Source organism: Lissotriton vulgaris, chromosome 8 (assembly GCF_964263255.1).
Source record: "Lissotriton vulgaris chromosome 8, aLisVul1.2, whole genome shotgun sequence".
NCBI lineage: Eukaryota > Metazoa > Chordata > Amphibia > Caudata > Salamandridae > Lissotriton > Lissotriton vulgaris.
In genome coordinates this window covers 338447654-338519742 of record NC_141696.1, presented here as the reverse complement: position 1 = coordinate 338519742, position 72089 = coordinate 338447654, and the positions used below count along the sequence as shown (strand labels likewise).

General features: G+C 44.3%; 1 long non-coding RNA gene across 1 annotated transcript; it reads right to left on the bottom strand.

The window, feature by feature from the left end:
- Positions 1–15160: 15160 nt before the first annotated feature.
- On the bottom strand, positions 15161–63824 carry LOC147697022 (uncharacterized). Its single transcript, XR_015299133.1, has 3 exons — positions 63691–63824; positions 33092–33178; positions 15161–15675 (listed from the first exon to the last, which is right to left on the bottom strand). It is a non-coding gene; the product is annotated as an uncharacterized LOC147697022 (long non-coding RNA).
- Positions 63825–72089: the final 8265 nt, after the last annotated feature.

Genomic DNA, 72089 nt, shown 5'->3' with positions numbered 1-72089 from the left:
GATTCTGCAATAGTTTTGGCGGCATTCAATGGATTTGCATGGAACTTTTCAAACAGAACTTCAGCTACACCGGAGTCCTTCAAATGCCCCAGATCTTCATCGCGCTTCCATGTTTCTTCACCATGGTAATCCCCCCCGCCCCACCTCATTGTTAACCTTGTTAGGGTGATTGGACCAATACCTATCATTACACAATGTCAATTAGGTTGCAAGAAACAAAATTACAGTTTCTATGTCACCATTAAACCCAGCAAGTTCTTGTCTTCAGGTTCAGGAGCTCACTTAAGGCAAAACCCATAAGAGCTCATGGTGATTCTGCTGTGGACTCCTGTTCACAGTGGAAAGCAAACTCAAAGATGAACAATACCACCCAGGCTGCCAGAGTTAAGTATTCGTTTTCGGTAACCTCCAAACGAGCAGGGCATCAATGCAGCTAATTCTGGAAAACCCACACAAGTTAGAACAATTGCCCCCATTGTTTATACAGGATCACAGCACCTCTGATCAATATCCACCTGAATATAATCTTGAAGAAAACTTATGCTGCCTTCCTGTCTATCTTTACAGGTTACTTTCACACCAAAATATCTTTACAGGTTACGTTCACACCAAAATATACTAGTCAGAACATTTTCGTCATTTATTTATTTTCTACGTGTGTGTATGTTGGACTTGGCCTTTTTTCCCCTGAATTTTGTAGCTTTTGTGGGAATCAACGCGTCATGTTGATGAATTTGAAATACAAATGTTAAATGTGATGCAATGGTGTACGCACCTGTAATTCCCCCAGTGTAAGAATGCACCTTTGTAAAATGTCACTTTTAAAATGGATGCCATGGCTGTGTGTTGTGCCGCCTGACTGAGGTAGGTTACCAGTCTACTTGTTCGTTTCCCAGCCATCCCAGCTTTTGGAGAGAAACCTGGCACCCAGGGTGCCCTAATCCTCCCCCTGAGCCAGTCAGGACCGGTTTCCTCAGACACTTCTAGAAGTGTCTGGCACTGTCTGGTAGGTGGGGTGAGGTGAGGTGCGTATAAATAGGGGGGCTGTGCCACCACCATGTGCTCAGTCAGAGCGTGGACTTGAATGAGAGGGGACCTACTGCCAGGAGGTACCACCACCTGGGCCTGTGTGCTGGCTCATGTGCCCAACTGTACCCCTCTGCTGTCCACAGGGCTAGTGAGAGCCCTGCTGCTGGAGTAAAGGCTGCTGTATCAGGAGGAGTACCATGTTAAAGTGGAGGATGGTTCCTAGGACCTACAGCCCTGTTCTGATGAGTGCCCACTGACTGCTGATCTTCCCCAGAAGTGTCTGCTGCTCTCCTACCGAGCACCTTGTGAGCGCTACCACTGTGCCCTGCCAGCTGGCCAGCACCTGGAGAAGAAAGGAGCACTATAATCAAAGTGCCAGTGAAGTGGAGCACTATCTTTTGTCCCTATCTTGCCTGCTGACTAGCGCTTGGTGAGTGCAGCGCTATATTCCAATTGCCAGAGGTGAGTAGCTGACTCCTGCAGCGCTGCCCCCCTGCACCTGTCCAGGAGAGGAAGGGGCGTGGGTCCCTGCCGCACTGAGCTGCCTGGGAGAGATACTCAGTTCATACAGTTGGAGTGCTACCCCTTTGTGTGGGACCGAACGCTTGGTGAGCGCTGTATTGCAACCCCCCTTCCAAGAGAAGAGGTAGGAGCCAATGACTGCAGAGCTTGATTGTATTTTTGCCCAGCCTGTGCCACTTCCTAGCGCTTAACTCTAATTCCCCCAAGAAGAAGAAGCAGGGGATCCAGCAGCGCTGTGTGACCAGGAAGAACTGTTATTTAAAAGCGCCGGGGGAGCCAACCCTGTGTGATTGCCACATATGTGCCATTTTTGAGAGCGGGTGCCCACCCCACGTCTGTGCCACTTTTTGGAGGTTGTAACCAAGCAGGTGCCCACCCCGCGTTTTGGTGCCCTCTAGCAGGTGCCTACCCTGCTTTATGTAAATTTTGTCGAGCAGATGCCCACCCCACACTTTCACAGCACCGAAGAATTCACCACCACGTCCCTGGAGAACTGTCTCGTTTTAAACTACAGCGGGTGCACACCCCGCATGTTGCTTCCATGAAGGGAGCCTACCCCTCGTTGCAGCACTGAGGGCCGCCGCGCTGCCTACGGCGATCCGGAAGTCCAAGGCTAGTTGAGGGCGGGGCCTGCCGGAAGACACCCGGAGCCGGAAGATAGTGGTGGTGTTGCAGGGCTCCCGTGGTGACGAGGGAGCCCGTGGTGGCCGAAGAAGCCAGGCGGGAGCCTACCCAGACGGAGACTTCACCCCGGGGTGGGGGCTCCAAAAACAGAGGAGAGCCCCGAGAGCAGCAGGAAACCAGCTGGCTCCATGACAAAGCCCCGGGCCCCAGCGAGGGACCTGGGTGAAGAGCGACATCGGGAGGAGGCAGAGGACAACCACAGGAACCCCGGTGAGTGGGGCTGCCCTCGAGAGTGTTGGAAGGGTGGGGCCGGCCGAGGCACATTGTTGGTGCCCGAGGGCCTAGGGGCCCAAAAATGGACCGCGCCACCATCTGCTGGACTTGCTGCCCCAGGTGGCAGTGGGCAGCTGCCTTTTATCCCTTTACCACGTGGGGCCTAGTACTAGTTTATTCTGCCCAGCACAAAAATTAACAGCTGCCACGTCTTTGGGGGCATACCTGCACTTCCAGAGTGACGGGAGAGGGACTACCACGTATTGGGGCGGTATTTGATCCACAGAGTCACGGAGGGGACTCCAATATGCCTAGAACTTACTTTTTTACATCACCGCCCCAACGGACAGTGGGTATTGGCAACGTGGGGCACATTGGTTTGCATAGCAAGGAGGGCACTACAAGACGAGAGGTCTGCTGAGGGCCCCCCTGATAATGTCTTTATGCCCCTACTGATGTCTAATGTTTGTCCCCTCAGGTTTGCACTGCGGATGTGCGGTATAGGCCCTAAGGATGCTTAATGTGATGTATACAGTGTTATTTAGGTGCCCCATGTGCACGCATATATGCCAGGGAGGGTTGTACGCCTAATGATTTATGCATATTGAGACAGGTCATGTGAGTATGCCCAATGCTAATGTGCATGTTTATGGTGATGAGACTTTATTTGTATGCCTAATATTCTTCTCCCTCCCCCCCCCCGCCCTAAGGTGGACGCCTCTGAGATGTGTATAAAGTGATTCCATGCCTATGATGAATGTCATGCCATGATGTTTTTATTGCAGAGTTGAGGCGAATGCGCTTTATGCCCACAGGGTATACCTAAGGCTATGAAGGTTATGCCTACAGTTACGTTCCAGCTGGTGTCAAGCATAATGTGCCTGATCTAATGTGTCCTATGCCTAACAGAATCCCAAGGGGTTTTAGATTCAGGTCTGCTTAACCAGTGATTTATGTGTATAAGGATACCCTGCTGAGTCCCTGATCTTGCCAGAAGGTACTCGCGGTTCTACCCTCATTGCTGGCGTTTGGCATCTATTCCACATATTCCCGCAATGGTTCTGGCAGTGGCCCGATTGGCCCTGCCCTGTAAATAGCCCCCTTTGTACATGACTAGCGGGTGCCAGTTGGCGCAGTGTTCACCCCTGTGATTACCTCTTGCTGTGTTGTGCATAATACATATGCTGTTTTTCACCTAAACTGGTGTGGTCTCTTTTTGTAGTGTGTCTTGTGTGTCACCTGTGTGTGCTGTGCGATTGATTTACACAATGCCCTGGAGTTTGGCCTACCCGCTCCGCACCACGCTACCCCATATCTAACAGTGTAAGAATCTGGACTTTTAAATATACTCTATGATAGGAGAAAAGTGCACTGTTACTGTACATAACTCATTGTTTTCGGAAAGAATATGTATTTTGTGCCCCCCTCCTTTCATGCAGGTTTGCTCTTTTGACATGGAAAATCTTAGTAAGGTACTCGGTTTTCAGGATAGGGCCCATACCACAGGACAATTAAAAAAAAAAAAACTTGTCATAGAATTTTTAAAGTAGTAAATGTAGAGGGCATACAAAATTAAGACACTTTGATAGAAAAAAAACTGATACAATAAGGGTTAACAGGAGGTCCTAAAAGATCTGTATGTCAAGAGTGTATAGGGAAGCATTCCAACAAGATGGTCCAGATGCACTTATGTCTCATGAAATCCTATGCTGCTAAAAATATAAAGCCAGATGCATCAACCTAAAAATCGGTCCCAAACGAGCAGATTCTCAGAATCTTGCGACCGGTATTTTTGAATTTGGGATGCATCATCCCAAATGCAAAAATCGCAATTTAAGGAATCTCTAAATTGAGATTCCTTAAATTGCGATTGCATTTAAAGGAACCCCAAATTAAGATTCCTTAAATGCAATGCATTAAAGTAATAAAATTAGCGATTTTGCTAATAGGAGTATCAAATTACTATGCAGTTACACTTCAGGATAATTAGCAAAAACTTTGAAAAAAGCTCTTTTGTGCATTTTTCAAAGTTTCATGTTGCGCGCACACATGCCCTAAGGGCATGTGTGTGCACAACATATGTGCACAGATCAATTTCAGGGGTGCAACAGGGTGGCCTTTTGACACCCTGGCACCCTTGAAATTGCATTCTCAATTTGCAATTCTCTAATTGAGAATGTCTTCCAATTAATTCCTATGGCCTCTAGGCCCATAGGAATGAATGGGGAGGTATTCCTTAATTGCAATTTGCGAGTCGCAATTAAGGAATGTGTAGGAATCGCTATTTTTTTAGCGATTCCTACATGCATTGGCTTTTGCGATTCCTAAATAGCGATTCCTTAAAAATCGCTATTTAGGAATCGCAATCCCATCAGTTGATGCATCTGGTGGTTACTTCCTTAAACTTAGAAAGCTTTCTGTCCAAACCAGCATAGAATTCTCCAATAGCCTAGACCAATGGTTCTTAGACTTTTGACTTGAGCAGACTCCTACTTAATCGTTGTTGGAATCCAGGGACCTTCCAATGAATAATTACTGGAAGCCAGGGATCCTGCCTTAATCAATTTGGATGCTTTGAACCTCAAAACAATACACAAAAATATGCATTGTAACAAACACTAAAATATTCATTTCACATATATAAAAAAAATGGGAAGGTTGGGGCTTTCCAACTGAAGCCACTAATCGACCATACTTTATTCCGTTTCATTTGCACTGCACACAGGATTCAATCTGAGGATACCAAATACATTTTTGGACTCCAACTGCAAATTCCTTCACATTTACTTAACGTTTTAAATGATACTTCTTTATGTACAAACACTTTATTAATCTGTTAACATTATTGAACATTCTAAGCAGTTGCGGACCACCCCAGGGTCCTCAAGACCCTGGTTAAGAACCACTGGCCTAGACGCCCCCATCTTTGGCTGCGTGGAAAAGGGGGTGGATGGACCACTGTATGGGCATGGAGGAAGCAGTTTACAATGAGGGGCTGCCCCCAGAAACAAACCCATGATTTGGCAGATCATCAAGACGTAGGGGTGGAATCTGTCCAAGCTCATCATCACCTGGTTTATGATGAAGTCCGAACATTTAAGGGATAGAAGCGGGATGAGAGGGAGTGGGACAAAGAAACTAACACTTCGTCTTATTTTAGGTCTCTATGATGGTTTATTACCAGGAGATGGAATGGTAAGGTCAAGCAGGTATTTGTTTATGTATTTGCTTTATTGTTAAAAAATGTTTTTGCCTTTGAGCCCTTCAGGCAGAGCTGTATATCTCAACATCAAAAATCAATAAAGTATTTTTTTTATTAAAAAAACAAAACACTGGCCTAGAGACTTACAATATGTGATAGTCCACTCCAATAAAATGCATCAGTTTTTCTAATTTGATCTATTACTGTACTTTGGAATGCTTACCAACATCTCATTATTTCCATTAGTCGTCCCAGTTCTTGAAACTATGCAGCCATGTCACTGTGTGCACAGCTTGGATCTTAGTCTGTTTGGATACTCTGGTAGTCGATTTAGAGTTTTCTGGGTAGAAGAGGTCATTTATAGGTATAACTGGAGGGGAGGAGTTTAATTTTAGGTATGCAGCCTATTTCCAGGTATGGACAACACACTTGACTACAGAGGCGAAGTAGTAACAAGCAGAAGCACTAGGGACCTTAAAAATAAAGCGGTGTGTCAAACGAGAATTCGTTTATAATAGCAGGCACTGAGAAAACTAAGCCTGGGTATTATAATGCAAACAGCAGTGTCATTCCCATTGGTGTAATCCAGTTCATTGCTCATCATAACCTGAACTAAGTGTAACACGTTTATTAGAAGTTTACACACTACACAGTCTTAACGATAATCTATTAAGCATTGTTGTTTTGGTCTTGCTAACTGATGCGCGCAGTAAAGGTGCTGAAGGCGAACAAATTTTCTTTAGACAGATTCAAGCCAATCCAAATCAGAATAAAATACAAGAAACGCATGTTGTATTTAGTTTTATTAACTTGACATTCAGTAAAGAGCCAGTCATTGAAAAATGCATGAATTAAACTCTAAGCACATAATCAAAAGACTTCGCATTTCCATTGCAGTAAACATATTGTTTCTCATCATTGAGAGCTACAACACAATTTACATGAATTTCGAAATAAATACAATGTAAGCACAATTTACACAATGTTTTAAAACGACTGAAACCATCTAACCTCTCCAAATCTATGAAATATGTAAAAATGCTGTTTAGCACAACCCAACTAGAGCTGAGCTTTACTTGGTAGTTTTTACTATTACACCACATAATATAAATATATGCACACACACACACATATATATATATATATATACCCACCTTAAGATTATTTTCTTTTGAATAATTTGGCTAAGCAAAAACAAGTAGTGAAAATAGTGGTATGAATTCAATACAAACAAAAATTTTGAAAGTGGGTGATCACGGAGTCTAAATCTAAACCATGCGATGCAAACAACACTTTCACTTACTCTCCCAAATTGACCTACCTTGGTTTTCTCTGACTTTAGTTTTTTCTGCATGGTGTTTCCGATTATCGTCACATACATCAAAAACTATACCCATGGCCACTTTCTATACAAAAGCAGATCCAACAAAAAAGAAAGACAATAATATAGGCTGTAAAGCAGTTCACATGTGACCAATGTTTAAGGCTACATTTGAGAATTAAAGCAGCTGTGAGTGTAACAACTGTCATTGGGAGGCATAAAACATTTCAACAAACCCCGTGATGAAAGTAGGGTGACTCCCAACCCTGCAGTTCTTTTCCAATGTAGCTGGCAGTCGGTTCGACAATCTTTCTTAAAACAAAGGACCCCCAGTTTCTAGCAGCAGGCCAGATGTAAGTCATCATTAAGGAGTTTGTTGGGAGTGGCAACCTTCTCGTTGAGCTATTAGTAGGTGGTGGGGGGGGGGGGGGAGACTCTGGGCTTGGAGAGGGGCTGAACATACACAAAAGAATCATTTTGCTTATTGACAATGCAGTAACTAATCTCTGCATTCTTAACTGCTTCTCTGTGTCTCCCCAGAAGTAACCATGTAGAAACTACTACAGTTGGAAAGGAACTGACTAGACCGTAGGAGTCCCCTATAAAATACTGTAACTGAAGAACAGAACACAGTCAAGCGCAGGGCAGTAGTCATGTTACAGGTGATGCACCAATCAGGAATAAATTAAAACATGGCAATTTCGCCACAATTCAGACCTTTCATGCTCATAGAATAATTTGAACATACAAAGATGGCAGGAATGGAGAGGGGGGGGGGGGGGGGGGGGGGGGGGACGACACTAGAGGCCTGGACAATCTTGCTTGTGGAGAGACTGAAAATGGAGTGTTTTCAGAGAAGTAATTAAAACCTGATAGCAAGAAGCAGTAAAAGCAGGAAGTGAAAGACCATCATAGTAGGAGCATTGTGTTTATGAAGAGAGGAGTTCAAATCAAGCACATTAGGCTGCCAACAGGTTGAAAATTAGGCTTGGAGCACATGTACTGAGTGTCCCTAAGAAAGAAGAATGAGGTTCGAGCTGATGACTTACTATGTCGGAAGATGTACTGCATCTTGTGAGAAGTCCTATTCGGAGTAATTCTGGATGGTAAAACGTCAATGTTCTGACTGAAAGAGTCGGACAATGCCATGCAGATTGTTTGACAAAGCAGGCCTGGTGAAGGACTCCAAGCCGTATAGGCATGAGGGTAAATTAATATAAGGAAGAAGAAAAGGCATGTACGAGTGACTTAATATCTACAAGAGGGGCTGAATTGGGACTGTGGCAGGATGCTAGTAAAGTTTGCATGACAGCATTGGAGCACAAGATTTCCAAGCACTATGCAGACTGCAAATCTAAGAAACATGTATGTTTGCGTTGCTTTCTACAAGTTAAGGAGTTTTCTAAAGAATTATATCCAGGTTGGACCAGACAGAGCGGGAGGAGGACAGAGGGTGCAAGGAAACATTTAGTAGAGCTAGATATTCTAAACTGGAAACAGTTACAGAAAGCTTCAAATAGCAACAGATTACCCAGTAGAAGACACAATTGATTTTACCTTGGTTGAGGAGCTTTCACCTTAGAGCAACAGTAGATACAATTAACACAAAATGATACATTAATACAAATCACACATTAACTTTGCTTCTCAAACAGAACATTGCAAGGAATACCACCGAGTCCAATAATGGAGGAATTGTGTATTTCCAAGTAGCCTGAAACCCAGCAGACAATGTAGCTGTTGCTTAACAAACACAGAATTCTACATTGTATGCCAGGTTCATGCCCCAAGGCAAAACGAGTCAGTGTCGATGAAAATTCTTCGAAGTGGCAAGCAGGGCGTATACATGGACTGATGGTTTATTTCTCCACGATGCAATAGGTCCAAAGTTATCTCTTTAAACTAAGATATAAGATCCACTGTATACACCTCATTAGGATAAACAGATGTTTGTTAATACTGAGGCTACAATAACTTCAACATGCATTTAAAGTCGTTCTATATATTACAAGCTCGACCCTTTGATTTCTGTGGTTCAGCGCCAATTTATGCATTTTTGTTAGTTCTGAGCAATTTTCCACAGACATATTCAAAGAGACTTTACCTGGCGAAAGGCATCCTCGGAAATCCTAGGTTACCACACATATCGCTTGATCCTGATGTAAGCAGTAACGTTGGTTTGCACTCCAATCAGAATTACCAAGCATCTCAGAAGAAGGGCATAAATGCTTTTTTTTTAATAATGATGTGACCTGGGGCCAGATGTAGGTAAATCACATTTACCGATTTTGAAATACCGAATTTTACCGATTCGGTATTTCAAAATCGGTAAATGGGATGTAGGTACCAACATCTGGATTTGTTACAGATACCTTAAAACTCAGTATTTACCGATTCGGTAAATACCGAATCGGTATTTGCTATTGAATCCTATGGGCCTTGAAGCCCGTAGGATTCAATGCAAATACCGATTCGGTATTTACCGAATCGGTAAATACCGAGTTTGTCAAGGGTGCAGGGGGTGTCACTTTGACACCCTCTAGCACCCCCAAAACGGGCATGTGTGCAATGTGGCACACAGACATGCACTAAGGGCACGTCTGTCTGTCACATGGCACATGCACAGATGTGCATGTACACAGGAATCTGTATTTTACCATGGATTTGTATTCCATGGTAAAATACCGATTCTGAAAGCCATGTGCCAATGGAAAATTGGCTACCCACATATCATTCTAGCATTTTCGGTAATTTTACCGAATCTGTAAATATTACCGATTCGGTAAATTTACCGATTCGGTAAATTTACCGAATATGTGCTCCTACATCTCCATAGCCCTTCACCGATCAGAAACGGCCAAAAATCGGTATGTTCGGCCGATTCCGATCGGTAAAGGGCTACCTACATCTGGCCCCTGGGGAATTACCAAGCATCTCAGAAGAAGGGCAAAAATGCTTTTTTTTTATATAATTATGTGACTTGGGGTAGATAATGAGAATTTTGAATCAAAACATAAAATTAACATATTGTTGCATTGTATAATTTGGTTTAAAAAAATGCCACTATGCAAATATTAGTTTTGTAGTCACAGTTCGAGAGAGAACGCCATATTTAATCTAACTATACACTTCTCAAACATTTATTTCGTTTTCAGATCATCCCCTTCCCATTTAATGGATATAGTAAATAGAAGAAAAAGGTAGCCTTAGCGCATAAAGGCGCGGCTTGTGTGGCAATAACCACCCATGATGAACAGGAGAAAACATCTGTCAAAACAGTACCAGAGGCATAGATACACAATTACTAGTGTGCCAATTGTAAAAAGATAAATCAGCTTCTGACAAAAAACTCAACACTTTAGGAATCGCACATTAAGGAAGAGGGGGCAACTCAACTTCAGGCACAAGGAAACGAAAACAAACTGACAAAAATCATAAAGCATGGCAATTGTAACAAATATAAATTAGTGTGTGCAACTGTCGGGATGGGCAGTGGGTAGATGCATGGGAGAGTAGGTAGATACACAGGTGAGTGTAAAGAAGAGATTGGTGTGGATAGCACTACAGAGCACAACAGACTACGAGTGTGCAGTGCCCAGCGCAAAAGAATATGGAAGCACAATGAAGCTGCATTTTCTTAAAAATGTATTTTAAGATTAGCATCCCCCCCACCCCCAGGGATTTGTCCTGCAAGGGGTCAGTTCCTCTGCATTAGTGCTTCTCCCCTCCTACGTGCCCCCCCCCCACCCCCCGCAAGCCCAAAAAATAAGCTTTAAACTGATGTTTATAGTGAGAGCATGGGCACACGCGTGTCTAAAACTCTTCATCACGCTGCTGAAATGCAATTTCAAGTGCAGCAGTTTTGTGTGTCTGACATTTTGGGTGGAAGGCATATGCAGAAAATGAAAACTTCCACAGCATCCTTTCCTTCCCTACAGCAAGGCAAGTGTAGTGGACATGATCTTCTGTGTGTTGGAAAAGCACACGTGAAATAATATCAAAACAAAAAGCGGCCAATGGGTGGGAGTGCGTGATCATAACTAATACTCAGACTATTGAGAAGTGGATTGTTGCAGCTTTAGTGTATGAGAATGCTAAAGTTAGGACCAAGATGCATCAGAGAGGTCCCTTGAGAGTTAGGATTGCACTAAAATTGTATGAAAGATAATGGCACGTACAAACAGGATAAATGAGGACAGATTATTTCAATAAGACGTTAAAAGTCGAAAATATAGTTAGATGTCAGAGTTACCAAATTAGAAGAAGAAAAATTAAGTCACAGGCGAGAGGATAAACTTAAGTAGGCCAATTCCCTGAACTTTTATGACTGCCGATTTTATAGATGGGGCTAATCATGTATTGTAAACAAAAATGTAAATGGAAGTGTGTCGCCGTATCCAGCAACAACTGCAGATGGTAGCACAAAGTGAAAATCCTGCAACTACTTTCTTTATGCTCTTTTACATTAAAAATAAATTCAGTAAATGAAGTGAAGCTATAATCTTAAAATAGCCAAAAGAAATAGTAAAACCCTGCCACGTTTCACTGATCAGTGATCAGTGATCTGCTAAAGCCCTTTAGTCTAGTCCAACACTCAACAGGGATTTAGGCAAGCTCAACCTGGCTGGGGGTTGAACGAAACCACTACTGACCTTGGCACAAGCTGTTCACAACTTTTAAAAAAAAGCTCACTTTAAAATCCAATCTTTTTTGCAAGATTAAAAAAATGGGTATGTTTATGCTGAGAACCAAGCAGGACAACATAACCACCTGTAGCATCATTCAAGTAAATTACCGTTAGGCATTAAAATGGAAATAAAGGTGGCAATCATACTTTCAATAGACGCTAAGAAGCAATAGATTACACTCTGTGCAGGGTGAAAGTGGGTAGCAGGAGACCAAACCCTCCAGTTTTAAGGAGTGATCCAAGAATATTTTAAGATTACATTTGCAAATGGTTTTACCTGTGCGTTTGAGACATCCACATTTATTCCAACTTCCTTCAAGGGACAGCATACTAGCCTAACATAAGGCATTCACATGTTTTTATAGCATATAAAAATGAAGTCATTTTCTTAATACAGGAGAACTTGGGTTTAATAGTGATAAAGGAACTGGGCAGTGAAGGTAAAGGTAACCATAGATGTGTTTGTGAGAGTCGGAGATTCAGGTTTTCACCCAGGAAGGGTCAGAAGAACACCAGGCAGGTATCAGAAGGAAGCCATGGTGGTGTACCACAATGCAGTGGCAGAACAATCAACCTGCAAAAATATTCCATCCATCAATCATATTTACACTATTTCGTCGAGGTAAATAAATGGGGCTTTCAGAGTAATATATCAGTACTTAGAGATATAGTGGATGTCTTATTTGTACGTCGATGTTTCAACCAAGATCTAGTGACATACAACCAGGTGACCAGGGCCCTCCTGAGGATTAGAAGGTGGAATTCAGACCCCCCCCTCCTTTATTCTAAATGCTTGGTGTTTAACCATCTAATCATCTGTAGGATCAGGGAGATTTCTGCCTTCAGTCCAAGGCACACTGATAACACCTTAACTGCAATAATTGATGAAACTAAAAAGCAGATAAGCTCAACACCTCTTTCGGCGTCATTGCAGTCGCAGCCCCCTCAATCAGCAGTCAAAACCGCTCAATATTGCATAGTCTTCTAACCAATTTGCATCCTGTAGTTTCCTAATGTTGATAACACCTTAACTGCAATAATTGATGAAACTAAAAAGCAGACACCTCTTGCAGCGTCATTGCAGTCGCAGCCCCCCCCCAATCAGCAGTCAAAACCGCTCAATATTGCATAGTCTTCTAACCAATTTGCATCCTGTAGTTTCCTAATGTTCACTTCATAACTACAACCCAAGTTCTAGGTTAAGCCAGTTTCATTTGCTAAACAAGGTCGGTGTTAATGTTAAAGACAACTAAAAATGTCTGACTGTGTGCTAATCGCTCACTCATTTTCAACTGATTGGAGAAAATGCTAAATCAATATAGGCGGTGCTGCAATTGCTCCTGCTGTCATTGGCGAAAAAGCATTATTTGTACCAATAACAGGAATAAAGGTGGAGTCATGTATCAATCTCGCAGATGCTAAAATGCACAAACACCTTTCACATGACTATGTGGCAAGTAAAACTATGCAGTCAGAGGCTAGAAAAAACATGCATTAAGGGATAACTCTTAAAGTTTAACATTTTACTTCTCTACACGCCTATTATTTCGAGCAATAAGTGTGAAAATTAAACTGCTTGAATTGCCATATACTCTTCAATCTGTAAAATATATAATACTCTTAAGTACTTGCCAAAAGGAGAACACTTCATAATATAAGAAATCTTAATGCACTGTGCAGACAAATCACCCTGTCCCGGTAAACATGAACGATCAATGATGCATTTTAGGATTAATATATTGTAAAGACAAAGTACCAATAACCTTCTTAACATCTGCTAACCACCATCTCAGCAGAGCCAAGAGAGCTGCAGCCCCCAAAGAGTTAAGAATAATGCTAATGTGCTGGGTTTGCAACTACGGTATGGCTTTATACTAACGTGAATATGGGAGATCAAGTTAACACAAGCAGACCGTTCGTTTGGAATCAAGCTATTGCCCAGGATCAATAGTTCTTGCTCAGCCAATTACTACCGACTGCCTCACACACATCAGTCTACTGCCCTCTAGTGACAGAGTAAAGGAAACCTGAAGAGAAAAAAAGTGTTTTCTATAGGACTGTTTTTTTAAATTGCATTATTGTAGAGGTACTACCCTAGAAGAAGAGTTGAGGCACTTTACGCTAGGCAGCATGCTGCTACAGAACCCAAGGTTATTATAGCATTGTGCCGTGAACAAAAATTATATATACATCCATACACATATATAAACTTCTCAAACAATTTGTTTTCCCCAATTACATACAAACCACAATCATTTACTGGGCATTGTGTGTTCCCCCAATCAATGTTTGGTCTAGCTGAACAGCTTTGAAACCTCAAATGTTCTACTGTCCCACGCCCAGACTTTAACCTGGACCTTTTATGCTTCTGCAGTATTTGCATAATCTCCAACCGCTGAACTATCAGCAAACCTTATAAAGCGGTTACAAATTCTAGCCCCACCCACATCAAATTAGGGCACGATATTGGCCACTTGGGTGGTTGCAATTCTACTTCCACTCTTTGCCAAATAAACTGTGCATTCTGTTCCAGGCCTTCCAAAATCATGCTTTATACTCTGGGACACCCTTTAAATCAGCCGCGGTTCGTGCAGGTAACAGCGGTGGGGCGGGGCCGCGTTGGAGGGGATTTCGAGGGTTGATGCAGAGAGAAAATAAAAAAAAATTCCTCTGAATATTCCTTGAAATCCCCTCCAACGTGGCCCCACCGCTGTTACTGCATGGACCGCGTCTGCTTTACAGAGAGCTGCCTCCCAGAGAGCATAGAGGTTTGTGATTATCAAAAGTGCATGTATGTATTCAACTCTTAGCACTCTACTGGTAGCTGAAGTGGCAAGACTGGCTGAAATGACAAAAATCTGGGGAATCATGGGAAAGGAGCCTCTTCCCGGGAAACAGCCATGCATGCAAGCTTTGAGCACACAAAACAAATGCTCTAGCCTTGGCGTTAGAATGAGATCTACTGCTCGGTCTTCAGACTGCAGAAGCCATTTTACAACACAGTAAAAGTGAAGTTTAACACAGCATAACACTGCAGGCAGTTTTCAACATGGTTAGTCACCCCAGAACCCAGCCACCTGAAGCCACAGCTGTGCTACCCACACTTAGCACCACAAGAAACCGGCACTGCTGAACTGCAAGCCAGATACCTTCCAGAGTTGTGCTCAACCACACAGATCAATGGCGACCAACCAATGCAATATAAACAATCAGATGACATTCGATATCAACAGTGACGCCTGGCATCCCTTGTGGCATGGCAAGTCATGCCTATGGCACCTTGTTAATTGTGAGCACATGCCAAGCGTGTTACCACCCGCTAAAGTGGCAATATATAGCGAGTTAAGTATAAGCCACACTTAACTGTTGGTGTGCTGTCAGCAAAAAAAAAAAAAGGTGCCCTGTAAATGCTGTAACGCTTTAAATGTCCTGATTTTTTTTAAAGTAATTTTGAAGGATGAGATTACCTAAATTCTTCAAAAACCCAGCCACGTAATGTAGAGCTTCTTAAAGTGTTTAGTTACCGCACATGATGCATGCAAGGTACAATACATACGTATATGCTGCAATAACCATGTCTGTGTAATAACATATATATAAAATATATTATAATATTTGATATCAATTTAGCATAAATACATTTGGTGGTTGCGTTTAAAATCACTTTTAGTGCTGCACTTCACTAACTTGAAGTCTGACCATCTAATTCACAAATGATTTCCCTGGATGGAACACAGAATAGGGCAACTGGCAGTAATGCGCCTTTTACCAATCCAACATGGACCATGCAACACCTTAAAAAGAGGCAACGTTGGTAGGAGGAGTCCGGTAGCTTTAGAGTGTTGTCCATAGGCAGATGAACAACCCATAGTCCCTGGGTCATGCACTGTAGAAGAGGCGGCCTTCAGAGACCCAGTAGCCAGATGTAGCTGCTGAACAGGAACAGAATCTACACTGACTACTGAGCGAGCGATAGGCAACAGAAAAAAGAATGTTCTGCGACACACCAGTTGACACCTAGGGGGGGGGGAAAACAATGCATATTTAAAATTTGACAAGAAAGATGTACAAAATCATCATTGCAAACTTACATTTCATTGGAACAAACATTAGGCGTTTTACAGTTTGAATAAAACCAGGTAGTTTTTAATAGTAAAATACAAATTCATCGGGTCTGGAATATTTTTTGTACCCAAAAAAATATAAATAAATTGAAAGCTTGCTCAATGCAATGATAATTGTTCATCCAGCTCAAGTTTAACTGACAAATGCAGGGTTCTGAAGGCATGAGCAAGGCAGACTAATCCTTCCATCCTTATGATGGGGATAAAGAGTATCACAATATGTCTAATAGTATCATTTGTTATTTACAAGTGCATAGAAAATGTCATTACAATTCGATTAGTAAATGCGACTGTTTCGCAAATAACTTTGATCAATGTCTCCATTTAGATGCAAGGCCCATGGTAATGGCATGAACAATTTTACTCGCTACACAAAAAATAAAAGGTGTATGCAAAGTAGTTCTGCAGTATTGTCGAAACATTCAGTTTTGAATCATGTTTTACCTCTTGTTCTTTAGATGTTTTGGAAGGAAGTACAGTATACACCACAAACCAAAAGGCATAAGAATCAGGGTCTGCTTATTCAAGGTCCACCGTGAAGGCAAACACAGAAAGCAGTGGGTAGAGGTTGCTTAAGCTAAAGTGAGGTCTATGTAATGATCGCCCTACAAGAGGCATACAGGAAATCTCAAGTAACCAGGAACGATTCCTAAAACCTTAAATCAGGGAAAAAATAAAAACAGCAAATTCAGGCAAAAAGAAGTTTCTTTTCTAGAACAGTCACAGACGATTGAAAAAAAATATCATAATAACTTAGAAAACATGTTTTTATTTGCTCTTTACGAAATGTCAGAGCACTCAAGTAGAGTGCGCTTCCTGCGCGTCAGGGAGCCTAAAAAGGACACAATTGTTAACTTCTAATAAATAGGCTGGCTGTCTCCGCCATGGAAATCTGCAAGACTTTGTTTTTTATGCTACACCTTCGCAACGTGGATGCTTTTTAAGGCCCACACGTCAAGCTATAAACCAATTTAGCAGGTTAAGACTAGATGATGATAGATGGCAGAATGTAGTCTGGGCATTCAGAGATGCACGATAAAATTCATGACATAAATCGACATTCAGGGCTTTGAATGAGACTACATTCCTATATCAACTATTTACTACGGAGATTAGAAGTAATAAACCACCATCTATAAGTGCCAATGACATGGAAGTGCTCAGTGTTTCCAAATACTGAAACCACAGACCTGCAAGCTACACCAATCAATTTGCCTTTGCCTGTCACCTATTTCAGTATAGTGGCAGAAGAGACATGGTTTCTTCAAAGTATTCTAATCTAACTGGGCAGCATTACAATGACCTTCGAGCAACAGATTACTCGAGCACAAATAAACTGCAATATTAAATTTAATTGTGGAAGGACATAACAGTTTCAGTAATGCAACAAAATAAAAGCTGCCACTTTCCTGTGCCACCCTGTTTCAGTTGATAAGCTAATACAGGGCATACCTCAGGTGGTCATGGCTGGGCCTAGAGTTCACTTGGGACCACCCACGACATGGTCTTGCCAGGATCTGAAGCCAACTATAAGAAGTAGATACCTTTGTGATCATACTGTGATCTGCATCAAAACATACCGCTTCCCCTCAAGTCCTTGATCACCTGTTCCAATGTGAACTGCTCCAAAGACATTGCTTTTGGCAGATATTAGCAAGAGTACACAAACATGCTAGGGAGCTGCAGTCCACCCCTGCCCACCAACATCCTAAGGGTTGCTATTTTGCATAACTCTCCGGATTACCCACATGCCACAAGTAATAAGGCAGAGAGGCTTTTAATGGAGACAAGTATGTTGGCAAAGAAGTCAAAGTCATACATGGAGGAAATGGATAGAGAGCTCTAAGTGGGGCACTGACCGGGGCTTGGTGGGGGTGTTATGACCAGACATCTATAGATGAATGCCCTTGAGGTGTATTGAAAACTGGTGAACAGTGAATTGAAGTTTAGAGCTGTCCTTTTCATAGAACAAACTGAAATGACCACAGAAACACACCCAAGAATCACAAAACAACATTAATTGGTTACCAAAATGGTCTCGGTCTACTAGGAGTCCCAGAGGAAGTTCTGTGGGTTGCAAGGAAACGTCTGCAGGGCCCCTAGCGACCCGCAAGCCATACTTTGATTGCCATGGGTGTGCTATTTTCACTTGGTTTGCCTTGCCTGAAGTAGCGAATGACTAATAGTCAATAGGCGTATTAGAGTAGACTCTGAAAAGATGTGATTTCCTTTCTCCACCCACGCGAAAAGCCGAAGGGAAGACTATGCTCACGTGCAGCACCACAAGGTGGAAAATATTCAATTAGAAGGGCGCGGCATAATAAAAATGAAGAACATACCAAATTAATACCCTGGGTTAGATCAGATAAATCAGCTGACAAGCCTGCACAAATGTAAGGGAGTAAGAATATTTTCATGTAACTAATATGCCACAGAATTGGCTTCCGCTGCCAAGCTCATTGGGTCACATGGACTCTAAGGATCAGTTTTGTTAGTTGAGAAAGTAGACGTTTGATCCCAAAAAGAAAAAAAAAAAATAGAAAAGTCGTGTTCCATAATCCAAGCAGACCTATCAGGGGAGAAGTCATTAACATTTCATCAACCCGGGATGTGTGGAGCACAGGGCTTTCCTCGCAGAGGTAACAAGTACTTGGGGAGTTTTAAGTTTGTACTCAAAAGCAGTAATGCTTATAACGCATTGAAAACATGCATTTCTAGTTGAGAGTCACTGTGTGGTCCAGTGAACAGAGCCAATATCAAAGGCTTCAAATGAGGCTTGTTTAACGCACCTCATGGATTTCATGTATTGCTATTTGAGTGGTCAGAAGGCGTGTGGAGAAAGGGGGGTGTATATGTCAGATCAAGCTATGAACTGCTGCATTAAGTAAAGTATGATGGGTCAACAGCAACTAGTGCCGAAACCACACAGCCACAGACTTGGTTTGTGCAATTACCGATCAACTATTGCAGACATATAAAGTACAAAAAGTTGCAGGTGCGGAATGGTGTGAAAATGGTGGGTTGGCTTCTAAGGATATGGTTTCACAACACGATGGAGCCCGCTATCCCTGTAAAAAGGTCAGTATCTAATGTCCTTCCTAAAGGCAACTTGTGCTACCTGCAATAACGAAATGACGTTGCTACTCACCTGTAGTAAGTTATTACAGTCGAGGGGCAACGTCATAATACCTGCTGCCAGCAGCCAAGGTACAAGACAGGCCACAGGGCATCATTGTACTGCACTCTAAACAAAGTAGCAAAAACATGAAATTGCTTTTAATTTTTCAGATTTGTTTTTTGCTCAGAGGAACAGTTATCAGCAGAAAATAAAAAGTTATGGGAAAAGATAATTACAGGAAAAACAGACTAGCTCTGCATTTACAAATTGTGAGCCCCATAATTTTTTTTAATTAGACATACGTTAAACAGATTGCTAAATTGTTGCAAAAAGATATTACAACCACTTTTTCGGGTGTTTAATTTTGCAAATGATTCTGCTTTTATTCATCGTGTCTGCAACTATACCATCATTCTTATGAAAGAGAAAGACACCAAAGATTTAAGCGGTTTGGGTGTTGAGCGATGGTTGGCTAGAATTATAAGGAATATAAAATTACCTTCTGCCATACATTTTAAAGATCGTGCAAATCACCTCAGAATTCCAACGGCTTGTATCCCGTATAGTCACAACATTTTTTAGTGACTTGTAACATCCTTATAATGTATGGCAGGGGGTACTTTATCCCATATATTTAAACATCATCCTAATTTACATACATGTTTAGCATTATTGGTTTTTAAGCAAAGAGGAGAACTTTAAACGGAATCCAACAGTTTCTTCCTGTACATCAGATCCTTTAATAAGGCCCACATTATGTTTATTTCATGTTTGCATTCTAGGAGCAGCACATTCATCAAATCTATTTTGATGCCTTTAAGACCTTGAGCTGTCCTAGAAAGCAATGTTAATGCGTGGAAGCACGGTGTTTGACCAATGATCACAAAACCCCCTTCAGCAGTCTCCAAGGCATGAATCTGCTTTTGTCAGGATTTTAAAAGGGTATAGAAACTGGCATGGCCCTGTAATTTAGTCTAGACCAAGGTGATGAGCCACAACACGGGGAACTTTAACTTGCACATTTTATATTTAAAAAATTCAATGTGAAAGACCTGGTTCCAGGGAAGATAACCTTGGCAATAGTGGTTTAATACGATTGGACAAGCCAGTATTAAAATAACCTGTTATAAACTAATACATTGATATAAAAATAAAGTTAAGCAACTGAATCCTCTAAGTGATGGGAGAATTTTTATTTCAAATATTGCAATTACTTCATCCATCCTGTCTGAAATCTTCAGAGCTAAGTCGAATACATGTCAACGTCCGCCAAGTAATCTCAGCAGCCTGTATATATTCCACTGGACCAAATGCCATGGAGGATGAGAAGCACATTGTATATTGATTTTTAATCGACGATGACTAGCAATGGAGTGAAAATGGCTGTAATGCTTTTATTGGGCTGGCTTAGGATCAAGAACGACTGATTTTTTTTTTTTTTTTTTTAACATCATTTTTATTGCATCACCAATATAAATGTACAGACAAGATAATCAGCAATATACATTCACAGTGTACAAGAGTGGTGTTATCCAGTCCTACATTATCCGGGGGGCCCGCCTTTTCCTCTGGTGCGGGTGGCCTTGTCCATAAATGTCTCTCGTAACACCTTACAATGTCTGACAGTAGTAGTAGTTAAGTATTGCTGGGTTGCTTTTGTGATTTTCACCCCTCCCCCTCCCCTAATTTCGGTGCCCCAACAGCCCGCCAATTCCGACTTCCTTCCCACCCCCCCCAGTGGTCGCTCTGCGTTGAATCAGCAGTGTAAGAGTGTCTGGCGCGTTGTAGGAGGAACAAACATTCTCTAAGGTGTGCTCTCCTGCAAAGTGACAGGGCCCGCCCCATCTAGCTCACCCTCACCTTCTAGCTCCTCAGCGTCCATATCTCGGAGCGCCTGCACCATCATTTCCCATGCAGTAGCCCTCTCCAGAGCCTTGTCGTCATTCATCCTCCAGGCCACCTGGTACCTCAGGGTGCTTTCACATGCGGTCCACCTCAGGCATTCCCCATACCATCTCTTATACGTGGGCCCCACTCTCGACGTCCAGTTCCTCGTTATCTCCCGCTTGGCCAGAATAAGTCCCAAGTCTATAAATTTGCTAGTGGTCTTGTTTCTAGGCGTGTGTGGGAACCAGTGGAGGATGCCAACCGCTTTGTATACTGGATGTCTCTGTCCGTCGTGCTGTTAAGGGCCCGCCCCACTTCCTGCCAATAGTCTCCCAGAGCGGGACAATCCCATAGCATGTGACCCAGATCCGCCCCGACCGTATTACATCTAGGGCAAGCAGCGTTGTCTACCCCAAAATACTGTTGTATTTTCCCCGGTGTGAGGTATGCCCTGTGGATGACAGAAGTGGATTAGTTGAAACCTGGCGTTTCTCGAGCTCTTCCTTGCCCGCCTCAGTAACTGGCCCCAGGTCGCATCAGGTATTTCCACTTGAAGGTCCAGCTCCCACTTGGCCTTTAGGGCCGTCAATGGTTGCAAGGCCTCCCTCTGCATCCTGGAGTACAAGCAAGTGACAGCCTTAAAGGACCCCGCAGCCATCATCGCGTACTGACAGGCCATGGAGGTGCCCGGCTCCTGCAAGCCTTCCCCCCAGTGGGCCTGCATTGCACCCGTGACCGCTGCATGCAACAAGTAGTCGCCTCTCGGCAGGTCGAAACGCTCTTGCAAAGCCTGAAACGGCAGCAGTACTCCATCCTCGTATAGATCACCCAGCATTTGTATCCCCGCCTCCTCCCAACCTAGCAAGCGCGACCAGTCCCCTCCATGCGGGAGGGCCGTGATCATACCCAGCGGAATTTCAGGGGCATACATAAGGCGGACTCCTGCCCGCTTACGGGCCCGGTCCCAGCAGAGTCGGAACGTCTGCTCCTCGACCGTCAAATCTCCCACCCGGAGCTTCAGGTGCAGCGAGATGTACGCCAGAACATGCCGCGGGGTACCTTCTACTCTCGCGTCCTCAGGGCCTCTATATACTCTCGCAACCTCCTGAGTAAAAATCTGCAGCTGCGCAGCCAGGTAATACCCTTCAAAATCCGGCACCGCCATTCCTCCTTCATCCTTGGGGCGCAGCAAAGTATCGAGCGCTATGCGTCTTCTGCCCGTGCCCCATAAGAACGCTATGACCAGAGACCTCAGGCGTTTAAAAATAGAGCTCGGGACCCACACCGGGAGTGTCCTAAAATAATACAGAAGCCTGGGTAGGGCCACCATTTTGAGCAGGGAAATCCTACCAGCCAGGGATAACGGCAGGGTCGACCAGAAGTCCATGGACCCCCGTAGGGCAGTAATACAGCGGGTGATGTTGCCTTCCAGCAAATCAGCCGGGGTGTGATAAATATAGACCCCCAAATAATGCAGGCAGCGCGGCTCCCACCGAAGTTCTTGCGCGGTGAGTGGACACGGTTCCCCTGATCTCAGGGGGAACAGGCAGGATTTAGGCCAATTGACCCTCAGGCCCGACAACCGGCCGAACCGCCCCAGTAGCCGCCGTGCCCCCTCGAGCACGGGGCCCGCGTCGGCCAGAAACATCAGCAGGTCATCCGCGTACAAGGAAATTAGGTGCGGCCTGCCCCTAAATGATAAGCCGGCATAGTGGCGGCCCAGCCTGGCCTCCACAGCGAAGGGTTCCATAGCCAATGCGAACAGGAGCGGAGAAAGGGAACATCCCTATGTGGTACCACGCCCGACCGGGTATTGCCTCGAGATCAGAGTACCCACTCGGACCCTCGCTACCGCATCAGTATAAAGGACCTTGGTCCAGTTTATGTATCCGTCCCCCAATCCGAAGCGTCGCATCACCTCATACAGGTATCCCCACTCAAGGCTGTCAAAGGCCTTCTCTATGTCAATGGAAAGGACAAATGGGGAAACGGCGCTCGGCCAGTCCGCACCCATCAGTCTCGTAAGCCTACGGATATTATGGGTAGTGTTGCGTGTCGGAATAAAACCGCACTGGTCCTTGTGAACAAGGCCCGTCATGTGCACAAGCAGTCTGTTGGCAAGAATTTTACTCAGGATCTTGTAGTCCGTCGTCAACATGGACAACGGACGGTACGAGGACAAAGCCGCACCCTCTCTGCCCGGTTTTAAAAGCGGTATCATGAGGGCCTCACTCATGGAGCCCGGGAGCCGGCCCTTCGTTTGCGCTTCATTGTACACCTCACACAGCCGAGGAGCAAGGTACTCTAGAAATTTACTGTAGAATTCGATCGGAAGTCCGTCAAGTCCCGGGGTCTTGTTTCTGGCCATTTGCTTTACTGCACACCCTATCTCTCCAAGAGTGATGGGCCGACCCAGCTCTTCTGCCTCCGATTCCTCCACTCTCGGCAGTTGGAGGCCGTCCAAGAACTCCCCTAGTTCATCCGCCCCTCCTGTTTCACCACTCTCATAGAGCCCCTCGTAATAAGTACGAAACTTATTCAGGATCCCGGGTTGAGTATGGCAGGGCTCCTCCCCTATCTCTTGGATCATCATGATCGGCATGCCCCTCCTGACTGGGTTAGCGAGCCATGCCAGCATAGACCCCGCCTTATCGCCTTCCGCATGCGCCCTCGTCATGTACGCCTTATGGTCAAAGCTGCGCAGCCGTTCCAACTCTACAGCCAGCCCCTCCCGTGCCCCACTAAGCCCCTCCTGCAACTCAGGGTGATTCGGGCGCCTTTTCTCCAGTTCCCTCAGCCGCGTTTCAGCCTTATCCAAGTCGTCCAGCAAAGTCTTGCGGGCCCCAGCTGTGTGCCCAATACAGTGTCCCCGCACCACCACCTTAAACGCATCCCACTCTACCGCCCTCGTGGAGGCCGTGCCACTGTTCTCCTCAAAGTAACTCTCAATACGTTCCCCCAGAGCCTCCCTGAACAACAGGTCATCCAGGGTGTCGGGTTGTAGGCGCCATGTTGGCACGCTGTTAGCAGTCACCATCCAGTTCAGGGATATCAACAACGGGTTGTGGTCCGATATCGTCTTGGCCAAGTATTCCGCCCCTCCCACCGCAGGGAGCACGCATGGCGAACAAAGAAATGCATCTAGCCGCACGTGTAGGTCATGCAAGTGTGAGTGAAAGGAGTAGTCCCTAGTAGTTGGGTGTAACGCCCTCCATGCATCTGTGAGGGCCCAGCTCTCCTGCCATTCCAACCTGCGCTTGGCGACTCTATGCACTGGGGACGCTCGCAGTGGGGGATGGGATCTATCCAATAACACATCCTCGACCGAGTTGAAATCTCCCCCCAAAAGGACCGGCCCTGCCAAATAACCCGCCAGTTTGCCCGAGATTGTAGATAAAAATGCGGGCAGATCCACATTAGGAGCGTACACATTGCAAAGAGATATCACCCTGCCTCTCAGCCTCCCCTCCACCGCCACGTACCTGCCCTCCGGGTCCACCAACGTTTTTGTTACCTGGAAGGGGACCCCCGCCGGTACCCAAATCAGTGTCCCCCTCGCAAAGGCCGAGAACGTCGTGTGAAACAGCTGCCCCCTCCAGCGTCTCTGCAGAGCAGCCCCCTCTTGCTTATTAAGATGCGTTTCTTGCAGGAACGCTATATGGACCCCCCTACGCTTGAGGTATGCCTGAACTTTATGCCTGCGTGTCATGGACTGCATACCCCGCACATTCCAGGAAACACATTTCAATGCCCCGGTACTAGCCATCCCCCCCCATACAACCGGACCAGACGATAAAGAACAATGTCCTCATGTGCTCCGCGACCACGGGCCAACCCACCCTCCCTCTCCCAACAGGAAGCCAAACCCCTCCAACAACAACTGCCCCCCGAGCAACCCCAACTGCTCGCAACACCCACCCCCCCAGGACAGGCCCCCCCGCAACTGGAAGTACCCCCATCCAAACTAACACTCCCAACCACCCCTCAAAGAAAGGCAGAAATGGCCGCAGTCTCCACTGCGGTGACCTTAGGGGCCAGTAAGGCGTGGCTCGATGCAATAGATCCTCAAAGCAAATCCACCCCGCGCACTCCACCCCACAATCCCCACATTACAGCGCCCCAAAACCTCAAATCACAGCGTTCCACTGCCACGGGCCCAGTGCCCCGGTGTCCAACCAGCGAGTCCATTCCACTAGTCCAGGTCAGCACGCCTCGAGTATCTCCTCCGAAGTCTGCGGTGTCACAATAGGGCCCCGGGCCCCGCCAAATTCCGATTGTCCCGTCTCCGAGCCCGTGTCCGGGCCCTCTGAGTCCGTGCCCTTCCCGGACTGACTTCTGGTGGTCCTGGATAAGTCCGCTACCGCCTGTAGAGCCGCCTGCCTCTCCGCCTCCGTCTGCGACACCGAAGGTTTGCCGGTTCTCCTGCGGTTCCTCCTGATCCGTTGGGATTTCCTGACCGGTTGTGCCACCTTAGCCTCCTCCTCCCTGGCCTTAGCACCGTCCGTTCCCGCTTTATAAGTGTCCCACCAGGTCCAAGCGTCCGCAGAGGACGTGAAGAAAAGTGATTGTTCATCCACCACCACTCTCAGCTTCGCCGGGAACAACAGGGAGTACTTGATGCCTTCAGCACGGAGCTCCCGCTTAAGGGACAGAAAGTTCGCTCTGAGCCGCTGCGTTTCATACGTATAATCCGGGAACATAGTGACCCTGCTATTGTCCACTTGAAAGGGCCCTGCCTCTCTCGCCCTCTGCAAAAGCCAGTCTCTGTCCTGGTAATGTAGCAATTTTAACACCACTGGGCGAGGAGGGAGACCTGAGGCCGGTGGGCGCGCCGGAACCCTATGCGCTCGCTCCAGGGAGAAGAAGGGGGACAGTCCCTCCGGTGCCACCTCCGTTCGCAACCAGTTATCGAGGTAGCCCACCATATCGTCGCCTTCAATTTTTTCCGGCAGGCCCACAAGGCGTACGTTGTTGCGCCTATTCCGGTTTTCCGCATCTTCGGCCCTCCGTTCCAGCACCTTCAAGCGGTCCATCACCTCCGACATCTGTGCCTTCACCGCTGCATGGCCCGGGGCTAATTCCTTAACCGTGATTTCCACGGATTTCACTCGGTCCTTAAGTTTATCATGGTCGGCCTTCAGGAGGCCCAAGCCTGTCGCCACCTGAGCTATATCTTGTTGTAAAGCGTCCTTTGTGGTGGCGATGGCCTCCAGGATACGATCCTGCATCCGCTGCAGTGCCGTTTGGTCTCGATCCGCTCCTTCCGCGGCCTCTGTATCAGTCACACCATCTCCCTTCCCTTTTGGCTTCCCCATCTGGGCCGGCACGAGCGATGGCCTCCAACTCTGTCCTTGCTCTCTCTCCGCACGTTGCCGGACTTCGTCCTCAGGGAGGTCCCCTGCAGCTGCAGCGGGAAGACCTGTCCCTTCCGTGCCCTGGGCGCCGCTCAGGGCTCCGGATCCAAGGCTGTCTCTAGGGAGCAGAGTCTCCGATCAGCCGCTAGACCGGATGGCGCCAGTCGTGCTCAGAGGCCCAGGGCCATCATCACAGGGCCATAGCCATGCTGTCGCCTCCACTACCAAGGGGCGGATCCCAGCCACCGCCCGAGGTGAGCCCGAGGTCCACTCCACCACCCAGGGAGGAGTGCGATGCAACCGCGAACACCTCCTAACTGTAGAGGCAGCAGCTCTCGGTGGGGCTCCGGTCCGGCGACTCAGTCGTCTCCGTGTCTCATGCCACCGCCACCATCTTAGGTCGAAGACTTCGCGCCTGAGTCCAACTTTCGAAGTCGAATAACGGGTCAGGAATGGCCCGACGTCGTCCTCCGTGGGCACCGGACCCTCCGTGGTATCTTCCAGTGTCGGATGATATCAATTACGTCGGGGTCCGATCAGATTTTCAGGATATTTTCTGGGATCGGGCGCGGAGCTCCGAGCTCACGCTGCCTACCTCCTCGGCATCCAAGCCACGCCCCCCATCAAGAACGACTGATGGCGCCACATTCTTATTATTGAAGGCAGGCGGAAGGCATCCAAGTGTGATGCAAAATAATAAGTAGCTTTCTCAGAAAAAAAATATGGACTATGAAAACTAATATAGATGACTACGCTACTGCTTTAGGGAAGGTAAGTTCTCTCTTGGCTCTCTACTGTACAGAATGGATCCTGATAAATATAACAATAAGCCAAGGTAAATCTATTTTGCAATCAGTTATCATAAAGTTCACAGTACAAAAACTGGTAGCCAAAAAGCAACCAGGTGTATGTACATCAATAAAGATCAGAAGAAGCAGATCCTGGACAGCTAAGGGCATTAACAACCTGCATCTTGTGGCCCATTGCATGAATGTGGATGCAAGCAATGCAGTTTAGACGCTCCCCTTCCCCACCCCAGCCAACCTGCAGGGGATTCTCTTACAGGAATTGCTCTCATATGATGCTGATATTTATTAGAGATCCAGCTACCTGAAAGTAGCCTTCTGTAGTAAAACTAATATCGTTTAAGTTGGTGTATGGTTACCACACCTTCTGAAGAGGCATACAAACTAGAAAGAACCCATTTATAATGAAGTTGGATTGATATTTTCAGTCTTCTATCAAGTTCCCCTACTTGTTTTTGATGCCAAGTCAACTGCAGTCAGTTGTCTTGGCACCAAGGTGGGTCATAATCCAAGGTGGAACTATAATCCAAAACAGATTGGTTCTCAATTAAACGTCCCACACATCTGGAAATTGAATTGGGGTCTGGTGGTCAAAGTGGTCTCAGAGTTTAATCTCTAAATGTCAGCCATACTTTGATCACAGGCTGTTGTAGCCAAACCATAATTAGTACAGTTGTAAACCACAGCTTTGACTAAAAATACTTAAGAGGTTGTAAGCCAGTGACTGTGGATCAATACGTGAAGCAAACATACAAATGCAGTGGTCCTGCGTAAGAGTGCAAGAGAACCAGCAGAAAAGTGTTAGCAAACTGCAATATTACACAAGGATATCTGCATCAAAAGAGTAAATTTGGCACAGAGTGAAACTGATCTAAAACTGTTAACACCCGTTTCAGATATTTTCAGCAATCCCCTAATTGCACTAAAGCAATTATTCAATAGGTGTTGTGCACAGTCCATTTAATTATCTGTCATTTTTTCAGTCTCGCTCATTTGGAATAAAACAAAATCTGCGCTGGACACAGGTAGGAGCAGATATAGTACTTGAAGGGCTGTTTGCAACTTGGCATGGCTTGCTGTGGGGCCCTCTTGGAAGGTCAAATTTAATTAACTGTAACAAACTGAATGCACCCACTCCAATATGGCTGAACTGATGGGCGATATAAATTCTCCCCTGAAAGTTCACCTTCACGCAGAAGCATGGATCATCAAGGAGCTGAAGTAATCCTACCTCATCACCTTCAAGAACTACCCCATTCCGTCTACAAGCCAGGTTCACCTTTAAGATCAAATGCATCATTTTCTAGTCCCTCTACCTCAAGAGCTGTGCTTACTACAGTGATCTGTTGCTAGCCAGATAGGTGAAAACGTTAATAATAGAAATAACAAAAGTACTGAAATGCCAAGTAGCTAAACTAACTTTCCGAGGTAGGCCAGAGATGCTCACTTGACCCAGCATGTCATTCTCTGGGACTTAATCAACTGGGTAGCTGGCCTCAGTATAGGAGAGGTGAGGTTATTGGGCCTTAATATAGTCGAGGAACATTGATGCAACTTCAGACACCAACATTTATTAAATTTTCAGCATTACTCAAATAGACAGGTGTACATTTTGTGACACTAATCATCCTCAGCAAAATTCATGGCATTAATGGGAAAAGTGAAACAGAAAACAGCTATTGTACAGACCGATAGGAATCCAGGCTGTCATTCAAGCATCTTAGACTTAGTTCAACTAAATCACTTCAAATTCAACTTACAATGTTCTTAAAATTTAAAAGAGTTTTAAAAATGTGCAATTTCTTCTCAGTTTTCTGGTGAGCAGTAACATATCATTATGGGTTTTTTGCAATATGTGCACATCAATTAACAGCCACACCAGAGTGCCTTGCCTACTGTAATGATTATTGGCCATTTGTTGTTTACAAATGAAGAGCATAGTGCCCTGGTGGACTCTGGAGGACTTTTCTCGTGGACTAGACCCTCCCTCCATACCCTGCATCCTACCCACCCTTCATCTATGCTGTGAATGCTGCTGTTTGTTCGGACAGTTTTCGCTGGACTCTAGCCCTTCCCTCCAGACCCTTGCATCCCACCCACCCCTCCTCTATGTTGGTACTAGTGTAGTGTTTGCAGTGGTCCTTTGTACTCTCTACCACCCCTATATATTACCCTTAGAGTGTTTCCAGTCACATCCCTCCTGTCAGGATAGAAGACAACTCTAACGACTAGTATCCTATGTGATTATTAGATTGTATCCATGTGTATCCCCTCCCTGTGTTTAGAACTATAGCTTTAACGACTAATCGCCTGTGGAACTGCTGGAATATAGCCAGGTGTTCCCCTTCCCCCGTGTGAAGAGATAACCCTACTCACTAGAGCAAAAAGAAATGTGTTCCTGAAATGTGTAACGTAACTGATTCTATGTAAAGTGCCTTGTAAAGGGGCAGCTGACATTCCAGGAGCCTAGTCCCGACAGCTCGACGACTTCGGAGGGTTGGAAGAGGTCCCCCGCTACACGGCGGAGGAGGACACTGGACATCGAATGCTGTCTTATGTAAAGCGCACTGATAACCTAATCGGTTCAAGATCTTGAAATGTGCAACGTAACTGATTCTATGTAAACTGCTGTGATAACATGTAACTGAACTGGTGCTATGTAAAGCGCTCTGATAACCTAATCGGTTCAAGTTCGCGCTATAGAAAACTCTAAAAAAAAAAAAAAAAAGTAGCTCGTAAATCTGTGGGCAGAGAAAGGGACAAATTGATTTGGGGTGTGTGGGAGGGGTGGGGGGGTTCTGAGTGTCAGATCTGACATGCGGACTAAGAGCCCTGAACAAGAGGAGGTCCACCTAGAGCTTCGTTGCATTCTGGGACTTTTCCAGGACCAGAGACAATTTGCTAGTGTGGTTAGCATTGGCCTAAGGGGTTCTGCACAGCACTGAGTCCTAACCCAGATTACCCTCCACACTAGAGCTACATGCATTCGGTTTGCAGGATACTACTGGTAAATGTTTTTATTAAGTATTGAGCATGAAGCAGCTCCTGCAAGTCCAGGGCCCTTGCTGAAGTTATTTTAAACCTGGTGCCACTGGGATCAATCTAGTAGTTTTAGTAGAGGAGATATGGGTTCTCGTCTTTTGACTAAGGTTGGCGATACGGTTCACACAAGGATCGCGATACGGTTCAAGCTAATCAACTTCTTGTCAAGCAAAATTTCATACTGAATAAGTACAGACTGTGCACCGCCTGATTTGCAATTAGAACTTGCACTATCTACTTCGGACTGTCAAGTTAGGACATACTGGGAGCCTAATGAAGACTTAAGCTAAAAATTCATAATTCAACTTCATGTAAAAAAATAAATAATAATAGCATAATGGGGCAGAAGCACTCTTTATGCATGCTTATGAAGTGCACTAAAGTCAGGAGTATCAGCGCCCTGTACACAGAAGCAGGTGGAGTCTCTACTTAAACGTTACAGAGAACAGGAGAACTAGCGAACTACATCCAAACCAACATTCACTGAATAGGTGGGTATTCCGGAAAATTAGAAGAAGGCAGGGGCAGCAAAGGGAAAGCAGGAGAAAGGAAGGGCATAAATGAGTTTGACAGGAGGGTGACCAAAGAAGGAAAAGGAAAAGCAGGGGGAGGCTGAAGAGAATAGAGCAGTCAGGAAGAGATGTATATGGAGGAAGTGAATAGAAACAAGAGGAAAGAGATTGGGGAGTGACACATGTAAAAGACTTAAGGATAAGCAACAAGTAGACTACCAAAACTCCTCTGGCATGCATCTCCATCATTTGGATGACCTGGATTTGCGAGGCGTTGACACTATGCAGTTAAGGCAGACACTTATTAAAGCAAACTGAGTCATTGGAAGAAATAGGGAAGAGTGCAGAGGTCACATCACTTTGGAAATCGTACCACTGCAATTCATGATTGAGGGCGGAACTACAACAAGGCTGTGTTAAAATAAGTCCTGTCAAATACATTTCAAAGTCTGATAATTGGTCCCCTTCATTGGGCAGTATAATTCATTCTTATGGCAAGCTCGAGCGCTTTGGGAGTACTTTCAAATTTACAGTGTAAACACAATTACAGTGGTGCAAAACTCAGGGGCCTATTCACAACAGAATGCCAGAGCACGGTGTTATGCCACAATTGGTAACGCTGCACGCACAACATTCTGAAAACACTGGGATGAGCCATATTTACAGTAATACGGCACACCACTGCATTTTCCCTAGTGCTTGCAGTAAATGTAGGTGCCTAGCACCAACGCAGGCACCCTTGCACCAAAAGGCAAAGGTGCCTGCATTGCAGGGATGGATTGTTCGGGTGCAGGAAGTGTCCCTTCCTGCACATAAACAATTACGAATGACAATTTGTAGTTTCTATGTGTGCTGCATTCTGCAGCACATATAGAAGTAGCAACTCTGATTATTTAATGATTGTTTATGTGCTGGAAAAGACACCTTACTGCACATGATCAATCACTAATGCCGATTTTCTCTTTCAATGTGTGCTGCACACATAGAAAGAGCAAAAACGAGGAGAAATTTAGCATTTCTCCTTGTTGCACCAGTTTAAGACCAGGTTTTCCCTGGTCTTATTTTAGAGCTGCCACATATTTGCACCAGTCTTGTAAATAGGTGGCAGCATCAAAAAGCAATGTATGTTGCGGTATAACGCCCACTGCAATACCAATTGCCTGCCCCTTTCACGCCAAGTGCTGCGTGAATAGGGGTATTATTTACACGGCGGCGTTAAGCCACGTTAAGTGGCTTAATACCGCTTGTAAATAAGGCGAAGGGGTTATCGCCATCAGAATGTAAAAAAAAAAAAGTGACTTTCTAGTGGCGATAAGTCCTTGTAAATATGCCCCCGAGTTTCTTATCATTGTGAAAAAGTGTCTTATTACAAGATTGTTTTTTAAGTTTACCTGTGCACATACCTCAGAAAAGCAGGCATGGCGAAATGCACTTTCCCAGGAGTGCACCAGGAGATCAAGATGGGAAGATAGGGCTCAAAATCCAAGCGTGGCGCGCATTTGTAGGATTTTACTATCCATGACAAAGTCACCATGCGGAAACTACTCCGTGTACAGACGCTCATTAGCAAGAATAATTTATCAATATGCCTTAAATCCAAGGGAACAGGAGGCATGTATTGTAAATTTGTAATCTGTGCAAATACATATCAGATTGGGAGTTGCGAAAATTTGAGTATTTTTTGCAGGCGTATATTAGGTCGATTTTAACATTACGCTGTCATATGGAGGGAGGGTCAAAACAGAAGGAAATTAGTTGACTTTCAGCGAGGTCAACTAGCTAGCAAGCCTGGCTAACAGCACAAACTGCAGGTCACTCAGAATAGCCATTCAGACACTGCATTTTAATCTGACACCTACATGCCATGGGCTGCATCTATAACTTTTTAAAGTCAGTGTGTCAATTCCTCTGGTCATGCCTTTCTCCCTTACAAGAACCATACATAGGATAATTTATAGTTAACGAATTTGGGAAGGAAAGAAAAAACCTTAAGTTTAGCAGCTCCAGCCAGGCCTAGCACAAATGATCATAGCCATGTTTCAGAGTACAGTGAGCTGGACAAGGGGTAGAGTACCCAGCGAAGAGCTGGCACACGCAGTGTCGACCCTGAGGAAAGGGTCGCTGTAGCACACTCATGACTCAAGGAGAGACGGGGTGTAATTACACCAAGGTGAAATCCTATTCAAAATTCTATTCGGAGTATAAACTCGAGCACGTCACGCCGTCACATGATTGGATTCTGACTATCTCCTCGGCGTGTTTGTGGTGGTTCCAGGCCCCGCATACCTGAGGCCTTGTGACTCTGCTGGCCGAAGACGCCAGCACCAGCTGATGGTCACTTGACTCGCAGCCCCACTGTTTAGTAAACTGCTCCGGGAGGGACGCTACGGTCGGAACCGGCTGCGCCTTTTAAGGGACTTTCCTGGCCGTGACGTCTCCCAATGTCCCCGCCAGAGAATACTAGAACCAGCAGGCCCGGGGTGGACGCACTGAAATGAACTGCTGATGGCAAGGCCGACGTAACAGCCACAGTGACCGATTCAGACTAGTTTTAAAAAACGATACTAATTAGAAATTACATGAGAATTACCTTTAACCCGTTCTCGTTTTGCAAGCATTTCAAGGAAAACACAAGACCTCCAGTTTTCTTAGAACGTCTTTGGTTTACAAGAGCGACCTGTAAGGAAGACAACAGGCGTTAAAATCACAATAATTCATTTTCGACATCTTCGCAAATTTGAACACTTTATATATACTCTTGGCGAAAAAGCATGCACACGACATTTCTGCTCCAAAAACAAACAATTATATATACCCACATAATTAGTTTAACCTTCCTTCATTATGTAGTAACGCCAGGAGAAATTAGTTTGAAGTAAGTTTCTTTACTACACATTAGAGTGGACTTTCGACATTTAAAGCGCCCTAAAGCTCGCCATTCAGCACGGGGGCGCTAGCTTCCCCAGATTCAGTTTCCCTTTTTTGGAACAAGGTGCAACCGACCAAGGGCGCGCTCTGGTGTATACACACAGTTAGGAGAAAACCTGCTGCAGGTGCAGACACCCACAATGTCCACCTACACTGCAGTTCGGTTTTGGGTGCATACCAGAGTTTTATACCCAAAACGGGATCGGCCTCATGGCGACCGTATTTGCACCCGGTCCTTTTCAATAACTTCTAAATATACCGATATAGAATTGCAAAGCGGGGTTGGTGGCAGATAGGGCGTGCTAGCGTACCCGTTGCACTGGGATTCGCAGGGGAATAAATGCAGTTCAGTAATAGCTCATTATATGGATGGCTCTTTCAAACTGCAGTGCTATTCTTCAAATCAGTTTTATTCAAATGGCTAACAGGCCATCCGAATAGGAACCGTTTCTTTCAGAGGTGAATTCCTGCAACACTTTAAAAGTTGGTAGTGCGACTTTGCGACGTACAAGATAGATTAATATGCAATTCTACAAGAGTCTGCCTCTCAAGTACCTGCCACACAAACAGACGAGAAAGTATCGTGAAAATGCATGAAAAAAAAAAGACGGCTAAACTACTCAACAAGCAGAATTTTATCAAGCCATGACAGACTACTTGTTAGCCTTTGCACATCAGAACAACATTTATTAGTTTGATCTCTTGCTAAGGGTTAAAGTAGTAAGGGCATTTACAACCTATGCTCACAGTTACTAATATGCCATTAGTATGAGTATATATATATTTTTTTTTTGATCTGGGAGAATTCTTTGAACATGATTTTCCACTGTGGTGGATTCGTTTAGATTGTGTGAATTTATTCATTACACAGCAGAATGTAGTTTTCTACATTTAAAGACAGTATTTCTTTTACAATTTATTTCTCCCGATCTATGCAGTATGTTGTTTAGTTCCTTAGTATGCTGTAATAGGCTGATACAGTATGTGGTTAATTGACGTCCTATATAGGTTGTAAATGGTAGAGTGTCATGTGATCAAGGCCACGGTAACACGGCCGAAACGCGTCATACTGTTCTTCACGTAATAAACGCGTCATACTGTTCTTCACGTAATAAAGAGCACTTTATGAACTTACAGCGCAGTGTGGTCTGTACCTGTTTATCAGAGGAGAGTGACGGGATTGTGGTTATATATATATATATATATATATATATATATATATATATATATATATATATATATATATATATATATATATATATATACATACATACATACATACATACACACACACACACCACCACAATCCTGTCACGCCAACTTAATAAAGTTCTCTTTATTACATGAATATAAATAAATATATATATATATATACACACACACATACATATACATATACATGGCTGTATAGCCTTCTGGTTCTTGTAGTGCGCAGATATTGATTCCCAGTGGATGCGCTGTTAAAATAAATAAAACTTCATCTTAGATGTAACCGCCCTTTAGGGGACTTGATCCGCTTTTTTACAGTCAATAGGAGCTAGAGTTTCACCAGCCTGCCTCGGTTTCCGCTCAGTTTAGTTCCATTTCGCACCGGAGTGGTGCATGCACGGACCAGCTGTGACGCGGTGGGCCCCACCTCAACGACCGGGAAACAGCCGTTAACAATCCACCAAAAGCTGGGAATCAATATCTGCGCACTACAAGAACCAGAAGGCAGGTATTCAAATGGATGGTGCACAAGCAGCAGCGCTGTTTTTTGCCTACGCCACTGATGAAAGGTAATCCTGAAACGTGTCTGGCGGTAGATGGAAAAGATGGTTGTGCCCTCTTAGGGGCTTGCTGGCATACCTTCAATAAATAACTGAGCTGTAATTGAATTTAGTGCGGCCTTACCTTGAAAGGGAACCTGCTTTTGGTGGATATATATTTTAATAAGCAGGGACAAAAGAGGCAAATACCTCTCTTGCAGCAGATCCCCCGGGAAAAAGGCAAAGGAATAAACATTTTTTAAAAATCCACCACAGTTACGTGGAGTATCTTTATAATGATAGGACTCAATAAGTTTTGTAGGTTCACTAAAGTTCTAGTATTAGAAAGCTCTCCCCTAGGCAGAGTTCCCCCCAACTATTAATGTCCAATCAGTTTTATTTGAGGAAATCTGAGATTCTTTGTGTTCAGCAGCTGGTACGTAATATCCTGTGAAGGAGGTGAACATGGCACCCTTGCTAGGCACATTCCAAGAGGTTAGCATTCTAGCTCTATTAAGCATGAAGGGTGTAAAAGCAGGCAAGTACCTGGTTGAGGAAGTATGCAAAAGACACGTTTTGTGTTTGGCAGTAGACATGGATGAACTTGTCCAACGGTTGGATGAAGAGTTCAACTTTTTCAGCCATACCCCACAGAATGTTCACAGTCGCCTCTGTAGCAAGGGAGGCCCTGCAGCCGGCACAACTGGGACACCAGAAGAGGCTTACTTTTATTGCACGACATTCTACATCTAGGCAGATCTATGCCCGAAAATGCACAAGTACCCTGACCGCTCTATTTAGTCAACGGTGACAGCCAACCTGATTGGGAAATGAAGACGCCAGGGGGATATAACATGGGTAGAGGGTCCTGTTCTACTCATTCTCAAAGGAGCCGAGCTCCTGTTTGAACAACCACCATGACTTGCATCTGCTCATCACACAAGTGTACACCACCACGTGAGCACCGCAATGGAATCACTTTTACAGAACAGGGAAAGCAAAGGTTTTCCAAACCTCATGCTCTTTGGCACAGTTACTCTTCAGCACCTGCAATAGTTTTTCCCTAGTGGTACAGCACTTCTGTGCAAAGAGGTAAGGATCTGATAAGCATCAGAAACCAGATACAAGCCCCCTGACTTTAGCTGTCAAATGATGATAACACACAAAGTACAAGGCAGCCAACGGAAGCCCCTACAACAATGCAAAACATAACTATGCCAGAACTGCATTTTTATTGACTGAATGCAAGGTCTCTCAAACAGGGTTTCTAATTCAGCAGCTTCTCAAATGAATCTCTCTCACGCTGCTCTTCAAAGAATGACCACTGCCAGCCAGGTCTGAAGCAGCAAGGCCCAGCACCTAAACCCTCTCCACTCATCACACCACGCACATATCACAGCATCAACCATCTGTGTAAACTGCTATAGTTGAATGAGAAAATAAAGAGTAAGGGCTACCTCACTGTGATACTCTTCAAGGAGAAGGGAAGGGGAGCGTGCCCTCCCAAATAGCCTGTAACCTCGGTCTTGCCTCTCAGAACCTCCTGCAAACACAATTCTTTCATGCTGTGCTTGAGATCATGTGCACCTTTACTTCTAGCAAAAGCTTCAAAGTCAACCCACCTACAGCCACCACACTCGAATAGAGGTAAGCTTGACAACAAATAAACAATAAGAGCCGAACCAAGGATCTAACCGGGCTCTAAAAGCTCTCGCAAGAGCAGAGCCCTCAAAATAGTTCGGATCTAAATTATGCACCAAACAAGTGAAAATAGAATGGGGGGGTGGGGGTGGGGGGGGGGGGGGTAAGGGGCATTTCTTTCGCTTTTATACATCATATTTTTGTACAGCACCCACAATTTGCATTTAAGCAAGTGCTCAGATACACACTAACGAAGAAAAAGGAGACTGTAAAATAAAATATTTGCCTAGTATCACACAATTGGGGAAGCCAGGATTGACATCAGGTTTTCTGGTTTCACTTTATGCAACTCACCAATTCGATGGCTACTCCTTTCACACCAAATGTTTATGCTTGGTTTTAAACTCCATGCGCATGATGGTAGAGAGTGGATGAAGGCAAAAGCCACATTGAAGCTCAGCTCGTTTTGGGCTTGAGGATCCAAGAGGACTTCGAGCTGACCCAGAGACAGGCCTCTGGCTCGAGCCTGAAGTGGCTCACCCACCTCTGCACTCAGCTAAATGCCACACACCATCCTTCTGCATTCTATATATTGTGATCATATAGACAGGGCCGGCTCCTCCATTTGGGCGGAGGAGCGTCACCCTACTGCTTTCTCGCAGTGCGAGAAGCAGAAACATCAAATGGTAATAACTATCATTTGATGTTTTTGCTTCTCGCACTTCAAGAAAGCAGAAGGAATTGGTTGGGGGCGGTCGGGTCTGCTCTAGGGCAGTGGAGGAGTGGCTTGCCTACTGCTGAAGGCGCTGACTGTTTAGTCGGTCCTCTGGAGCCGCCCAAAGTAGTAATGCGCACTCTGCCCTTTCTCCATTTAGGCTGCAAAGCAGCTTACATGGAGAAAATAGCTTCCCATAGGCGCCTGGCTGGGCGCCGTCCCGACCAATCACAACGCTGCAATTGCAGCGTTGTGATTGGCTTAGGGGAGGTGAGAGAGGCTGCCCGCTTCCTGTTGGAGGCAGGACAGCTGGTCAGGAGCAGAGATGACGTGGGATCCAGGAAGTCAAGTTTATTTTATTTTGTTAATTAACCCCCCAGCACGAACCCCCCCTCTTCACCCGCGAGTCATGCTGGCCCAGACTGCATATAGAGTACAGAAGTACATTTCGCCCCAACCCACTTGTCAACTCCTTCACTCCTTCCAATTACCACCAATAACATGCAGCCTATATGATCATACACCAGCAGTAGGCTCTATAAACCCATCCTCTGCCCAAACCCATCGCAAGTTTTGCCAAGATTCCCCACCACCTCCATTGCACCCACCATCAATCTTTCAAACAAGGCTCCATATATCAATCGCCTTTTTCTATTTGAAACATTTGTATTGGTATTTTACAGTACATATGACAAATAACATGAATAGACTGTTCGCGGATATTTACGATGGGGCTCTTTGGTTCCAGGTTGAAATTGCCACTGGGTTTAGGCTTTTGAGCTCTTTGATGCCCCTCTGCCTAGTAAACATTTAAAATAGGGGAAGTTGCAGTAGTTCTCTTCCTACACATAACATTGAACACTCAAGTGTTGGTGCATGTATTATGGTTGACTGTCCTAGTGCTCCTATATTCTCTCAGTTGTGACTTTGTTTTGCCCTATCTCCATTCATGGGGGCTCGTAAGGGTTAAGGAACTTGTCTAGGGTAGTCCACATCTCTCTGTTGGGATTCTTCCATGGGGCGTATCTTAGTGCAGTGTTGTCGGCACCTCTGAGGAATGTCACCCAGTTCAGCCATCCCTTGAACGTGGCCTTGGTTGTGTCCTTCCAATTGGCGAGCACTGTTATTGCTGCCGATGTTAGGAGGAAGTCTAGGTTTGTCCTGTTGTGTGATTGTGTCTACACTTAAGAGTGCGGTGGTAATTGTGGCAAATTCTTCTTTTAGTGTACAGTCTAGGGCCCTATTTGTGAATGTGAAGACTTCATTCTAGAACTTTCTAACCTTCGAACAGTGGAATATGAGGTGCGCCAGGTCTTCCTTTTCCGAGTCACAGTTCCAGGAGTGGTCGATTTCTTTAAGTCCTAACGTTGCTAAGCTCGCTGGGGGCCAGTATGTTTGATGCAGTAGTTAGAATTTTGTCTGCGCTAGCACTGGGGAGATCATGTTCTTCGCTGGTGACGCCCAGAGGGTTTGTAGCTCTTGCTCTGTAAGTTTGGTGTCTAGTAGGGCTTCCCAGTATTTAGTGCTCTTGATGTTGAGCTTTGAGGTACTGGGGCGGAGGAGTTTGTATATATGTGACACCTGGTGGCCGACTAGGTTTAGGTTCTCCATATATTGAATGATTGTGGGCTTGTGTTTTGTCAATTTAGCTCTAGATACGGCTGTTTTTATTATAAGGAAGTTGTAGAGTTCTATGTCCCTGAGGTTAGGTCGTGATTTTAGGTTGTTAAAGGATTGGGGTTTCCCTTCTAGCTGTACCGGGAAGGAGAACCCTAGTCTTTTCCACGATTCTATGTCTAGGGGTTTCCCCCCTGTATTTGATCTTGGGGTTCGCCCATAGGGATTCTCAGTGTGAGTTTTTGATGCTGTGTTCAAGTTTGTCTACCATAAGAAGCCCCTGTCTTGTGTTTTTAAGTATAGAGTTGTTCACCTGTGCCTGCTTGCTAGCTGTGAGGACAGTCATAGGGCTGGTGTTGGTTAGAATGGCCTTCTCGATCGAGAGCCATGTTGGTGTGTATTTCTGGTCTGGTAGTGTCTAGTACATTCCCTGTCTGGCTATGAAGGCCGTCTGAAATGTCCTTAAGTCCGCTATGTTTAGCCCTCCTAGCCTATTCATTAGCTTCAGTTTGGGGAGACTATTCTAGTTTTTTTTGTCGCGCCAGATGAATTTGTTTATCATTTGGTCTACCTTGCGGCGGAAATAGTCTGAGTGTGAGCGGAAGCATACCCGCCAAGTAGTTTACAATTGGAGTTATCATCTTTATGGTGTCTATTCTCCCCCACCATGTGATGAATTTGGGTGACCAGGGTTCCAAGAGCACTTCAATCTTCCCTAAGGTTAGTTACTCGTTGTGCTCTAGAGTGGATTTCAAGTTCTTCCCGAAATGGATCCCTAGGTATTTGACAGACCCGGGTTGCCACGCTAGCCCGGAGGCGGATATTACCTCTTTGGTTGTGTGTATGTTGAGTGGTATACACTCCGATTTGTCCCGGTTTAGCTTGTATCTGGAGTGGGGTAGAGTATACACCTATGGTGTTCATGAGTGCTGTGATGGACTTTCCTGGGTCTTCAGTACCTATCAGTATGTCATCCACGTAGGCCATGATTTTGACTGGTGTTGTTGATGGATACTCCCTTCATATTACTATTGGCCATGATATCTGTGATCAAGGGTTTGAGGGCTAAAAGGAACAGCACCGGGGATAGGGGACAGCCCGGTCTAGTACCTCGTAGGTTGAGCTGTTGTGTTGTTGACCAATTTATTGCTATCTGTGCCTTGGGGGATTTATATAGTGCCATTACCTTCCTCATAGCTTTCTCCCAGGTTGTATGTTTGCATGGTTCCAGAAATTGCCAGGACACGGTCAAAGGCTTTTTCTGGTTCTAGTGTAATTGCTACCGCTGGTCTATTAGATTTGTTCGATCACATGACAGAGGAGCCTAGTGTCGTGTGACATGCGTGTTATCAGATATTCTACTTGTGTGTTTTTAATCAGCTGTGGGAGCAGGTGGTTTAGCCTCGTGGCTAGGATTTTGGCGTACATCTTACAGTCTATGTTGATGAGTGAGATGGGACGGTAGTTTTGGGAGCGCTGCAGGTCTTTGCCTTCCTTGGGGGATGACTATAATGTTTGCTTCTGTCATGGAGTTAGTTACTTCCCCCTCCTTCTCGCAATGGTTAAAAACTTTTTTCATAATCGGATTAGCTTGTTTTGGAACGCTTTATAGAAGGATGCTGTGTAGCCATCTGGCCCTGGAGCTTTGTTGTCCTTCAGTGAGTTGACAGCCAGAGGGATCTCCTTAGCTTTTATTTCTTGTCCTGGTGCCTGCGCCTTCTCTGTCGATATCTTGGGCAGGTTCAACAATCTGTCTAGGTAGGCACTGCAGCCCTTCTGGTCTTGAGTTACATCCTCTTTGTATAGTTCTTGGTAGAAGTCCCTAAATGTGTTAAGTATGTCCTTGTGTTGGGTGTGCGTGATGTCTTTTGCTCTGTGATTGATGAGATGGAGTGATGTTTTTGTTTGTGTTGGAGGTATGATGCTAGGGTTTTTCTGCTTTGTTTGCCGCGCAGGTTAATTTGTTTGTATTTCTTTATCCACAGGCCTACTCGCTTGCTATTCTATTGAATTCATACTTTTTACTTGTGAGCTCTATCAGTGAGTTGGAGTTTGCGGTGTCCTTAAGGTGTTCTGTTTCTAGTTGTTTGATGTCTCTTTCTAATTGGTCTAGGTGGTGTTTAGTTTCCCGGTCTCGTCTTGCTTTCATTTCAATTAATGTCCCACTAACTGTTGCTTTGAGTGCGTCCCACAGTGTCCTTGGATCCGTGTCTGGTGTGTTATCTGCAATATAGTTCTTAATGGCTTGCTCTATCTCCGTTTTGTCCTCTTGCTTTGCCATGACTATGTTGTTAAAACACCATCTGCGGGTAGGGTGCTCATTGTGGCGACCTGATAGTTTCAAAGTGATACAAGTGGTCGGAGATTGTTCTTGCCGCAATTTCTGTGTGTTCTATTAGGGGTGTGTGTGTGTGTGGGAGCCTGAGATGAGGATGTAGTCAATTCTGCTGTAGGAATTGTGTGGGTAGGAGTTGGTGTAGTCTCTGGTGTCGGCGTGTTGAAGTCTCATGGGGTCTTTCAGGTTGAATCTGTTGCATAGGTTCTTTAGAGTGTTGTGTGAAGCGGGGGGGGTATGGTCTGGGCTGTTGGCTGTCTAGGGTGTAATCTAATGCCAGGTTGAAATCTCCTGCTAGTACGGTTCGGGTCGCTTGTCTCCATTCTTTTTGCTATTCCCTCCCAGTATGCTGTGTCATCATTACTTGGTGTGTATGTGTTAAGCTACGACTATGGTATCGTCGCCTCTTTTCAGGTAAGTTATTAGTAGTCTCCCATCCTCGTCGCACTGGTTCATTGTCAATGTAGATCTTGAAGCTTCTATTGATCAGGGTGAGGACTCCTCTTTTCTTGCTCACAGCTGGTGACCTGTTCTATCCACTTTGCCCTGAGCTGGTTAGCCTTCTCCCTGGATAGTTTGGTTTCTTGTAGTACTACAACATTCCCTTTAGTACTTGCTAGGTAGTCCAGTACCTTTTCCCTCTTAATCGGGTGATTTAGGCCCTTCACGTTGAACAAAACGATCTTCTGGTCTGCCTCCAGGGCAGTGTTGCAGCAGTGGGATGATGCTGTGTTATTATTAAGGTTCATTGTGTACCTTGTGTGTTCCTAGTTATCTTTCCCCTTGTCCTCCCCCCGTGATTCTTTTTTTGGGGGACTGCGTAGGGTTGGTGGCTATAGAGCTTGGTGTACCGCAGCCTGTTGGAGTTGGTCAAGATCGATCGTTTTAGTAGCACTATCAAGTGAACTGGTCTACCAGATATTGGAGTGTGGACATCTACGTGGACATGACAATACAAATGGAAGAGACAGACGAGACACCGCCCTCTCTCTCCCCCCCCCCCTCACCCTTCCCTCCCTTCTCTAAAACATCGTGCTGAAGACTTGCGATTGCAATATTCCTCCCTCCCTCCCTCCCGCCCGCCCTCTCCCTGGGATATCTTGTTTGGCACTGGTGAAACATTTTTTATAAGCTATGCTCCCGAAATTACGAGTAGCATTTAAGTGTCAGTCTGCCCCTATAGTTGAACGTAGAAAGGATATTGCTGTGGTAGATCGCCGCTCTTGGATGTTTCGTCAGTGCTGACTGGGGCCTTCTTCATAGGGGTTCTAGTGTCTAGTCATCATATCTTAGTCTCGGTGTCATAGTTCAGATGGCGTGTAATGAACACTGCTTAGGCGTGTGCCTGAGGTAGACTTTGTTTGAGGTATATAATTGTTCCTTAGTATAGTTCCTTCTGAGCTTAGTCGTTTCGTCGTGTCTCTTCTGATTATTCCGCTGTTACTTCTGGTGAAGCGCTTCTCTTGCTTGAGGTCGTTGCTGCGGTCTCCATTTCCTGTGGGGCCGGTCCTTGCAAGTATCGGACAGTTCCATTGAATCTTCAAATGTGTCAGATCTCCCCTTGCTGCTTATCTTGAATTTAGTGGGGTGAACGAAGGAGAACAGGATGTTCTCTTTACTAAGTTTGTCTCTTTGGGCTAAGAAGCCCTTTCTTATGTCCACAGTTGCCTTAGAATAATCCTGTGTTAGGATTATTTTGTGGCGGTTCCATTGTAGATTTGGGTTTTTCCTGGCTACCCCAAAGATGGCATCCGTGTTGTGTGACCGTAGTGGTTTGCAGATTATTGGTCTTGGGCCCGACCTGTTCGTTAGTTTGAAGGTTGGCACTCTGTAGGCTTGGTCTAGCTTGAAGGGGTTCTCGAATTTGAGTTTTGTGAGCTTGGGTATAAGATCCTGTATGAGTGTCACGCACAAACCTGCCTTTTCTTCCTCTCCCTCTGGTACTCCTAGTATCCTTAGGTTTCATTTTCTGCTATGGTCCTCAAACTCTGCTGCTTGTTTTTGAAGGGCTGTGGTCACCTTTGCTCGGGTGCCAATTGCTTGGTTTGTGTGGAGGCCCTGGTCTTCTATATCGCTCACTAGCTGTTCCACCGCTGATAGTCAGTTATTTACCGTATGAATGTCTGCTGTCACTGCAGCCAGTTCAAGTTGGATTGCGTCTGTTAGTTTGGTTGTCTTGGCAAGGTCGTGGACTGCCAGTTTTTTAAGTATACTGTCTAGTGTGCTGTTTATATCTGGTTTCTGTTTTATGGGGGACTCCTCATGACCTTCTGTTTTGGTTTTTTTTGGCGGTTGATTGCCAGCCATGGTGGGTAGCCCTCTACTTGCATGGAGAAGCACAAATCTCCTGCTTTTGCCCTGTTGGTCCGGATGGCTTGCAGACTCTTTCTGAGGTGCAGTGTGGCTCGACGTTCTCCATGTAGAGATTGTGTTTCGATTTTGGCTTCAAGCTCCCCTTGTTGGTTCTTTGCGTTATTTTTGGCTTTTCAGTGGGGGTAGTTTTTGTGTGTGACCGGGTGCTGCGAGCCGTGTTCTCTGCCGTCACTGGAATGTCTTGAGTATTTAGTTTGGCTCGCCCCTTGGTGTGTGGTATTATGGTTTAGTGCTGTTGGCCGAAGCTATTTGCCGAAGCTGCCCACGCTCCTCTGGCTTTTTTTTTGCGGGTGTGGTCAGCGTAGACTCCAACTTTTGCCCTCTGGGCTGCTTTCCAGCTTAGAACTGATCTTTCTCTTGCAGTGATTCTTTGCGCCTCGGTTTCCGCCTACTTCGGGTGGATCAGTGACTCTTTTGCCTTGCTTGTGTGGCGGATTCCTCTTTGTTGCCCCCTCTTTAGTTACAATCTGTGCTGTCCTCCATGCTTTCTACTGTGGGGGCTGCGCACGTTTTTCCCACCCTTATTTCCTCCATACCATTTGCCCTCAGTTTGCACTCAGGCACTGGTTGTTTTCTGGCCGTAAGGGGGTGCGCTTACAGTTTTGTGCTGATACAACCGGGCTAAAATGGCGGCCGTTATCGGTTGTTGTAACGGCAGTATCGGTTTCGCTTTTGCCTTCTCTTTCTGGGGAGGAGGGGAGGGGGGGGGGTAACTGCTCAGTCACTCCTTGCGAGGCTCTGTACCTGGCTCACACTGACTTTTTCTTTGAATAGCGGTTCCTTTGGTGCGGTTATGTGGCTAGGGGTTGCGTGCGGTCGTCCAGATTTTTATTTTTTCCTCTTCCCCTGCTTAGCGGCATCCGCAGTGTGCTCGGTGTGCGCTTGCAATGTTTGTGGGTTCTTTCACCGGCTCTCCAAAGATGGCGGCCCCCCCCCTTTCAGTTTTGAGTTCAGATTAAAGATCGCTCTTGTGTCTAGGCGGGGGCGCACTCAAATTCCTCCCTCGGAGCTGCGCTTAGTTCCGCTTTGCCCTGACTTGTTGATTTCTGACTGCGTTGGTGTGCAGGGTGGGGTAGGTGCGGTCGTGTTCTCGATCTTGCTTTACCAGTGAGCTTTAAGAAGACGGCGGCTTCCACTAGTTCAATCAGTTTCGCTTTTGCTATCACGCACTGTGGTTTGGTTGTTCTGTTAGCTCTTTACCGAGCTCTGTTGCGGGGGTGCAGCGTCTGTGGCGGGGTTGCACTGACCTTTCTTGGGTTGTGGGATATGATCCCATCTTTTGTCCTCCTCTGTCTTCCACCGCTGCAGATTACCGACTCCGGGTCCCGGGAGCCATCTTGGATGTCCACAAGTTCTTCGTACCGCTCTCGGGTTTCCTCGTTTTCCGTCCTCGTGTCCCCCCGCGGCGGTCTCCCGTTCCGTCCAACAGGTGCACTGGCTCTTCCGATATCTTCTGGTGTATTTTTTCTAAGTTTCGTGAGGTGCTTGCGTGTATGGATCTCGCTTTATCCCCGGGTGTAGCGGAGCTCTTGACTTAAGCAACTTCCCTCATTGCCGTCCAAGCCACGCCCCCAATGACCTTTTTCAATTACAATATTCGCCAAGTCATTCACTAACCTAATTACAACCAAGACTTTACCAGGTGACTACAACACCAGACCTTCCCGCTGTTATCTCCACCATTTTTTCCCATATGTTTAAATAAAACCAAATAAATTAATTACAATCTAGTGAACTTGTCTTCCAGAGATGTATGAAATGCATTAACATTGCACAAAGGATCCACCGGCATTTCGGAGTAGGACGGTGGAGTGCATGGAGATGTACGCTGAAATAATACAAGTTAAGAGAAAAAACCCACAAATAGCATGGTTTGTGGTGGGGCTTCTATAAATGTATTTTAGTTTAGCAATAACCGAATGTGGCCCCAGCATTCGTGTACATTACTATGTTACAGTACACTTCACGATTAAACATTGCATAAAATATACCCATTCTGTAGATCTCGAAAATGGTTAGTGCATTGTCTGCCCTGTTCGAGCAGCAGATTCTGTATAATGAAATACTTTATAGCAATAGTTAAGATTTTATGTAGCTTACCGCGGAATTACAAAAGTGCTGGCAAAGAAAACATGTTACTTAAACAGCAACAGTTTCGATTAACAATAGACAAAAAACCCATCTCAAATGCGCCGCACTATGACAAAGGCCGGGGCATGGGGTTCTTTTAAAGAAAAGGCACCGCTATCCACCCATCGGAGCATGACACATAGCATTCCACATGCAGCCACCACTCGTTCATTTTTCAGCATTTCAACCCGTAAGAAGTTGGACCTTTCCAACCTGAAGATAAATGAAATGCAGCCCTGGGCAGGGAGCATAGGTAGGGGGTCCGGGCGGGGCGCGGAGGCCAGTGAAGATGGTGGTGGGGGGGGGAGGTCAGTGTGTTTGGAAGGCCGTCAAATCCCTGCCAGGGGCGCCACACAAATATGTATCCATCCTCGGAGGATTATTATATTACGGATATATATTGGCATGGTGGCCCCTGGGGTTTGGTGGCCCTGTGCAGGTGCAGAGCTTGCACATGCCTAAGGCCGCCCCTGTGGGATGGGTGTGTCATGTTGGTGCCCAGAATACTAGTCAGCCACTGGGTAATCGTGGATTCCGAGACAAAAATCAACTTTCCATCCCAGCAATTCTAATAGCCACGCAATGAGGTAAGGCTCCAGAGCCAAGTTCCTGACAACATTTGCAGGCAAATACAATTTCAAAGCAATGAACACTGCCTTTGTCCGCGACAGGTCAACCAGCTAAAGTGGAATTTACAAACAGTTTGCTATCACACTCTACCCCTGAAAACACTGGCTCTAGTATTTAATTCTGGCACCATTCCCACTGGCTCTAGTATTTAATTCTGGCACCATTATCAAACAATGTACATCGATGACTCGTTAGTATTGCCATGAAAAGTTTGACCACATTACTGCACAGGAAGGTGTACAGGATGACACAACATTTAAGACTGGGCATAAGGGGTGCGACACACTAAAGCTTTTTATTCCTGCATCTGCTAAGTACTTTTTGTAAAATATAATGCAAGGGGGGGTCCTATTGTTCAGGTCGAGCCTGGGCAGTGCAGGCACTGCGAGGCATGCTGTATTGGAGTAGAAGTTGAAGCTCTGCCCACTCTCCACCCATATTTTTCATTGGCTTGTGTCATTGTCCTATGTAAATTCCGGCTTCTGATTTGTTAATACGCTTGTTAGGCCCTCCTTAGTACCGCCTTATCTTTCATTGTAACCCCCTATGAGGACTGGCCCTTTTACCTCCGATACAAGGTAGATCTCATTTAGTCTGTAAGCACTCTTTTCTTTAATGAGTATCTCCTACTGCAGGCAAACATGCTTTCTTGAAACATTCAGCGTGCCATGCGCGGTTTCACTTTCCAAGCAGCCCAGGACAATGACAGCAGCTTCTTTGAAGTGACATAGGTCTCGCATTTACAGGAGTTTCCGCTATTGCATTGTAAATTACTGCCTTTTATTTAGGTGTTAATTATCAAAACAGATAAAGGGGATTGTCATTTACAATGCCAATAGCTTAAACTCACAAATGAGACCTCTTGCATTGCAAGTGCATGTTTTTTTAAGCTGTTCTACTGAACTGGTGATTCCTGAGCAGTAAAACTGACAGTTCAAGGTCCTTTCCACACTAGGGTCTGAAGTCAACTCAAGGCACCCATGATTTCGGGGAGGGGAAGGCAATTCTACAACACGACATTCAACATTGAGCACTAATTGGCGATGCCTCTGTCCCGAAAACATGCTAAATGTCACAATCTAAATCAATGACCACACTAGTTACAACTGCTGAAATAATGTTAAAAAAAGATATATATATTTATAAATCAAGTGCAGCAGATCCCTGGGGAGGAAAAAAAAAATCCCAGAGATCAGGGGGGGGGGGGGTTGAATACAATATTACATGGAGTATCCTTTTAACTCAAGAAGTTGAATAGATTTACTAAAGTTCTAGAATTAGAAAGCCATTCACTAGCCAGAGCCCCCCAACTGACACTGTCCAATCAAACTTTTACACAAACGAGTAGGGTTTCATACTCTGCGTACTTAACTGGTGGCCAATCTGTCACCCTCTTAAGTGGTCTGCAGAGAAAAGCCTTCCAGGAGCCATCAAGGCAGCCCCCCAGCATCAGAGTGCATTATTACTGTCACAGTTAAGTCATCGCCACAGTGCAGGCTACAATGATGATACACAGCGGCCTGAAAGCCAGCCTTTGTGTTTCGGACTGGTGACCTCCATGGCACACAACTAAAGAATCCTTCAACAGCATACAAGTGGGTGGGAGAAAGGAAAATCCTTGGTTCTGGCAATTTAGACAGAAAGCACAATCACACCAACCAATAGTTTACTATCTAGAAAGCATTAATAGCTCGAAGGTCTAGACCCCCAGATCTGAATGTGGAACTATTGAGAAACACGAGGTCCTGGGATCAGGTGTCTTCTGCAGACAGGGATTTTCATGCTTCTTTATGAAAGCAAGCAACCTGAGTCCTGAAGAACAGCATTTATGAATGAGATGCTTTGAGGAATGGGTTAATGCACAATGTGGAAGCAGAGTAAGTGGAACAAGTATGAAGCATTTTCTTTGGCTGGCATACCCAACCTGGAGAACATTGACATACAAGATTAAACTGGACCATTTAGATCATTAACTTGTCCTCTTATGCATGGCTATTTGATCTGGTGGTTGCTTTGGACATCTAAAAATCAAGATTTAAGTGACAGATCATTCAGTCTGAGGAACAAACAGACCCAATTTATAGACTTCAATCCCTTAAAAGCAGTGCTGGTGGATTATCCACGGCACTGGCATGGATGCAGATACACTGCTCTAGGATGTGGTTATGAGTCAGGACCCACAGCACATACCTTACAGGAGGTAACGTTGAATGAGATTTGTGTATTGAGCTGCAGCATCCGACCTGACCCACTGCTGTTACTGTTTGGTGGTGGCCCACTAATGTAATGTAATGTATAGGCATTTATATAGCGCACTACTCTCCCGGAGGGTCCCAAGGCGCTTCGACCGCTGCAAAACCCTTCCTGGCTTCCCTGAGAGATGGTGCCTTAATGGGTATCTCCAGGGTGAGACCAGGCATCCCCGGCGGTCTGGTGGGGCCGTTAGTGAAGATGAGGCAAGCTAATGCCCAGAGTTGCCGAGTGTGATCGCTGATCAGAGTGGGCACCGAGGCGAGAGAATTATCGAGTCCGCTGACCCTGGTCCAGAAACCTGCAGCGCCGGGAATCGAACCCTGGTCCCGGGCCGTCCTCTGCTCTCGGGTCTGCCGCCTCTAACCAGTGAGCCACACTACTTCACTGCATTACTAATGCACTACTAATGCATTTCCAGTGGTGAAGCAGACTTGTGGGATTACTTGGAGCAAGGAAAAACTAACTCGTTGAAGGCACACAAGCCCGGCAAACTTTGAATTCAGAGATAGTCTCTTCCGGCATCTAGGTATACTAGAGAGGAACAAACTTGGAAGTAATCCCCACTTAATATGGATAAATCGCAGAACTTATTACCATCTGACAAACTGATCGTGAGGCACGTGAAGTGACTCACTGTCTATGTTCTGTGCACAAAGTGAAGCTCTCACCGGTGCCTTTGAGGGTTGTATATGGGATGCTGATCCCAACAAAAATGAAGTATGGGGTAGGATGAGAACTCCGCAAAGAAAATTCAGACTGAAGGTGGAAGTAAAAAAAATGATAATTGTGAGAAACATAACATACATGGTTAGTTAAAAAGATGGAAAAACCTAATATGCCGGTCAATGACGCTAGTGATGGAAATTTGACTAAAATTAACTCACCTATCACCACGTTAATGGCAATATCATACAATTTTAGGCAATCTAGGCCTAAAGTTAGAAAGAAAAAAAAAATCTACATTTTATATTGTAAAGCTTAGTGAAACTAGTGGGATGGTGTCATGAGATGCTCATTTGTGACGTTAATATTCTTCTATTGCATCGTATTCTGTTTAAATATCCAATGACAATAACAGATATTCAATTTAAGGAAAAAAATTGAAGTTCACTACATTCAAGAGCGAACCAAACAAATCACATATGCCCTTACAAACTAATCTGGATTTGTTTAACCAATAACATGCATAGAACAGAGCCCAATACCAATGCACAATTAGCAGTAGGTGTCTGGGGAATTAAGGAAGAGATGAAGTTGTAACAGCGCCACTATGAATTGCTTCCACCCGCCACCAGGAGTTCTGGTATGGTGGTACAGCTCCCTCATGAATGGGGCCTAAAAAGGTCCACATTAGACATACATGTAGCAAGGACTCAAAACAGACCACCCTGGTTGTGATGCGCTTACGTGGAAATGTGTACAACTATAGCACAATTTCAGTTAGGTACACAAGTTCTTCTAAGCATGTAGGCAAGTGCCATACAATTTCAAAAGCTGGGAACTGGAATATTTTTATTAATGATACCACGAGTGTGAGAACCAGGAGGAACCTAAGCCTTGGTACAAGGCCCGAATAACCACACTGCTGTCCAGAAAACACCGGGGGGGGGGGGAGGGGGGGGGTTGGGTAAGAAACGGATTCTGGGGCCCCAAGCCATCACTACTGTAGCACGAGGCTTCTATTTTGAAATACTGATATATCATTAACGTATTGGACTAGGTTGTGTTTTAAGCAGTGTGTAGGTTGAAGATCAAAGGATGCATTACATTTGCTGCAAGTGCCTATGAGCGAGTTAATTTCGAAGAGATGTGTCGGAGCAACACTAGGCATTCCATGGCAGACAAGATGGAATATGGTGCAGCTAGAGGCACAGAGCCCATTGCGGAATGTGACCAGGACATAAACAGGAATTCCTTTGGGTTGAATATCTTCCTTTGGGTTGAAGATCTTTAAACTATGTATATCAGCGTGCCCGTTAACTCAAGACAGTAGATCCCACAATGTAGATTTTTGGAGATTGTGTTGCCAGAAAGGTGAACCAGTGGTATTAATTCATCAAATATTACATCTTTCAAAGTCCAACATTTTCATTGGACTCAATGTATCATTCTATTGCCATAAAACAAGACTGTCAAGCTACACACTGAAAAGTGGCACCCATCAGGACACAATACATGAAAAAGTCCGTGGACAACTCATGGTAAAGAGGTTAAACTTATTAGAAGTTTACTCTAAACAATTTCTTGGCGTTTGAACACATCTGCAACAAAACCAGAAGAAAAGGGAAGTAAAGAAGCTGTATATAGTGTTGACATGGAGGGGTGTTTGGTAGCGAGAACCCCCAACAGGGACCCATCCAGTATTTCATAAGTGCGGTTGCCGTTACAGGGACAGCAGTTCAAAGTTCACTTATAACAGTTGATGTGGTTTTCCTTTTAGCTGCCTGCACCATGACTGTGCCGACCACATCCACATTCCGGAATAGTTTGTCAAAGCTCAAGCAGGCGGAAGTTTTTGGAAGGGAGTGGTCGAAGAGCATACATACTTCTTGGAGGCCCCCTACTGCACGAGCTGGAGTATCTAAAAATACTAATTCAAGACACTGCCATCATCAACACAATTTGCCTTCAGACTAAGACAACTTCTAAACACTGATCATTCTCTATTAGTCTCAAGTGGTGTTCAAAATTCACATAATTTGCTTTTGTGCAAAACTGGCATTTAGTATTATTTGAGCGCTAAATTAATCCTAGTGTCCCATTTTGGATGCAAGGATGCATTTCGAGCTAAAAAAAAAAAAGTTTGGGTAAAAAGAACAGGCGCCATGAACAACATACACTAATTAGATATGATCTGGGGTTAAGTTTTTATGGACGTGGCAAAACTGTCACGTGGCATTAAATGTTGGGAATATTGAGTGACCGGAAATTAAAACGAGTAACTAATTTCATAAGGGCCTTCTAGCCGCTTACAAAGACCAACAAAACAGACGATTGATCCTCACAAAAGGAGGCAGCGTTAAAATATGCTACAACAGCATGGAATCAAACTCTAGCTCTATACAAATTCCAAAAACACGAAATAGCAAACATCCATGAGCTGGTCGACAGCACAGACCTGTAAACGAATAAGAATTACTTTTATTTTAATCTGCAGCTTTAACAATTTGGTTGATTTAGATGATGATTCACTTTATAAGATTGTATAATAGAATAGGTGTATATCTTTTGAATAGATACTGTGTCACCATATTCAATCACTACCATTTTTGTGTTGAATAGCAATGTGAATACAATTTATCAATACGTGAGAACGTTACAGAGTATCCAGACTGCTTCCTGTTGAAACAGAATGTACCCGCGCTTCACAGCTTTACATTAATGAATTTAAAATGTGGTTATCCGTGGAAGGTTCAGGCTTCAATTATTTACTGGGCAACTCTGGACTTTTTTCTCATGCTTTCAGTGACATATCTGCCAAAACAAAAGCTTCTAATGTTATTATTAGTTTATTTCCTTTCCCCAGGTACTCTTTGATGGAAGGAGACAGGTCTTTAATTACCATAGAAGAACTTGATCTACTGCACACCTCCCATGGTGTGAATACATTTAATATTCAATGGCAGTATTCTCGGTTTACAGTCTAGTGTTTCTGGGTCCTAAAGATGTTCTTCAGAAAAAGACAACGAGAAGCTCACATCCACATAATAAGGCATCAGTTCTGTGGTAGGTACATGCAAAGTAGGTGCACCTACCATTGCATGTGCACAGATCAGGATGCTGACTTGGTAGCACTGGAAGAACATGAACGGGGAGGGCAGAAAGGTCTCTGCTGACCACGGTGCACAGACACCAAAGGCATTGGTCCTGCAGTGCAGCCAATTGTAGTTCTATAATGATTGCTACCCTGCTGTGTAACTGACATGCGTTATGGCAGGTAACACTCTACTCTGTAAACCAAAGTTTGGGGATAATCCCATGGTTAACTGTTATTGTTGTATAATCTTGGCTCCATGGGTAGACTTGTGCTCTTAGGAAAACTGTTAAGAGGCCTTTCCTCCACTTTCTAGTGGTAGATTAAGTTTGATGTGATTATTAGTGAGAATTCGTGGGAGAAGAGACTAGCATGTCTAGATGTGCTAGAGAAGATCGGGTGATTTTCGATAGCAAGTAGAGGTTACACAGAAGACAATGTTAGGATGAGCTGTGAGTCGAACTGGAAAGAGAAGATAAGCTAGAAAAAGTGGGATATTGTTAGCCTGCAAGGAATGGTTGTCCAGAAGGCGATTTTTGAAGAGAGGCAGTTAGGTTGTTGACAGAGAGTAAGGTGGACAGGCATATGACAGAGCAGGCTACCTTCAGAGGACGGACTGTAAGAAGAGGCTCATTCAAGGAAAACCATGGAGAGAATAATCACTAGATATTAAAAAAAAAAAACAAGGTCAATGTTCGTGAGGGGCTTTGGGAATATTGTGGGAGTAGGTTTCTGTAATATGGCGCAATCGTAGGAGTTTTTAAAAAAAGGTATGGCGAATTCTTACTTGTGGGCAGGAGATAGTTTTGTTGTGCGGATGGTGTTAAAACAGTCTGTTTGTTTTTAGATAGATAGATTAAAGATTTTGATTTTGTTCTTCTACTTATTTTTAATATGATGTATGCCTTGCTAGCTGGTCCTTTACAATTTGCAAAGTTTTAGAGGATTGAAGCATCTCTCGGATGTGCATTGAATTATTCAGGTATGCTCTAGTTTACAGAGGTTAGAACTGGTTCTGAAGTTAATCTTCATCAAAGTATCTTGAAGGGGTTAAACTTAGGACAAGAAGATGCTCAGTTTTCTATCTGTATGTGGACGGGCAGATAATGTCTTCATTTCCACAGGGCAGAAAGCTGGACCTCTAGCAAATACACAGGTCGCGTGGTGCTTCATAACCTCATGTTTTGAGGGGTGGTGGTGCTTGAGAACATGCACAGAACAAGGGGTTTAGCGCTACTGTTTGTTTCCAAAGATCAGGGGTTGCTGCTAATGCATGCACATCAGGCAGTGCGCAACAGGACAGCTCATTCAGATAGTTTAAATGGTTCTGCTGAAGTGTTATCCAGTGAGTCTCCTGTGCTGTGAAACCGAAGCCAGCCAGACAGCTAAACAAGCCTTCTTTCCAGGGTGCCTGCTTGCCTGAAAGAATTGCAAATGTGCGCTACGAGTTAATCTACAAACATAAAGGCCAATATGTTAAAGTTGCTTTAGAGCATGTACTGGCATTAATTGATGCAACCACTCAAGGCTTTGTGATGAGAGATTTAATATTTTTGAGTGGTAGTGCAAAGGGTTAACTGAGCTGTGAAGTGTGTGCTTCTTTTTAATGGAATTGAATTCATATCACTCAATCTATCAGTATTTGTGAAGCACAACACTGTTACCCCTCGGGGGTATATGGGCGCTGAAGATGCAGTGTCACCAAACAGTGAAGTCTGGAGTCTTTCTGAAATTATCCAGGGTGGGTGCAGTTCGGGGGTGATGGGGCAGGTCATTCCAGGTCTTGCTGTCAAAGTAGAAGCACGCTTACGACCCCGGAAGGTGTTGAAGGGACAGTAATGTAAATGCTGGGTATTATTAAATTCTATGTTCTGGAAGCACCATTTTATCTTCAACCTTTATGCGCATTTTGTAGTAGTCTCATACTTTGTTTGATGCACGTTTAAAATTAAATCTTACATATCCACAGTGCTTTCTGTCACAGGCTGGGACCTTGGAGAACTAAAAATACACAAGTCTCTGTTCTCCACTGCACCAACCAATAATTCTGTGCCTTTTTACACAGACCCCTGCAGTGCATTAATGGAGGTTTCATAATGTACTGTAGTACATTCCAAGATGAGTAACAACTTTATTTGCTTTTCATTTACGGTACACGTTATTTTGTATGTAGCTACCCTACAGTAAAAGACACAAAAAAGTACAGAATATTTCATTTTTACTTAGCCACATATTTCACCCTGCCCTCACGCTCACTGACCCCGCCTGCTCCCCTCCCCACCCCACAAGAATGCAGCATCATCGTTCCCATACTTTTTTAAGGTACTTCGACTGCTGACTTCCGGGGTAATTTCTGAAGCCTATACCTAAAGTTAGGCGAAGAGAAATTGTAAAGCACATGCACACACCATGTGGTGAGCTCTGCAACCACTACGGACTTACTGGATATGGTGCATGCACACATATTGGAGAACGGTTTTACGCTTATGCAAACAGACAGCTGGCACTGTGCCAGGAGAAAGTCATCTTTAATACTGCCAATGCGCCTTTAATTGATTGGATTCCTTTGTAAAATGCTCAAATCTCATCCTTGTACACTGTGGGCTGAAATCTTCACCCAAGCCAAAGACCTACTGAGCCAGGGATGCTTATACTTCCCTCACACTGCACACTTTCAGATCGATATGGTCCTCCCCACTCTTGCATATTCTAAGCACCCATTTTGTCATGGCAATGATACTTCTAGCGACAGCTTCCATGAACTTCTCACCCTACAATTTAGTTTCAATTGTATTCAAATTTACTGGTCATGCCTAGCTCAAGGTTCTCCCACCCTGACTGTTCTTAGTTACTTGAACTCTTGGAATGGTATGCCCTCCACCTTGCAGACATCTAACGGAGAGGACAAATACTCTATTAACTCTGCTACATGAAAACCGCACTACTAACAGACATCTGGTCAAGTTACTTGTTCGAAGGGATGTCAAATTGCTGTGAAAGGCAACTTTACGGAAATAGCTTAGGTTTCCCCAAAGTACCCTGGAGCAGAGTTCTGTGCGCTTTGACCCCCCCCCCCCCCCCCACCACACACACAATCCCCCCTTATCAAGGATTCCTTACTAGTCTGGCCAAAGTTTGGGTTAGGGCTATACAAGGGCCAAGAGTCACGCATCTTAAGTATAGCATGTGAAGGATGATGCACAACACTACAATGAAGGAGTAGTATCGTTATTACTTACACCTCCAGACATCCAATGGGCTCTCGAACCATAAACCTGAGCAATGTCCACTATGAGCCACCCACGTTCCAGTTCACCCATTATACGGCACAGCTCCTAGCCATAACTGAGAAGTTTGAGATATGAAAACAGAACTTACAAAGGAGAGGAGGACATACATGCATAAACATAACCGAGTCAAATTGCCTAGCAATTAGTGTGGAGGTTCTATTCAGACCCATGCGTACCTTCCCTACAAGACCCATACAATAGGCAATGCCCTAGCTTGGTGTTGCCTCCCATAAAAGGTTTTACCCATTGATGAGCTTTAACAGTTAATGCATCCATTAGACATCTGGGCCCAAAAGGATCTGGTTCTGTGGCCCTGGGGCAGTGTTGGGAAGAATACCAACAATGACAGTCACGCACCAGGAAAACATCAAGTGCAGAAACAGACCAACATGACTCACGAAATCAAGTTAAATACAATAACACACAGCTCACCAGAACACAAGATCCACTCCACCCACCTCAAAACACCACTACAAGGAACCCTTCGACAAAGACTCAATATGGTAAACAGACAATCCCAGAGATCAACCAAATGAAGAACCTGATGCACGAAAAAAAACTAAGAACACCTAAAACGGATACTCATAACGAAGAGAACGGGACAATGCCGCAACTTCAACACAGAGGTTCACAAATGTTCATACTCTTCAGTAGAGGCCAGCTAAGGAAGAGGTTTACCACCAAGAAACGCACAGATACCTATAGCTGAAGATGCATACCAGTTTAAATAAACCACGAGAAATATTGGCATCAAATAATTTCAACTGGATACATGCATTATGAGCTGCTAGAAACAATAAAGCCCATATATTTTAAATTGTCACGCTTGCACGTGAACCCATACTTGACCCACCCCGTAGATTTTCATACCCAAAGATGAAACACAAAACTATGGATCTTCTAGCTTTCAAACATGCAATCTACTGCCACATCACAGCCTACAGTGCACACTTCAGTCCCAGAGTGTGGTAACATAGGAGGGTTAAAATCGCGGTGAAAATACCTACATATATTCAATTCCGACCCTACCCTCCTCTTCGTGCTGAGGACACGTTTTACTAAAAAAGTAAGTCAAAATCTCTTGCACTATTCCTACTCTATATACCAATAATGTCTTTGCAAAACTAAGATAAGTGGGCCTGTAGACCAACTATACAGATGTTTCTGGTGCACAATTCCAGCAGATTTTATTGCAGTAAGTAGACCAAGCTACTGTTATCTACGAGACCATACTTGTAAAACAAAGACACAAAGAAACAATGGAAATTTAAAAAAAAGCAACCTTTTTTCCAAGAATGGGGAGCGCCGGTTATGTTTTATTGGAGAATGAAGTTTAGATTTAACTAAAACCATAATTCCTGGAGTTTTTCACCAACTGGTGAGTTATTATGAGCAAGGCAAGCCAGAAGATATACTATTTATAGCAAACCAGTGCATCCCGAAGAAACAAACTGCAGGCCTGTCTTATCAAACACGCCTGAGGACAGTGCTTTTATTAACAGTGAGGAAAACAACTTATGAACAGAAAGTCGTCCAGTCTAACCACCGCCACTCCACAAACCTAATGTTTAACAATATGGAGGTAGTATCAGTTTTGAGAGACATTGTTTTGTTTGCTAGAAGCATTGTCCATTATAAAGCCACAGAAATTCTGCGGCAAATTATGACCCCATTAATGCATAATGTGATTAAAAGCAAGTAATGCAGTAGGTTGCATAGACCATCCAGCAACGTCAGTTTAACCTCACAGCAATACAACAGGTTCCCAAAGCTACAGAAGATCGGTTTTGAAAGAAACTAAACACGTGGTAGATCGCTGACAAACTACCACCAACAACTAAATGATGATCTTCTATGGAAACACATGAATGCCATTTTATTTTAAAAAATATACAACTCCCTTGAGTAGGCCAGTTTATGCAGAAAGATCAAATAGGCCACACGCCTATTTCACACGCTTCTTGTATTAAAAAGGGGTGACTTCTATTATTCACGTCCTAGTCAAGTTTAAAATCATGGATTCCGTTTCTTAATTAGATTTTTGTCCAATTGTCTTGCGCCTCGTCAAGCAGGTCTGAGTGCTTTACATACCCGAGTAACGTGTGAAATGGTATATACATAAAACCAGTGCTTAATTTGTAAAAACAATAATTGCCAGGGCTTTCTTCAGAAGGCCACTGCAGCTTGCACCACACATTGCCCCTGCGATACCGCCAATGATAGTAACAACACAACTACTAACTATCACACTCCTGCAAGTGTAACAATTTGGACTATTGAAGGTCCCCAAAGCTATAGGAATGGCTTGGGCTGCAGGCAATAGCAGTTTGTAATGAATATTGAATTAAAAATGAACTGTTGGTGTGGTTCTCTAAATTAGCTAGACATCACCACCTTGTGGCACACTGTCACAAGCCCAAGTGTTTACAATTAAGTGCTGGTGCTGAGCACTGGAAACAACCAGCTCAAATTAAGCACTGCATAAAACATATGAGGAAAATGTATAAAGGCAGGTAACGAGAAATAGTAAAGTGTTACATTTATGAAGGAGGCCAGCTCATACAGCAAGAGCTGGCAGACAGCAGTAGGTGAATCCTCAGGCTGTTCTTGCACATGGTGAAGGAGGCTGCCGCTTGTAGCAGCTTGGTTGCGAGGACATCCCTGATGTGCTGGGACGCTGCAGGAAATGTGCCCCCCATGCTGGAGCTTCACACTTGAGAAGGTTGCGGTGTAGGGAGGTCTTCATGGTATTTCTCCGCGTCCTCCACTTAAGTGAGGCTGTTTCACGGTATTTAGTGCATGAACTTCCAGAGGTAGTCGATTCACTTATTTTGGATTAGAGTGAAGGGACCGAATTTTCTCTTTCGAAAGAGTAGACTGGCAGTACAATGGTGGACTGCTGTTAATGACGTAGGCTGTGTCTTAAGGAGGCTTGCTAGCAGAGGGTAGCTGTTTTCAATTTTGGAGAAGTCCACGTCTTGAATTAAGTTTTTAAAGATTGAATCTGGGGACGAAGTGTCTGATATTGCGTATGACTAAGATAATGGGCACATTTTGCAACTGCCTTGATGTGAAAGACCAGTTCCAGTCAAGGGTGGCTCCCAGGAACGTTGCAGAGGAGATTTGGGCACAAATCCAACTTTTTGTTCATGTGCTCACATCTAGGTCTGCATTTTAGATATTCGTGTGATACTTATAAGACAACTGTTTGAATACTCCTTTTTCGGCTACTTCATGGTGCCATTAGCAATCTGGTTAAAGGAGATTATGTTTTTGCAGCAGTTTGCCTACAGGTTCAACATAAGTGTGGAACAAGATAGGAGCCAATATAGAGTCGTACAGAACAGTAAAAGAGGGTGCAACACATACATGGAGATAAAACAACATTTGTAATCTTATGCAGTCTAGTTTCCAGATGAGAATTACAGACAGAGCCCAATAACTGGAGCCTCAATATAACATGCCACCCAGGAGCGCCTTTTAACAGCTCAAACACGATAAATGAATATTAATAAACCCATCTTCTGTATAATGGGTGTTGAGATAATTACGTGATTGGTTTCTGTAGGAGGAGTAGCACCCTCAAGGGCATAATGATAAATACCTCCGGGGGATAGGAGGGCCATTTTGATTCTTTAACCAAAACTCAAGAGGCGAAAATGATGAATAGGAATGTCCCTTGTGGCTTTATTTCCTCTTTATGCTTAAGAAATGGGTTCATTCCTTCACGCTTGCCTGTAGAAAAAGAATGCAACATATTACCCGAGATCTCTGTTAAGTGGGGATGATTCATCTAAAAAAGATAACAGACCTTGCCAGTTAATAAATGTCAGGCTTTTAGTCCGATATTGAAAAGGTCATTTGGAAAAGATTCTGAAACCTAGGCAGGTTGATCATATAAAGATTTCTAGGCAGAAAAACAAACTGTATACAAGGGACATGATGTAGCTGTCAAAACACAACTGTAAATGTTCATCACTTGAGAAGACCAGTTCCTGCAAGTGCTACACAGTGCATGGATACCCAATTACCAATATGGTTTCTGGGGGACTGGTACCCAAAGACGCTAACAGAGCTCTGTCTGGGCCACAATGCTCCATAACTCGACATCTGAACACAGGTGCACCCTCAGCAGCCTCTGGGCTTTTGAGTGTGAACTACAAAGGCACCCAAGAGCAGGGCAGTGAGTGTGGAAGACTCATTACCAAAGATCTAACTAGGAACCATAGGAAGCCACATTCTGCCCTTTCGAAGGGCAGAGGATTTTAATCCCAACCCTGAAATGTTTACCCTTAAAGTCGGTCCAGAGCACAAAAAGATTTAAAACTCACAAAAAACTGCCCTCTACTCATTCTGGGAAAACCAGAAAACGACTAATTGTTGGAAATGAGAGGATTTGCGACTGAAATTTTACAGACAGCAGAGGAATGGGGGCTGTTACCGGTTTATTCGTGTTGTTTACTGGTCACAATGCAGCTCTCCCATTTTTGTGTGAGCTCCTGAAAGAGGAGGCGCTATGAAAAAGTGACTCCCAAAAGGTAAGTTGTAATACATGTTGGTCCTATATCCATGAGTTAGCTTAAACTAGGAAGATACAACTTTGCTTTGGAGAAAGCAGGCAAGAACTATCACCAAAGGGAGGCGTGGAGCGATGACCGGGCAGTGTACAGTGTGGTACGTCACGTTACGACCTGGGCGCGACCCCTACCACAGTGCGAGGAAAGCGGCCCAAACCTACGGTGACAAACGTAGGGGCAACCATCAGCACAACAGACCACGCCAACCCCACCTGCGCAGGCGTACAGAAGAGCATTAACAGGCGCCAAGAGAATGCTGCCCACGTGCGAGCCAATCAAACGCGCTGCTCGACGCGTGACCCAATCCTAACCTCCCATTTGTACTCATTAACACCAACGTCAATGGTACTTACTGCCTGCAGTAAGTACCTCCTCAATATATTCCTAGCAGCAAAAAAATCAATCAACTACTGAGACGTAACCAGTGCTTACCCCACCCAGTGACACCACAGAGAGAGGGCCGCACACTGTTTGTTCACACCACGCGCCGAGGGAAGAGTTCAAATTTAAATTCACAGCTGCCATGGGAACAAGATTGCTCAACAGCACATAAATAATGTTCACAATCACTTGCTTTTAATCAGCGGCACACGAGAGAAAAAAAGGCTCACTGAACATTCAATCGGTTACCCTTTTCTTAAATGAAAACCTCCTCTACCTTTGGCACTCGAGTCTGCAGGACTTACTATCAATGTAACGTGTTTGGGGTGTGAATGGTTGAATGAAAAAAAAAATCTTAAAAAACACAGGATAAAAAGGCATAATAGGTAACAGGGAATATATACATACACATACACACACAGAACACACAATGAGAACCCTGCGAACTTGAGAAAAGCGAGCTGCGCTTTCCCAGGTGCTGCCGGCCACACCTCGCTTCAGGGCAGTAAACCTTCCGGGGCCCTCCGGTGATAAGCTTATCGCACAGGCGGCATCTTTCAAGCCCAATGGCTTAAGACACTTCCGGCTGGCGGAGGCACGCAACCTTGAGTGGGTATGAAGGCAGGGCTGGCTCCCCACCACTGTTATGAACCCCAAAGAGGGCCAGGCGGGTATTCTTCCGGCGGGGAAAAGCCGCGCAACAGTACACCTGATATAGACGCCTTTTAGACACACTAATTACTATACACGGAACCTCTATGTGAATTTACAGCAACTTTATCCAGGCTGATAATCAGGTAATTGACTGGGGAAGGAAAAACATAAGAAACGCTGCGACCCTCAGATATCGGCAGCTAACACTTAACTCACTGAGCTATCCTGCCAAACTGATAACTTGGACCACTGACTCCAAGTAAGAACGGGTTCTAAAGGATCAGAGTGCAGAATAAGGGTTTTGTGGACATAGGAGACTATATGTCCTGCACAAAGAGCGTGTCAAAGTCTTTCGCAGTTTTGCTACTTAAATGGCATTAATTTGTGACTTTAGCTTTAACACCAATGACAGATTCGGAGAACCACTGGACATCTGCGGAAGTGACGCTGTAGGACTTAGTTACTTGTCCAAAGAGATATAGGATGCCAGTAGAATGACTGATCTGATCATAGAATTCTCACCAGTGTCAGTCAACACTTCAGTCCCCCAAAACAATAAAATAAACATACCGCACGTCATCGTTGCGTGCACCGCTTTAGGAATATGCAGGCGGTCTAGTAAGTTTATTTATACAAAATATGGTTACATATAATGCCAATTAATTCATGAACGAGAACTAATGGAATACGACCAAGACATAAGTGCTGTACAGAGAACCACGTGACCTCAGCTCAGACCAATGGCTTGCGCCGTCTGTCCTCACGGGAGGAAAGGTGAAGTAGAACCACATTCCGCATTCATTGTAGAGTTTAGCTCACACAGTTGGGTCTTAAAGCAACCAGAAAACCAAGGTGTCAGGTAGGCAACCCCAACCTGCCACTCCCGCCCACCCTCTCCCCCTCCATTATTTTGATGGCAACATACGTGACAGACTGCAGATTTCTGCATACTGCTCCCAGCTTCAAATGGTTATTAGCAGCTCATTCGCCATAATACCTGTTTATTACTCTGCAGTACAGGTGGAATTACCATAACACAGTCAATGTTAAGTGGTAGAATGAACCATGCGAGCAAGACCTGGGAAGCAGTGAGACTAATTAAGGAATGCGCACTGTTAAAAACTTTAACACCTGCAGAATAAACTGTACAAGATTTAAGACAAGTTCAACTCCAAATGCAATAGATGCAGTGGATACAAAATCATAGGTCATACTTAAAACAATAAAATACAATAAATAGCATTGCCATACGCGCACGTGCCCGGTTATCCCCGAGCGACAAACACGTGACAGCAAAGTTTCAGAGTGAGGTACAACAGTTTCCTTCAGGCAAGTCATGGCTAAAACCGCAGAAGTTACGAATACTAAAATGACACTGGTTACAAACGGAACACACCTGTTCATAAACCACCTTTCCGCCACCACAACACAATATAAAGCACCATGTGTCCAATCGCAAACCCCCAAGGCACGCATCTGCTTTAACTCTCGGGTTCTCGTGCCCTACAGACCACGTGCATTGCAGCCTAAACTGCCCACTATGGTTTAGGGCCCTCGTTTCACACTGAATGCTTAAGGAGCACGTTGGGAGTCTAGTATACGAAACGAGATAGTAAGCAAGTCCATTTTAAGTGTAAGGCTAGATTATATAATGTATGTCCCGGTGACCAACCAGTGAGATTCTGAAACATTACGCCTCCTTTATCTTCTGCAACACATGAGTTTCCATTAGGCGATGTACAAGACCAGCCATGCGTGTCCTTAAAGATTATAACACCCCTGCAGGTATCAGTCGGACGTATAACATTCGCACAACAGGCCGCCAACCGTGCGCGATGTTCACCATTGCTACCTTGCACACTCCTGGTGCCATGCACTAGTGACAGGGTCACTCCTCGCTTGCCCGATGGGACCACAGGGACGGTTCCTGGTGACGGGCAGCCGCAGAGGCTGCCTTCCGTTAGACGAAACCCCATTCACGGTCAAAACGGGACTTCAAATTAAAATAAATAAAAAAAATAGATCAAACTCCGATCTAAAGATGCGGACTTTTCCTCATCACGGAGAAACGGAAGATCACACGGGTTGTTCTGGCCCGGCCAGACAGAGTAAAATAAGCGTCCTTTGCTTTTAAAGAGTAAATCATCTTAAAGTGGTCGTTACCATCCAGATGGAGTCCTTATCCCGAGGCCGGGTGGCTGCATCCGGGCACAGTGTCCGTCCTGGATAGGTGGGCATTGCACTGCCTGCTCACACGCGGTCAGTGTGCGTCAGGAGCTGCGCTGAGAGCATGATCGCACAGAAGAGACTCGCCGACTGCCGAGACGGGAGCTCTTATAGAGAGCCGCCAATTACAGGCCGCCCAATCAGGGGCCGCCCCCAGGGCCTCCTCACATGACAGGGCAGTCCCTCTCCCCGGCACAAAGATTTCTGAATTACTGGGGTTACACAAAGGACACTCATTCAGAAAAAAAAGAGGCAGCGAGCAGAAAACGCCCAGGCTGGGACTGTGAGCGCTTAAAGGCAGGAAACTCCGCGCCCCACACAGACACCCAGACCTTGGCAGTCCAGGGAGAGAGGGGGTGACTGGCACATATGTCAGAAGCCCAGACTGAGCTCAACAGTCCCACTCAGCCGCAAACGAGAACCGTCGGTTTCTTTCTAAAAGTTTGTGGGAAGTCCGCAGCCCCACTTCAGCAAATAAATATGCAAACAAACGCGCGAATGAGAAACAGTATGTTTCCAACATATGACAGTGTCAAATCTCTTATGACGTTTTTTTTCTATAGTAAAAAGTCGGCCAGGCAATTTTAAAACTAATCGCAATTAAAACTATCTCCGCCAATTACCAGCGCGCATCCATCCTAATTTGCTTTTCATGTGCTGCGCGTGGTGATCCGATACCTCGCGACACAACCATCTGCGATAATATTGCACTTATGTTTCATTCATTCACGTACGGGTCTACTCCAAGTTAACACAAAAAGTCACAACCCCACATACTAAACCAGTTCAGTACTTCTAGGAGCTATACAGTTTTTTGTATTCTGAAAAGGCAGCGATGTGTGCAAGTATGTGAAAACATATTACAAAAGTATCAGTCGGATACTGGTGCATGAAAGGGAAAGGTCAGACGGGGACACGCATACACCATGATTTATTTTGAGAGGCGAGAAGGGAGGTCTCGCGACGCTAACACTGACTAGGGGGAGCTATAGACCGCGAGCACGTGAAGTTACATGGGACCGTAGCTATGCTGTGTATTTGACAGCTCTTTTGGTTGCATTTCACACTGAACTGTGATATAAGGCAACAATATATATGTATAATTTAGGAGAAGCCGAACCCGCACGCCCTTACCTTCGACAGCGCCTCCTCGCGGTGAGGCGCGCGCTGTGCAGGGCAGGTCCCGCCTCGCCCTCAGCACGTGGCCGCAGGTCCCAGGAGAGAGGGCACTCCCAGGAATATCACGCCTTTCCCAGTCAGCGCGCCGGTCGCGCGGAGGAGCATGGCCGCCCGAGACACGTGCCGCTCTCAGCTCCCGTCTGACTCAGAGGAAGTCGGACGGCGCTGCATAGCATACTTGGGAGGAGGAGGAAGGGGTGGGTGGCGTGTGGGTGGAGGAGGAGGGCAGGGTGGGCGGTGTGTGGGTGGGAGGAGAAGGAAAGGGGTGGGTGGTGCGTGTGGGTGGGAGACGGTGGAAGGAAGAGCATTAGTCACAGCGCCGCGGGAGAAAGGGGCAGCGTGCGGGAGAAACTGTGCGCGAGCTGGGAGGTGAGGAAACCAGGCGCCTCTCCGCGGAGACACCGTGAGCCACATTTAGGGAGGTGTTGCCAGCCTGTTTTTTTTTACGTTCACACAAGTGCCGCTCGCTGATCTCGGGCTCCCGTGGAATGTGGGCTAATGATTTACAGAACCGGCTCAAGATTTAATTAACCCATAAAATATGTAAACAATGGGACAATGAATGCACGAAAAGTCCCTAACTCCAACGGTTGACCGTATAAAAAATTGGGTAAAATGTACAGAAGCAAAAACATTTGACCTATTAAGCTGAACGTGAATTAAACCAGAGGGGGTAGGGACAAGTAGTAATTATAACTGAAACGAAACAATAATAGGTGCAAAAACAATAACGGGAAACATCCTCATCAGACATGAACTTTATTCCACCACATACCACAAAATAAGACCCCAGTAAATGAAAACACATGTGCAAGTCTCACGTGGTCTTTACCCAATGCAGACATAAATAAAAAAAACTATACCCTGTTTCATGGCTGTCCACAATTAAACCCATTATTAAACAATGCGTTCCATTTTTACCCACAATTTTTACAATCGCATCTTACAAACTATTTTATAAGTCTTGTACCTGTACAGTTAACAGCAGTTCAATTATTTTTAGGCATATGCTACCCTGAGTCTCAGACTCCTTAAGTTCTGAGGTGCTTACTGCAAGCATGCATAAATCCATGTGACAATGGGGGAATGTCGCTAAGTCAATAAAAAGTGGTGCCCACAGCCACAAGCCAGAGACGCTTATGCGCATGTGACTGTTACAACTATCCATAAGCAGATATGGGCACTGCCAACCAGGTCCCTCTCAAACAAGGAATAGCAGAAGGGCATTTTCCAGGGCTTTTTCTCCACATGCTAAGTGCAAAAGCATTTTTATGCTCAATGCGTGTTTTTCGACCCACGGGTACACTTGTATGGCGAGTAGAATCTAGGGAGCTGAGAGTGGATCAGGAGTGAGAGACATGCGATCTATTGGCACATGTATCTGTTATGACAGAGGATGGGGCTTTCCAGGGGCATAAGTGCTATAGAAGGATTTCAACAGCATCATTTGGAAAAAACTCATTACAGGAAGGGCCAGAACCTATTGGGCTTAAGCCCTAGTGTTAAGTGCCCATTGAAAGAAGGCAAAACCCACAGGAACCCATACAGACTGACTTGCTGAACATCTGAGGAAGATTTTCCACCTAGCAGGATTTCGTAATCCAGAGTGCCAAAAACACCACAATCGCAAGCCTTCTGTGACAAAATCTCAATGGAATAAATCTCAAAAATTAAAAAGAAAATTACCTCAAGGAAAGCTCAGTTAACACTCCAGACAAATGACTCATGCACCATGGAAAAAGACTGAAACACTCTTCCACTATTTAATACATTCAATTCCATCTCAGAATAAGATTTCACCGACATTATCATTGCAAGCAGACCATCAGGGTCACCTTCAGACTTAGCACTCTAAAAATCTTTAAAGATATCCTTTACACAGCCTGAACAAGTGGGAAATCTAGAAGCTTATTCCACAAGTTCTTGCAACAAAAATCTCCCCCATCCAAGTTGAAAATCTACATTGGATCTCTCCTCAAAAAGAAAAAAATCAGATCATACGACCCAGCAAACTAGAGACTGATGTTGAATTTCCCACTCCTATGAAAAATATTTGAAAAAAAAGTTTTTATTCAAGATTCAACATTTATGGCAGAAAATGACGATGCCAGACCAACAATCCAGATACAGAACAGACAGAGGTACAGAGTCAGCCATTATAACTATTTGGGATGAAGTAAAACTAAATGTGGACAAGAACAGAGTGGCTGCCCAATTGCTACTGGACCTATCAGAAGCTTATAACTCTGTCCACCAGAATACATTACCATAAATACCCCAATCACCTCAGAATAGCGGAAAACTCTAAAAAAAACGATTGCCTCTTACATCAGAAACAGACAGTGTGGTATACCCTTTACAGTTCACTTCAGCACCTCTCTCCCAACACTGTGGCTTTTTAAAATAATAAATACACTTTTTTCCCAACCCTTGCCGCACACCCCCTTCGGCAGCCTGTGGTCTGATCCTGCACTCGAACGATTGGGGGCAGTCAATCCCCAATGGACACTGCCATGCACAGTGGGAGCTGGCTTCAGACAGGTCCTTTGCTCAACATGTTGTTGGTGCCCAACCCCTGCTGTGAATAGCCTTTTCCCCCATCTCTATTTCACTGCCCCACACCCCTCTGTTGTTCTTTTTTTTAACCATTCATGAAAGTATCAAATCATACCTGATGCCTGATTTTTTTCACAAAATGGCATACAAATCTACTTCTTCAAATGGCGGCTTCCACAATCTTAATTACGTTTTTACTCGCAAAACAAACTATTTTCCCAGTTTTTTCCTTGTGTAGAACTAGAGTTTGCCACTCCTATGGGTCCTAATTATTTGGTTGCCTAATTTTGTGTGCCTCCTTCCATAGGGTCCAAAGTTATAGGATAATCAAAAAACACTTTTTAATGGAAAGTGCATCTGAACCATAACTACATAGTGGCAACAGCCAGTGTGTAAATATATATATATATTCACTGAAAAAAACAAAGATTAAACGGACGTCGTAGGTGATAATATCAGTAAAAACATACAGTTTTAAATGAACAAAACCACTGAAATTCACCAGTTATAGTTATCCCATGTAAATATATGTAACTCGTGCACTAAAGTAACTATAACTCACTCCCCCATCATGTACAGTGTTGTCTTCAATGATGTCATTTCAGATGTTGCAGTGATGTTATCAATGATGTTACAGAACGTGTCATGAGTGATGTAATATGGGAGGTAATAAGCAGCAGCCCCTTAAGGTCTGTTGGCTGTGCAGATCCTCCGCTGCGCGAAATATACAATGTTTTTGAGCCTTTATTTCTCAAAAACTACAGAATAAACTTATACTAAATCACAAAAACCATGCTTTCTGGTCCAAGGTTTAGCTTTTTGCCAAATTTGGTGTAATTCGCTCATCAGTTTGTGTAGTATCCCTGTTCAATTTTCCTATGGAAAAATGCATGGGGAGAATGAGTTTTTGGACCACCCCCCTTTTTCTCGGCCCCCACTTGATGGATCACCAAGAAACTTTCTAGGGAGGAGATGAGATGAAAGAGACTATTGTTTTAGAAAATTTCGTCAAATGGTGCCAAAGTTACAAGCAAACCAAAAAATGTTAGATTCTATATATATTTTGTTTTTCTGATACCTTTGGAGCCGTTTGATAAAACCTCACACAAAAAGAAGAAAAAAGGTTCACCCACCTCAGCTCCTTCCTGGAAAGTTTCTGGGTGATCCATCAATCAGGGGCAGAGAAAAACAGGAGGAGATCCCAAAACATTGTTTTACTGTGTTAATTCTCATAGGAAATTCTGGGGAGCAATACCTAAAAAAATGGCTGAATGAAATGGCAGAAAGATAGAACTTTACAAAGAACGCATGTTTTTTCATTATTTGGTGTATTTCCATTCTGACAATTTAGGGAATTTCGTTTTTATATAGATGCTCAACATGGGCTTCAAAGGATTGAAAAAATAGGTATCTCTGGCCATTGGTATTAATGATAGCCTGACAAAGCCCCTCTGATGAGAATCAAAGCGATCTCTTTAGGTTGATACATGATTAGTTGCACCAATGTGCACCCGCAACCTTCTAAGACCTTTTGGAAGTATTTATGACATCACTACCCTATCGGTGGGGGCATAGGAAAGAGAAGGGTGGGCAGATTTGAGATAATTGCTGTGTATTTAATACTTGCAAAACACTGCACCCGAAAAAGGAAATGCCTTGTTTCACTAATGTCACTTCACTCTGTCTTGAATGTTACTTCTAAAATGCTAATAAAAATTTCTTTATTAAAAATAAATAATATCTGGACAGATGGTCACATGGAAGTCAGGGGGCTTATTTTTTATTTTTGTCCTTTAATAACTTTGCATCTGTTTGACAAATGTCAGTGACATTTTGCAGACCTGGTGCACCCGTTTCATTGTTGGAGTATAGACAGTCTTGTGGTGGAGATGCACAGAAAAAAGGGGGAGTCCCAAAATGGGCGTAAAATCCAATGCATCTTAAAAAGATTTTTGTATTTTGCGTATCCGTCAGTTATGTTTTGAGGAAATTTGGCAGAATTATAGATTATGATGGGCAGGTGTTTATGTGAGGTAGCGCAGGTAAGTAGGATATGTGTTTTATAAGTTTTAAGTGTTTTTAACGTAGTGGTATTTGTGGCCACATGAGTACCACAGTATTACCGAGGTATATAGCAATGACAAGTCATTACCTGATTGTCTTATGACAGCCTTTACAAAAGTTAAAGGCGGCAATGTTGTTTTTAGCTTGAGCTTCCCTGTGTTCTGTGTTTACACCTTGCAATCTAGGTAAGTATTAGGTTTGGTATGTTTCCCATACCCATTACCACTTTATTAAAGTCGCAATAGGTAGAGACAAATATTTATGTTCGTATATATGAAGTACTGCAATACCGCAATACCACCACGGTACAAAAACAAAAAATAGAAATACACCACATTTGATAAATATAGTCATCATCACCATCAAAAGTACTTTATTTTGGTTTTTACCATAAAAGCAATACATAAAATCCATAAGGGCATTTCATGTGGGGAAGATGAATTAAAAAGAAGTAAGCAATTTAAGTACACAATTATGATTAGAAACTTCGTAAGATTAAAAATGGCAAATAAAAAGAACACGTGACTATAAAAAGATTTTTCCATAACCTGAAATAGTGCATCTTGATACAAGCCAGTAAGAGTTCACAATGAACTGAGTAGATCGAAAAGCACTCTCAGCCGGCGAATTTGTGGTTATTGCACATGAGATTACCCATTGAGAAACAGACAATAGCAGCAGACATTTGCAGATAGAGCAAGGTGCGCCATAGAACATCAAAACAGTTAGAAACACATAAAAGCGAGAAGGAACCTAGGCACAAATACTCCACGTAAACGAATAACCATGAACGCTTACAAAGGACAGGCGAGGTCTCCCATAGTCAGTCAGTCAGTCAGTCATTAAAACTTTATTTGAGTTATTACAACCATAAAAGTATACACTATACATTTATAAACTTTATAAAAACACGAGTTAAAATTTATAAAATTGCAATTCAGTCATTTCCCGGAGGATAACCCTGGCAACATTATTTCTAACAGTATCCTCCTGAGATGTTAAAAACACATGAGAAAACATATCTGACTAGACCTTCCAAACATAATACATACATTAGAGTACAGTCTCGATAACATATGCCTATAACTCTGTATTCTGGAGGAGCTCCCTAACGTGAATCATGTATTTCCCCAAGGCGCAGGCTATATCCAGGTTTCCCATCCCCACCAGGAGCTCTGCAGCTTGCTTCTTATTCGTAATCCTGTAATTTTTGAATAACGGGCCTAAAATCTCCTTACGTATATCAAGGGTCCTCCTACAGTCTAGTAAAACATGAGTAATGTCACAGGTGGAGCCTAATGTACATGTGGTCTCCCATAGATTTGGATACTTTCCCTTGGGCACATTTGTCATCTAGTCAGGGTTGATCGTTGTTTGAATAACTCTACATTTCCAAAGAAAAGATCAACTTTGTGCCCTATTAAGGCTCTCATTTAAAGTTTGCCAAATAGTACACCCTAAAAGTATGATTCCAGTATTTGCATTAATCCAAATGTTAACTATGATGTTGTGTTATCACCCCTAATTTAACATTAAAAGATAGTAAGAAAAGGTTATTTTTTACCGCACTCAAAGATGAATATTTAGCACCAGATGTTTGATGGGGCAATAAGCAGTATTTAATGTGAATTTTTTGATGCTGTAATTTCACTTTTCTATGAATAGAAATACCATGTTAAACGGTGGAAACCCATTTGCTGCATATGTAATTTTTTTTGTTACAATTGTGACAATACATCAGCAATGAGGGAAAAGTTTTAGATAACCTAGCGTGGGAGTATCTGTGTCTTATACTTTAGGAAATAACTTTTAAAAGTAATTTACTGAGACCTTAAAAGCTTTGTATTCTGTTTCTCTCTATTATTGACAATCCATCTGACTCGTTTATCTAGGTTCTAAACATTAAACCAAAAATCCTTCTGAGTGATTTGCAGATTTGCAGCTCTAAAGGCAGAATTTAATTTGTAAAATTGTAAGCGCCAGTTCCAAATGATTTTTTCAGAAGCCTACATCTGGCACAGCCAAATGCCTGTAATGTCCAATACCAACGTTTCCTTGTCTTGATTCCACTTCATGCCTCTTTCATCCACCACCAGGCACTCTTTGCCCCTTTATCTCTCAGCGGCAGGTTATTTTCATACTTCTTTTTTTGTCACTGTTTTCCAGTCATTCTCTATTTCCTTCTTTCCCCTTTTCAGTGTTTCTCCCTCTCTCTGACACGCAGTCAAAGATTTATTAGGAAAACAATCCTGGCTGGACTGAGTGCAACATACTGAATTTTTTCGGATGTAACTTGTTGACACTAGGACACATTCAGTAGCAACTGGACATTGTCTGCCTTCCATTCGGTAGAGAGACCTCCAGGGTTGAGAGGGCTTTCTTCTTTTCGTTTCCAGAAGGGCCCAAAACAAAAGGCCTGATGTAAAGGGCCATCAACAGTTCTATTGGTTTAGTATCATCCTGGCTGGGAACTGTATGGGGCCTAACACCTAGATGAAATGCAATGGAGGGAAACAAAGGCACAAAGCATGAAATCA